The sequence below is a fragment of the Drosophila ananassae genome, chromosome 2L (assembly GCF_017639315.1).
Source record: "Drosophila ananassae strain 14024-0371.13 chromosome 2L, ASM1763931v2, whole genome shotgun sequence".
Lineage (NCBI taxonomy): Eukaryota > Metazoa > Arthropoda > Insecta > Diptera > Drosophilidae > Drosophila > Drosophila ananassae.
The window spans coordinates 25,999,085-26,060,654 of record NC_057927.1 but is presented as its reverse complement, the minus strand read 5'-3'; the positions used below and the strand labels follow the sequence as shown (position 1 = coordinate 26,060,654).

General features: G+C 40.3%; 10 protein-coding genes and 1 non-coding gene across 12 annotated transcripts; 9 read left to right on the top strand and 2 right to left on the bottom strand.

The window, feature by feature from the left end:
- Positions 1–8,990: 8,990 nt before the first annotated feature.
- Positions 8,991–13,178, top strand: LOC26514259 (the record flags this gene model as incomplete). The annotated part of the gene is made up of 6 exons (XM_032449831.1): positions 8,991–9,176; positions 9,243–9,410; positions 9,466–9,537; positions 12,578–12,733; positions 12,800–12,967; positions 13,023–13,178. Coding segments are annotated over 6 exons (906 nt in total), but the record flags the coding sequence as incomplete, so codon positions are not given.
- A 3,373-nt stretch (positions 13,179–16,551) lies between these two features.
- On the bottom strand, positions 16,552–23,408 carry LOC6505579 (cytochrome P450 4c3). The gene is made up of 8 exons (XM_001964627.4): positions 22,899–23,408; positions 19,727–19,842; positions 19,547–19,663; positions 19,325–19,484; positions 19,142–19,211; positions 17,631–17,919; positions 17,284–17,563; positions 16,552–17,212 (listed from the first exon to the last, which is right to left on the bottom strand). Exons 1-8 carry the CDS (start codon positions 23,131–23,133, stop codon positions 16,872–16,874), a joined length of 1,608 nt encoding a protein of 535 aa, XP_001964663.1. The 5' UTR covers positions 23,134–23,408; the 3' UTR covers positions 16,552–16,871.
- Positions 23,409–25,911: 2,503 nt separating this feature from the next.
- LOC6508053 lies at positions 25,912–26,076 on the top strand. Its single transcript, XR_046259.2, has one exon. It is a non-coding gene; the product is annotated as a U1 spliceosomal RNA (small nuclear RNA).
- Positions 26,077–30,472: 4,396 nt separating this feature from the next.
- On the top strand, positions 30,473–36,249 carry LOC6505948 (prosaposin). Its single transcript, XM_001964628.4, has 8 exons — positions 30,473–30,666; positions 30,789–30,885; positions 32,693–32,975; positions 33,073–34,332; positions 34,389–34,944; positions 35,008–35,486; positions 35,564–35,705; positions 35,768–36,249. The coding sequence occupies exons 1-8, from the start codon at positions 30,618–30,620 to the stop codon at positions 35,770–35,772; spliced, it is 2,871 nt and encodes a 956-aa protein (XP_001964664.2). The 5' UTR covers positions 30,473–30,617; the 3' UTR covers positions 35,773–36,249.
- A 33-nt stretch (positions 36,250–36,282) lies between these two features.
- On the top strand, positions 36,283–37,626 carry LOC6505949 (fibrous sheath CABYR-binding protein). Its single transcript, XM_001964629.4, has 3 exons — positions 36,283–36,569; positions 36,626–36,714; positions 36,776–37,626. The coding sequence occupies exons 1-3, from the start codon at positions 36,298–36,300 to the stop codon at positions 37,531–37,533; spliced, it is 1,119 nt and encodes a 372-aa protein (XP_001964665.1). The 5' UTR covers positions 36,283–36,297; the 3' UTR covers positions 37,534–37,626.
- A 963-nt stretch (positions 37,627–38,589) lies between these two features.
- On the top strand, positions 38,590–42,595 carry LOC6505950 (probable basic-leucine zipper transcription factor Q). The gene is given in 6 exon segments (XM_014905369.3): positions 38,590–39,176; positions 40,148–40,727; positions 40,784–40,893; positions 40,997–41,359; positions 41,469–41,903; positions 42,094–42,595. Coding segments are annotated over 5 exon segments (1,788 nt in total). The 5' UTR covers positions 38,590–39,176; positions 40,148–40,183; the 3' UTR covers positions 42,430–42,595.
- Positions 42,596–44,038: 1,443 nt separating this feature from the next.
- On the top strand, positions 44,039–45,959 carry LOC6505951 (putative uncharacterized protein DDB_G0294196). Its single transcript, XM_001964631.4, has one exon. It carries the CDS (start codon positions 44,119–44,121, stop codon positions 45,382–45,384), a length of 1,266 nt encoding a protein of 421 aa, XP_001964667.1. The 5' UTR covers positions 44,039–44,118; the 3' UTR covers positions 45,385–45,959.
- A 2,069-nt stretch (positions 45,960–48,028) lies between these two features.
- LOC6505952 lies at positions 48,029–49,804 on the top strand. 2 transcript variants are annotated; one of them, XM_032456489.1, is made up of 3 exons: positions 48,029–48,153; positions 48,228–48,458; positions 48,896–49,804. In XM_032456489.1, the coding sequence occupies exons 1-3, from the start codon at positions 48,136–48,138 to the stop codon at positions 49,700–49,702; spliced, it is 1,056 nt and encodes a 351-aa protein (XP_032312380.1). In that variant the 5' UTR covers positions 48,029–48,135; the 3' UTR covers positions 49,703–49,804. The 2 variants fall into 2 exon arrangements, with proteins under 2 accessions (XP_032312380.1, XP_001964668.2); XM_001964632.3 differs by having other exon boundaries at positions 48,225–48,458.
- Positions 49,805–50,126: 322 nt separating this feature from the next.
- Positions 50,127–51,194, top strand: LOC116654566 (the record flags this gene model as incomplete). Its single annotated transcript, XM_032449830.1, has 2 exons — positions 50,127–50,711; positions 51,171–51,194. Coding segments are annotated over 2 exons (609 nt in total), but the record flags the coding sequence as incomplete, so codon positions are not given.
- Positions 51,195–51,197: 3 nt separating this feature from the next.
- Positions 51,198–52,535, top strand: LOC26515414. The gene is made up of 2 exons (XM_032449669.2): positions 51,198–52,140; positions 52,208–52,535. The coding sequence occupies exons 1-2, from the start codon at positions 51,364–51,366 to the stop codon at positions 52,322–52,324; spliced, it is 894 nt and encodes a 297-aa protein (XP_032305560.1). The 5' UTR covers positions 51,198–51,363; the 3' UTR covers positions 52,325–52,535.
- A 4,281-nt stretch (positions 52,536–56,816) lies between these two features.
- On the bottom strand, positions 56,817–58,286 carry LOC6505577 (cuticle protein 3). Its single transcript, XM_001964633.4, has 3 exons — positions 58,089–58,286; positions 57,638–57,885; positions 56,817–57,547 (listed from the first exon to the last, which is right to left on the bottom strand). Exons 1-3 carry the CDS (start codon positions 58,098–58,100, stop codon positions 57,106–57,108), a joined length of 702 nt encoding a protein of 233 aa, XP_001964669.1. The 5' UTR covers positions 58,101–58,286; the 3' UTR covers positions 56,817–57,105.
- Positions 58,287–61,570: the final 3,284 nt, after the last annotated feature.

The window sequence follows — 61,570 nt, the reverse complement described above, 5'->3', positions numbered from 1 at the left end:
AGGTAATATTCAATGGTCACGAAAGTCGTAACTTATAACCCTAGAGGATTTTGGGGATAAAGATAACATGCCAAGTTACCAAATCCAACTAAAACATAATTTTTATAAGGAATATGTTCTCAGTGACATCAAATATTAATATACAATTTTTATTTAAATAAGAAAGTAGCTTTAACTATTCAATTTGATTAAATAATGCTGAGGATAAGACCACTTTAAACAGAAGTAGTTTATGTATTTGTAATTCGATTTCAAATCTAAAAATCAAAATAAACAGTACTTGACACATTTGTACAAACAACTAATTAAAATTGCGTAACTTTACTAAAAAGTCATTATATCTGTTACTCATTTCCTAGTTCAAATGACTCTATTCATTTTTTTAAAGCGACATCGTGTCTGAGATAAATTTCCCACATGTCACCCCATTTCCATTGAGTAGCTCTCAGAACGCGCGACAGATATAACCCAGACTACAGATATACTTCTAGTAATAATCGCCTTGAGCGGTGGCCCTCGAAAAACTAAAGCCTCTCGAGTCCCGGACCTTCTTGAGTTTCCACGGCGGCTTTTCCCCTTTGAACTCGCCGTTACACACTGACAGAGTTACATAAATGTGGCACATTGTTCGAGGGGCGGCACTCGTGCGATCCACCCACTCAAAAAGGGCGCAAGGCCCCGAGCCCACCTGAGTGGACGTTGGCGTGGATTCTCCACCTGCCCTCGTCCAAGGTTCAATTTGGAAAACTTTCACTGTTCAAAGGGTTTCAGACCCCTGGGAATTTTTCGGTTTATGATTATGCGATGTGATGTGACGCAATTACGCGTTGTCCTTTGGCCCTCGAAAAGCCCCATAATCGGGGTTGACTTTTCCATTGATGACACGATGACACGAAATTAGACTTTCGACTTGGCCGATATCAAAGGGGTGGGTAAAAATTCGCAGTATCTAGTACTGTTATCTGGGAATTGGCTCCAAAAAGAAAATGGCGTTCTTATTCTCCCATCGAATGGAGGCTACGTGCTGGGGTGACTGTATGCCATGGGGTACATCTTGAGTGTCGGATATACAATACATTTAGGGGGAACGTGGGGGACGCCAGGGAAAACTCATCATCCTTTGATGCTGGCAACAGGAAAACTTAATGCCGAACATTCGAGCAGTCGCACGCACCTCAAGAAATTGAAATGCCAAGGCGCGCGAAAGTGTCAGATCCGGAGAAATGTCTCGCCCCTATATCGTCGCACTCCCCTTTCACATTTCACATTTACATCCGCACACATTCGCGCCGTCACATTGCCCATCCCTACCCCACCCCTGTCGGGGCAGTCATCTTATTTTATTTTTTTTCCTTCGTTTTTTTTAAGCAACTACCAAAAAGTTCACAGGCAACGCCAGTCGGCAGTTGAAAAGTTCAGAGCATTCGGAGCCATTGCTCAGTCGCCAAACTAATCCGGCCTAATCCCGAAACATGACGAAATGAAATACGATGGTGCGTAGGGAGATGCGACAACAACAAAGACGTTTTCCACTCCCATCACTCCCGCCCCACTGCCTCCACTGCCACATCGCCACAGCCATTTCCCCGGCTCACAATCCCCAGTCGGCTGAACTAATTTTGTATGCCTTATGATGATGGTGGAAAACCACGCGGGTGGCGTTGCCGAAAGCGGATTCTGGCAACTCTTTCGCAAAATGGCGGCATTGATTTCCCGCCTCCTCATGTCCTTCCCTACTCCCGTCGACCCTCTTACGGAGCTGCTCGCACACTCCCCACCAACACCCCTCACTGTCCTTAAGGACAAAGTCAATTTTCAGGATTTGCGGCCAGTCTTACATTCCTAAGCGAAAAATCTCTCCGTTTCTCTATGGAAAGCACTTCCCTTCAAGCAGTCAATAAACTATACAAACACACAAGCACTGAAAGAAATGTATACATGAATATATTTATAATATTTCGATTTCCCTTCCTTAGACTATGGCTATTTATTTTCATAAGCCTTAAAATCAACTTTAACTTAAAATTACCTATTAAAATCTTCTAAGAAAAGTTTCAAATTCCAATTGAAAACTGGTCATAAATTAGAAAACTAACCCATTTATTGAAATAAAAATCAAAATATCTCCTTGTGTAGAGTATTAGTTTGCGTGGCATGTCCTTGTTGACATTGCGATTGGATAGTGTCACACATTTGAAGGATATTCACAATGTCCCTGCCAAACAGTCACCTAGAGCTCAATCAAACCGCCAAAATAAATGACGCTGCTAATTAATAAAGGCCAGGACGACGTCCGCAACCAGACAGGATATCAAAGAGCCCAACTCCCACAATCATGCCCACGTAGACAGTGCCACTCCGGACGCATATCGATTTAAATTAATTTCTGTTAGAGGATGCTCAAGCGAAAATCCTCCATTACCGTAAAGTACTTGTAACCAAGTCAGAGGCAAATGGGGGAAAAAATCAAACAGGAAGTAGGAAATGGGAAAAGGCCAGAAGAGAGGGGTGGGAGGGGGTGGACGGGACAGGAAAACAAATTAAGCGACACACATCGACGCACAGAAAAGGTGCCGCATAATTTTTTTTTGGAACCTGCAAAAATATGATGACATCTGTTCCGTTGTGCCAGTCCTGGGCACAAGTTACATCGATTGCTGGCCGATTTATGCACGGCACGTGGAAAACAGGAGCGGAAAATCGGGACGAGAAAATCGGGTTCGGAAAACAGGAGCGGAAAACTCACGCACTCTGCTCTGCCGAATATTTTCCTGCCCCTCCTCGCTTATCTACAACCATTTAGAGCTGCAACTCGGAAACTCGCTGATTATTTCATGCATTCCGATTGGTTTATTTTCCAAGCACTCGTTGCTTTTAGGCCACGCCCTCCGATTGTGAGCCATGGCCAGAGGGCGTGGCAGGCTGATACGGAATAGTATCCGTTACATGCGCACACGTCGTATACGCATTTCCCCAGGATAACGGAGAGAGTTGCATAGAGAAAGGACTTCCCCTCAGGACTGTTGCATTTCCTTGATTTTTGGGACGTTCTTGGGACTTTTGCTGAAAAAACAGCTGTTTGCAGTGATTCCCAGCTAATTATGCCTTGAGTTTATAAAGATACTTTCTCAAAAGATGAGACAAAAAACTCTCTGGAATTTGGAATGGAAAATGGAAATTACGGAGGATTGTATGCTTCACAAAATCAATTAGAGGTTCTTTGAAAAAGTATCTACAAAATTAAAAAATTAAATAATTCCAATTAAGAGGAATAGTTCCAATGAATGAATTTTTAATTTGGACGTATATTTAAAAAAAAAAATTTTTAGGTGCTGTAAACGTTATTTGAATTAGACAATTTATTAAACTAATATTAATTGACACTATTAATTGTTATAGAAAACTATTTTTGCTTATTTAATAACATCAAACATTAATTTAATATAATATATTTCTAACTTTATTGTAGATATTTTTATTCATAGATGACTATGAAATTGTTAAAAATAAAATCTCCACAATCATATAGAGTATTATTCCATTAAAGTAATAGAATTGTGTCCCTAAACACTATTCATTAATAAACAAAAAAAGTTAATTTTTCGTTAGGTATTGTTGTTCTTAATTTTCGGAATTAACTAACCCAATTTCATGCATATTTATTTAGTTTTATGCCCATTTCCTATTGTGCAACCTTGTGGCGGTGCTACTTCAAAGTGCTGTGATCCCAGCCGATCAAACCACTCACTAAATGGCCCGCTTGCTTCCCCAAAATTCTACCTCAAATACGGAAGACCCCGAGTGGCGGGAAAATCGGGGAAGTAGGCGTTCTTTCAACTGTTGCCGCCGTGTAGCTTCAACAAAAGGGCCGACGACAAATGATCTCGGCCGCGTAATGGAATCGAAGTTATCGCGCCCTATTAGCCATTTTATCGATTCTTCATCGTAATGACGCAGTTTCCGTCTGCACTTAATTAATTAATAAATCATGCCGCCGAAAGCAACAAAAGCAACAGTTGCCACATCATCGAACAGAGGCTGAAGAATTCTTATCACCTGGTTCGAGGGGGAGGAGCTGGTCGGAGGTCCGGGGCCAAGGTAATCCATCAATTTTTTTGGGAAACAAGCGAAAAAAAAATGAAACGAACGAGCGAGAAAAACTAACAAAGCAAATGCAGAAGGCACATCACAGACACCGCCGCCCATGTCGAAAAGTTTGATTTTTGGCTTTTTATGCGCATGGATTAAAATGGGGATTACAATATCAAAATGTTTGCTTATGATTTATAGCAGCCGAAAGACAGCAGCCGCAGTCGCAGCCTGACTGGCAGTGGGTGGTGCTGGGCGGCGGGCACTGAGCGGTGGGTGGGTGAGGGTGTCGGTGTGGGAGTCCCACTGACAGCAGGAGTGAGAGCGTGAGTAGGAGTCGCCTGACTGTGTCGTAGTATATTTACCCGTAGAATTCATAACCGATGTCACATAAGTGATCCACACGCTTCTACACACAAAAAAATCCAAAAACAAAACAAGAATTGACACATTTTTATCCTGAGGCTTTTCAATTAAGACAACAAGACTTAAACTACAAAATGGTTAAGATTAATGTCATTTTTATGTTGAAAGCCTTGGATATGCGTCTGAAAAATAATGATGAATTATGTAAATATGATTTTTAATGCCTTGACCATAAAAAAAAAATAAGGATTAAAGTCCATTTTCAGTTACAAAAAATAGGTTTAAAAATTACTTAACGAACTTAAAACTAGAAGTCTAACAAAAAATTGATTGAAGCTCTAAAAGTTAAGTATTATAATCGAATTACAAAATCATACAAAATATTAAAACTATATATTCAATCAGAAATTCATTCAACAGTTTTTCTGAGTGCCGCCCCTACATTTTCCGATTCATTCCGATTCCTTGGCCATATGTCCGATTAATCGCTCCGCTCGGTGGGGAACGTGAGAATTATTGGACTGCCTTAGTCCGGTGGTTCAACGGCATAAGCCCTGTGGATCAAAACGGCGGCTTCCCCCGACGAAGTTCCGACGTTGATGTAGCGGAGCGGTAAGAATGTGTGATTACAGATTTATCCATCACACTCGGAGGCATTTACCATATTCCATATTCCATATTTTGGACAGGCAGGTGCCGGCTCTGTTTTCCATTCTCACGGCTGCTCCTTTGGTTGTGCTTGTGTGCTCACGGATTAAAAGATGATGTCTTGGGTTAACTACTGCTGCATTCTAGAGGGGGATTTTTCTCTAAATTCAGGTATTTGGGGGTGGTGATAATGGGTATTCGTATCCCACGCTAACGAACCAACCTCAATGTGTGGACATTGTTGTTGCCAGATCAGCTGTTGCTTCGAACTTCTAGTTATCTTGTTGACATAGCATAAAAACGGGGCTCGAGGTGATAATCCCCAAGGAAAAACAGTTCTATAAAGTTCTCAGGTTCCCCATCTGACCTTTCTGTCAAATAACCTTGACCCATTTGAGGTTTCGAATATGTGTTCCAAATATATTAAATTCTCCATTTTACTTACGAGTCCTGTATCTTAAATTATGTAATAAATATTATAATTTCTCTTAGGTTTTGTTTTATACATGTGGAACTCTTTTTTGTAGATATATGAATGTGGAAATCCCCACCACTCTGTTAACTGATTTACATAAAACACCCAGGCCTCTGGTAATGAAAATAATTTCCCCCATACGGCTAAAAGAAAGTGGAGATTCGCGATACTTTGACATTTGGAAACGGGTGAGCGCTTTGTTATTTTTATATTTTTAAATTAAAAAAGCAAAGGAAGAACGACGCTGTGCTGCTCTTTTTTGCGCTCCTCCACAAAAAGTAGGAGGAGGCGGAGGTGTATCCGAGGGGGTTGTCTGCCGGATGACAAAATTGTACTTGCTCCGGTGCCAGGGGGTTTGTCATCAGCGTTGGCTGGTGCGCGTGAGAAATCCTTGACACGCGCTAACGCTTTTAAAATGCAAAAATAAATAATTTCAATTTAAATTCCTTGTTGTTTTATTTTTTTTTTCTTTCTCAGTGCTTTATTATTGTTCGAATGCTTGCCGATGGGTGGTGGTTGGAGGTTCAATTGTATATGGAAGTGAAACATAAGTTCTTCTTTTGTTTTTGTTTCGACTCCGTCTGGTGTGGTCTAGGGTGAGGCTTGAAGATGAGTACATTTCCTCCCTTGTCATAATTTTTGGGGTGACGAAATTAATTAGATTTTCCCAGTATAATTTATTCTGCAAAAAAGATGTTTTCCATACGATATGAGATACAATTCGACTAATTTAACCGGAAAGTAATTGATGTAATAGGCTCCATAATCCAACAGTAAGTATGTGTATTTTCATTTTTGTTATTTCAATAATTTTTTGATTGACTCATGCTGATTGTATTACAACTTTCAGTTGGCATCCCCAGCTGATTGCCGCCCACTGACCATCCCACCTTCGGCTGTCTTTAATTTCGCAATTAAATGCTTAACTTTTACGGCCCGCGGTAAGCCGGCCGCAAACTACCAAATGCCAAACCGGCTACTGTATGCTGGGCGCTAAAATGCACACTGTTTATTGTTTATTATTGGCCTGTTGCAGTGCTGTCCATGAATGGCCTATCGCACTTGGTAGCTCCCCACATGGGCCCTCGGGCCCATCGATTCTTAGCTGCCTCAATTTCCAGTGGGTGGCTATCAGTAACCGACTGCGGCTAAGCCAGCTTGTCAATTTTTGTATAAAATTTATTATTTTATTTGCGTCAGGTTTGCGTTTTTGTTTTGTCACTTTTCAGACGCTGTTTGGGTCGCAGCGAAATTATTTACATTTTGCTGATTGCGACAGTTTTTGCATTGCCAGTGCTCGGAGGTTTGCCTGTCATAAAGCGAACTGTTTGCCCTCGCCTGTTACTCAGGTATATGTATGTCTATATATAGGGGAACACGTACATAATATATCTGTATCTGTAGTATGCCCTGGAGAGTGCCATAAAAGTTGCATTGCATTGCACGCAATCGACAGAAGAGCAACAGCCACAAATGTTTGCTCAATTTATGATCGCAGTTGCCGCTTATGGTAGTTGGCTGTTGGCTGTGGCGGTGCCAACTGTTTCGTCCGATTCCAAAACTGGCCAGGGTCATTGATTTGGCAAAGATCGGATATCGAATATTCCCCATTCGAAGCCTCTTACTAATCACATTAGGCAGCTGATTGTCGGAAGGTTTCACAGTTGATTCATGGTCATATGATGATGTCGTACGGCGACGACAGCCCCCGGACATTTCATTGACAGCTCTTTAAAAAATATACCTATACATATATGTGTCTGAAAAAAAAAAGAAAAAATAAATACAAACGAATAGATAGGAAATAGAGGCACTTGCGGAGGGAAAGTGCTGGATTCCAACTTGGCAACGCTGCGTATGAGTAATGCAGGGGCAACAGTTCAGAATGGCTGGCAAACTTGGCAACGGCAAATGAAGCAACAAAATTCAGCAGCAGCAGCCGCAGATTAAGAACCTTTTAAGGGGATTAATGATTTTAATTTTTTCCGTGCATTCTGTTTGCCTCGTTTCCGTTTTTCTACCACCATTTCTCTATCGGGGTGTATAAACTTAATGACTTACTTTGCAAAAAAACAGGGACGTAAGCGAACAAAAAATTAAGTTCCATAAGAAGGTGTATTATATTAAAGCCGATTTTTGTCATAGTGACTTAACTTATAAATCCACTGTAGTTTGACCACGTTCATTAAAAATATTTTCCTGTTGATTGTACAAATATTTTTTTTTGGTTATGTTTCATACAATTAATTAGAATTCCTTTATTTAAGAGGTTTAAAATTGTTAAAAATATATATTACAAGGGATAGGTGTATAGTTCCTTTAACCATGTTTAAGAGATATTATTTCCTTTATTCATAAGACTCTAAAATATTGTCAGAAAGAGTATCTCATTTTCTATATGGAAAATTACAAAAATTTATTGAATTTTTTCTGGCACTCTGTGAACTGCTCCTGGTTCATGTTGCTGGGACATTTGTTTGCTTCGCCACTGCCACTGTCCTGGCGAAATGCCAGGCAAGGACATGCATGGACCGATCGCTTCCAGCTTCCGTTTCCCCTCGACTCCTTTCCCCTCCTTGGGCCGTTCGTTTTGTTTGTTGCGCGCATTAAGCTAATTATGGCCAAATAAAGCGAGACGAATTGAAACGCGCGCTCTAAGCAAACAGGATATATTCAGTATCCTCTGTTGCATGCCAGCACTTAACTTTCCATGCCCTTCTCTCTCCGTCATGTCCTGTGGTCCCATTTGTTAGCCAGGCGCATTTGTTTGTGCATTACAAACCGTAAGCACACTTAAGGTACCCTTAAGCTCTGGCGCCGCTCCATTTTGCAAAAAAATAAAAAAAAATATGTCATCCAAGAAATATGTTTGAAAATATGAAAACGTGTACTCAGGAAGAGAGCCAAATGAATGGCGCCGCTGTTTATCGATAATATTTTATCCATGAAGTACTTTTGTTTTTAAAAGGGATACATATTCACCCAAGTATTCACAAATATTTACGCCATTTGGGATTCTTCGTATATCTTAATATTTAAATTTCTTGAATTTATCCTTTAATAATATAACATAAAAATAAATTATATAAAGTTCCAAGATACTACCTTAGTTCTCTGTGGATACAATGGGTTAATAAATAATTATTTGCAATACAAAATTTTCAGTTATTATAAATACATTTAAATAATGATTAGACGCCTAATAACTTTTTAATTCATTCACCGCTATAAGCGAAATAAATAATTTGGTAGAAGAAATAGAAATTTATTTACAATCTTGCGTCAACCCACACAAGTGGGTTTTTAATAAAACCAAAAAAAATGGTTTCGGTATATCCTCGGATATTTTTTATGTTGCTATTTATCCAATTAGTAAGTGTTAAAAAAAAAATCATTTAAATATAATCTCTAATATCCCCTAATATCCATATATTTTTTAAAGGTTTTGTGTTTGGTGGAGTTCAAAAATATTAAGTGCGATTCGTTGGATTCTGAGTTTGATGCATTTGAATACTGCTTATTGAAATCTGTAAATCGAAGCTACAAATACTTGTCCCTAAAAGTGAAGCTGTACAAAGTACCAATTACTAAAGTGAAAGTCTGTTCAAATCAAGTCTATTTTAACGGATGCATATTATTTCACTAAACGTATTTACGTTTTCAGGTTAATTTTGCTTTGCTCAAAAAATTTAATGGATATAAGCCGTTTTTATATAATATCACCGTAGATGCCTGCAAAACTCTTCGAAATCCAAAGTCGAATCCCATATTCGGTTACTTCCATGACGCATTCAAAACTTTCTCCAATATGAATCATACCTGTCCATTTGATGTAAGAACACTTAAGATTTATATTAAATACTCACTTTATATATATTTCTTTTCAGCACGATTTAATTGTTGATAAGCTCAATATAAAACACATGGATAAAAATATTAAAAATATTTTCCTGTTGATTGTACAAATATTTTTTTTTGGTTATGTTTCATACAATTAATTAGAATTCCTTTATTTAAGAGGTTTAAAATTGTTAAAAATATATATTACAAGGGATAGGTGTATAGTTCCTTTAACCATGTTTAAGAGATATTATTTCCTTTATTCATAAGACTCTAAAATATTGTCAGAAAGAGTATCTCATTTTCTATATGGAAAATTACAAAAATTTATTGAATTTTTTCTGGCACTCTGTGAACTGCTCCTGGTTCATGTTGCTGGGACATTTGTTTGCTTCGCCACTGCCACTGTCCTGGCGAAATGCCAGGCAAGGACATGCATGGACCGATCGCTTCCAGCTTCCGTTTCCCCTCGACTCCTTTCCCCTCCTTGGGCCGTTCGTTTTGTTTGTTGCGCGCATTAAGCTAATTATGGCCAAATAAAGCGAGACGAATTGAAACGCGCGCTCTAAGCAAACAGGATATATTCAGTATCCTCTGTTGCATGCCAGCACTTAACTTTCCATGCCCTTCTCTCTCCGTCATGTCCTGTGGTTGGGTTTTTTGATTGTTTTTCAATTTTCTGCATTGTTAAACTTTTGCTTCCCATGTTGCGCCTTGTTTAATTTGCCGCCTGTGGCACGTGACACTGGCGTTGGCAAGTGCACGTGTCCTTGCCCGAATGAGGAGCACACCAAGGCACCAGGCACCAGTTGAAAATCAGGAACTTGAAGGCCTTCGGCAGCAGCTGTTTAATGGCAGATGCCTTTGGCAAATATTTTGCTTGTGCTACAACCAAATCAATTTTGTATGCTCACCCAAATGGAATACGAATGCGACGATGTCCTTGCAGCACAACCCACTACCAATTTCCTTCCTTCCTGCATCCTGTCCGCCCCAACTCATGCCTTCTTTGGTCACGTGTCGCAGCAGTCGCGCCTCTTTCGCTTTGTCTGCTAATCTATCAAAGCGTTGGCAGCACACCAAATTGAGTTTGTTTGGATATCATTTCCATCGGCCAGGACACGAACCGAGATCCAGAGTGCGAAGGCCGTAGTTACAACCGGACTCAGTCCTCCGGATGCTACCTGCCACAAATGCGGATTGAGTTTTCTGCCACTTGTGGCCCGCTTTCAGTATGTTTCTCTTAATACACTAAGAGAAATAACTAAATATATAAAGAAAAAACAGGCTTTTCATTAGGTTCTTACATATGATGAAGGTAATATAAATTCATTTATTAATATATAAAGTTTAAATAAATTAATATTAAACGCATTACTTCTGGAATAAAATTTTTAATTTTAAAGCTTAAATATAAAAGACTTTGTTTCGATGTCTTAAGCATTTTTTTAAAATGTATTCTCTTGATGTTCCCACAATTTCCCTGCGCGTTGACGTCAATCAAATTAGACGCATCCCATAGCGCCCCTCGGCCGGCGAAAGTTCACACATCAAATTATGTCAGGGGTGGGTTCCATTCTCCCTCCTTCTGCCTGAAATTTCACCAGCACCACCACCTCTACCAGTCCTTCGGACCAACGTCGTTGCTAACTTGCGATTTGAGTTTGTAAATGTTTTTCTAATCAGATTTGTGTGTTCTATCCACCGGGGAGTGCAATTTGTTTTGATGTCGCTCTAGCAATCCGTTTAAGTGACAACCGGGGTTTGGGACCACATAGTTGGGAGTTCTCATAATTAGTCAAGTGCTACGCATAGCATATGCTACGGGGAGAGATTCGCCGGAAAAGTTTCCGGCTCAAGACATCCGTTCACATGACACACTTTGCTCAACGGTCTCTGGCCAATTGTGATCGATTGGTTTTAAAGTCTGGCCATAAACTAGAACAAACAATAATCGCTGACATTGTAAATTAATAAACTCATATATAAGAGTGCAACTGCGTTTTCAACTGCAATTGCGATGGCAATCGATTTATTGCCACAATTCGTAAGTGGGTGAGTTTTTAACCACCAGACATTGATATTGATAGGTATCGTCATGATTTCAGGGCCACTATTTTCTACCTTTGGGGATCGCATTCCCTTACCCGATTTCGCTTCTACAATAGTACCAGTTCTTGTCGCTGGTCGGGAATTACATTTTAAGCCCTTTTGCGTTTCGTGGATTTTTATTGCATTTGCGAAGATTTCGCCATTCTAATTGATTGTCTGCCCATTCCGGGGGAGGACTCGTAACCCACCCAATGGGCCGCTTATCTTCGGCCTGGTTATCGATCTAACTATCTAGCTATCTGGCTATCTATTTTTGCTCCGATTCGAGTTATCTAACGGGAAATATGCGCATACTATCCATTTAGATATATAACCAATGGCCGACCGACACCAGACCAGCCACTGTCCCATTTGTTAGCCAGGCGCATTTGTTTGTGCATTACAAACCGTAAGCACACTTAAGGTACCCTTAAGCTCTGGCGCCGCTCCATTTTGCAAAAAAATAAAAAAAAATATGTCATCCAAGAAATATGTTTGAAAATATGAAAACGTGTACTCAGGAAGAGAGCCAAATGAATGGCGCCGCTGTTTATCGATAATATTTTATCCATGAAGTACTTTTGTTTTTAAAAGGGATACATATTCACCCAAGTATTCACAAATATTTACGCCATTTGGGATTCTTCGTATATCTTAATATTTAAATTTCTTGAATTTATCCTTTAATAATATAACATAAAAATAAATTATATAAAGTTCCAAGATACTACCTTAGTTCTCTGTGGATACAATGGGTTAATAAATAATTATTTGCAATACAAAATTTTCAGTTATTATAAATACATTTAAATAATGATTAGACGCCTAATAACTTTTTAATTCATTCACCGCTATAAGCGAAATAAATAATTTGGTAGAAGAAATAGAAATTTATTTACAATCTTGCGTCAACCCACACAAGTGGGTTTTTAATAAAACCAAAAAAAATGGTTTCGGTATATCCTCGGATATTTTTTATGTTGCTATTTATCCAATTAGTAAGTGTTAAAAAAAAAATCATTTAAATATAATCTCTAATATCCCCTAATATCCATATATTTTTTAAAGGTTTTGTGTTTGGTGGAGTTCAAAAATATTAAGTGCGATTCGTTGGATTCTGAGTTTGATGCATTTGAATACTGCTTATTGAAATCTGTAAATCGAAGCTACAAATACTTGTCCCTAAAAGTGAAGCTGTACAAAGTACCAATTACTAAAGTGAAAGTCTGTTCAAATCAAGTCTATTTTAACGGATGCATATTATTTCACTAAACGTATTTACGTTTTCAGGTTAATTTTGCTTTGCTCAAAAAATTTAATGGATATAAGCCGTTTTTATATAATATCACCGTAGATGCCTGCAAAACTCTTCGAAATCCAAAGTCGAATCCCATATTCGGTTACTTCCATGACGCATTCAAAACTTTCTCCAATATGAATCATACCTGTCCATTTGATGTAAGAACACTTAAGATTTATATTAAATACTCACTTTATATATATTTCTTTTCAGCACGATTTAATTGTTGATAAGCTCAATATAAAACACATGGATAATCAATTTAGTAGAGTGCTTCCCTTTTCTCATGGCGAATACCTTTACCACTCGGAATGGTATGCTCACGATATCAAGCGAGCAATTGTGGAGGTCTATTTCAATCTTTACTAAAATTTGTTTAAAGATTAATACATATTTCGAATGAGTTTTGTTTTTATCCATATAGTTTGTATACCCTTTCAGAGTATATTCTAATTTTTGTCAAAAGTGTGCAACGCAGTGATGGAGACATCTCCAACCCTATAAAGTATATACATTCTTAATCAGGATCACCTAATGAGTCGATATAAGCTTGTCCGTCTGTCTGTCTAATTTTACGCAAACTAGTCTCTCAGTTTTAAAGCTATCGAGTTGAAACTTTACACACATCCTTCCTTTGTTTGAAGGCAGTATATAAGTCGGAACGGACGGGATCGGTCAACTGATTGATCGGAAGTGCCATAACTTTGGTGTCTTTTAAGTTAGAGGGTTGGGACTTTCCACACATGGTATATTGGCCAAAATATCTTATGTACAAAATTTCATAAGGATAGGCCGACTATATCTAATAGCCGCCATATACGTGAACGATCGGAAATGGCACAGCTGTAAGGGTATATCAACTTCGGCACCTCCCGAAGTTAGCTTTCATTTCTTGTTTTTATTGAATTACAGACTTCGCTATATTCATTATACTAGTTTACAAATTGAAAGGTAATTGAGTGAACCTTGAAATTGATGATTGTTTTATTTTAATTTGGGCACGGAGAACATGAAAATTATATCCGCTTATTTTTCTTAAGACCCATTTCAGAGATATCTTTAAAAATCGTGTTTTTGTAGTCCTTTTTCAGTTTTTTGGTAATATCTCATGAATAAACTGTTTTCAAACCACAAAGGGATATTGATTGAAAGGTATTGAAGTTATGTTTACGTGGATATGTACAGATTGAATCAAATCTCTGGAATTCACAAGTGTACAAATAGTGGCATTTTCGAAAATGTAAATGTTCAAAGTTGGTTTATGATATATACCAAAAAACTTCAAAATGACCACAAAAACACCATTTTTGAAAGTATCTCAAAAACGGTTCTTAACAAAAATAAACGGATGTCATTTTCGTGTTCTCCGACCCCAAATTACTAAAAAAACCTCATTTTTAACGGAGTAGTATTATTAGTAATTTTAACTGTAGCTTGTAAAATACAATTTTAGCTTTAAAATCTCGGAATAAATCGACGCAGTTTCGCGAAAGTATCAAATGGAATTCTACGAAATTCGGATATAAATATTTAATAATTACATAAGTAGCTTATTTCTTAGAAAACTTAGTAAAAGTTTAGAAAAAGTAAGTAAACAATGCTAACTTTTAGATTCCCGAAGCTAATACTCGTATAGCATTTTAATCGAATGGGGATGCCTATGGTTAATATAAACCACTGTTTGGACTTTTAATTAGAAAAGCCTTTTAAATCCAATTTTTTATGATTACACTAGTTTACAAATTTAAATGTAATCGAGTGAACCTTAAAATTGATGATTGTTTTATAGTAATTTTGAAAATTTCAATTTTTCAATTGGTCGAAAATGACACTATTTTTGTACTTTGTTCGCTTGTGCATTACAGAGATTTGATTCAATCTGCACATATTATATATCCACGTAAACGTTACTTCAATACCTGTCAATCAATATCCTTTTTTTGTTTGTAAACAGTTTTTTTCATGAGATATTACCAAAAAACTGAAAAAGGACCTCAAAAACACGATTTTCAAAAATATCTCAAAAACGGTTCTTAAGAAAAATAAACGGATGTCATTTTCGTGTTCTCCGACCCCAAATTACTATAAAAAACACTTTTTTATGGAGGTTCATTTTTGGTGTAAACTAGTGTTATCATACAAAAGCTTATTGTATATTAAGCTATTAAAATAGTAACTCATGCATGTCAGTTTGCGAATAACTTACTTGTCGTATGTGAATAGAAATATAGATATATATAGAATATATATATTATAGAATAGAAATAATAGTTTACAATGCTCGCTTTGTATTAAAGTCGAAAAAACATAGAAATATTATATTTACATTTATTTATTTTAAATATATATTCATTTCAGCACGATTATTATAGATAAGCTTACAACAAATGGGGAATACATTACCCACTTCAAAAGGTATTCTAATGATATCATTTAATTCACTGTTGATTTTTACTCAAAACTTTATTGCAATTTTTGTACCATTAAAATTAATAAAATGCATTAAACAGTTCAGGCTTCTCCATAACCTTTGGACTCTCCAGAACAAATCTCAACTCTCAAACCAACACCATAACTCATAATACCTTTTGAACCCTTGGGATTATGATTTTATATATATTTATAAGTTTAGTTTCCAAATGCTAAAAATAAAAATATAAAAATTATTGTAATAACACTATTCATTCTAATCTGTATATTATCTAAAAAGGAAAAGGTTAAATTTAATGTTCCGTAAAACCCGTTTTTACCAAATGGTTCATGTCGATCATTCGTCTAGATATTAAAAATGAATATTTATTTTCCATAGCTTTAGTTGTTTAATACGGTTTTAAATCTTTACACTTGTTGAGAATCAATCTTAATTAACACAAAGCGCCATTCTATTATAATTTTTTTAAAGACTTTTCAACTATGAAATGACCTAGTAGGAGATTAAAACTCATATTAAAACAATTAAAATTTTAAATGATCCGTGACATTTTGCAATCATTTGTTTTAAATACATCCGCAAATTCTAGTTTTAAGCATGCCTTTATTGCGATAAGTTTATTGAAGTGAAAAGGATGTCTTCTGTTCGACGGATTATTTGGATGTGGCTTTTCATCAAGGCTGTATATATTACTTAAAATAGTCGAAATATAAACTATATATTAATTTAAAATGTTTTTAGGCAATGTGCTTGGTTGAGTTTACAAACATTAAGTGTACTTCGCCTGATCTAGAACATGTCAGCTTTGATTATTGCTATCTGAAGTCGGTGAATCGAACCTACAAGTACCTGTCATTAAAAGGGATCATGTACAAAAAGCCGGTTTCTAACGTAAAAGTACGGTCAAGATTAATATAATTTTATGAATTCTCAGTTCAAATTTTTATTTCGATTCAGGTAACATTTGCTTTACTTAAGAAATTCAGTGGATATAAGCCGTTTTTGTACAATATTACTGTTGACGCCTGTAAATCACTCCGAAATCCCAATGCAAATCCAGTATTTGCTTTCTTTTATGGCTTTTATCATGACTTCTCTAACTTGAATCACACCTGTCCCTATAATGTCAGCAAACAAATCCACCATTGAAATGAAGTGTTATTAAATATTTTTAATTACAGCATGATGTTATTGTTGAGAAGTTACCCATCAGCCACGTTGATCATCAGTTTTCCAAGCTTCTGGCCTTTCCCACTGGGGAATACCAATTCTTCACAGATTGGTTTATTAAAGGAATCAACCGGGCAACTGTAAGGATTTATTTCAGACTTTATTGATATGCCTTACGGATTGAAGAAACTGATTCTTTTCTGTTTGGGCTATCTATTGTTATTCAGTTTTCTTGCAAATTTTATGCACTTTTATATTGGTGATTTGAACTAACAAAATATGTTTGGTTATATAAACAAATTTAATCAATTTCATTCTTAAGCTTATGAATATTACATCGGTTACAAAGTTTAACATAAACTAGTCTCTATCGCTATGCTGTCCGGTTAATTCTAATTATTTACATTATATGCACTTTGGATCGAATTGAATTATCCCTCCCGTTCTGAGGGATAAGCTTCTCAATCACGGGGCGTGATCTTCACCCGGAGGCCGTCCTTGGGACGAAGGATAAGTTCGCCCAGAAGCGTGAGGTCCTCCCGTCGGTCAACGGCTTCGATCTTGTACTTTCGCAATACAGTAGAGATCACAGCTTTCTCCTCCAGGATGGCGAACTTCTGGCCAATGCAGTTACGAGGTCCGGCACTGAACGGAATATAGGCGAAGGGATGGCGTCCGGCGCAGTTCTCTGGCAGGAAGTTGTCCGGATTGAACTGCTCTGGTTTGGGAAAGACGCGCGGGTTGCGGTGCAGGGCATAGGTCATAATAATCGCCTGTGTTCCAGCTGGCACAAGCTTGCCACCTAAAAATAATTAATTTACGAGAATTAGCGAAATAAATCCGATATTGTTGATTAATCCTTTTGGAAATTACCAATATTCACATCCTCGCCCACCATACGAGCCATCATCGGTACACTGGGGAAAAGGCGAAGCGAGTCCTTGATGCAGCACTCCAAGTAACGCATGTCCAGGAGATTTTTCATGCTGGCCGGAGTCTCCTTGTCATCGCCAAAGATAGAGTCTAGCTCTTCAACCACACGTTCCTGGTACTCTGGATGGCAGCCCAGCAAAAAGAGGGTCCATGAAATGGCAGCTGAAGTGGTGTCATGTCCCTCGAACATAAAGGTATCCACTTCCTCGCGAATGTCTTCCTATAAATTAAATATTAATTTTTGTTATTGTATAATTTTAAAATCAAATAATGCAAATGAACCTTACATTCGATAGCACAGTGCCTTCCTTGGAGGCGTCGATCAAAAGGTCAAGGAATGCCAGACGCTTCTTTTTGCCCAAGTCATCATAGGCATCGGGGGCATCATTGTTGTTATTGTTGTTATTTTCCTGAAGAATGGCGAGTTCAGCTTTACGTTCTCGGATGACCATGTTGGAAAATCCGTGCAGAGTATTTATATAACTCTGGTGAAGTTTGTAGTCCGAAGTCAACCGGAAAATGAGATCACTTTGCAGCCAAATCTTGGCCTGACGACTCTGGACAATGGAACCGATGCTGAAGAGAAGGAATATGAATTATTATGATTATCAATTTAAAATATATATCGTTATAATCCTCATATTGCAATGCATATTTTAAATTATTTTCCGTGTATAAAGTTAGGTATTAAAAACGAGTGTGGGGCGGGGAAAGTGTTGCGTTAAATTGAAAGTTAGTCATGTGTTCAATGGGAGTGTGCTCTATGAGGCGTGGCAAGGGACTGGGAGTGTGAGATTGGTGATGATGCTGTCTGTTATCAGCTCCGGAGCACTTCAAGCATCCCATTGACATCTTAATCTCGCATATTTTGCGCTTGGACGCACTCCACCACCCAATCCCATTCCCGAGACACAAACGACATGCTGGAGTTGGGCGGTAGGTGTTGCAAGGACATGTGTATCTAAAGGGGTGTCTCATTCCCTGACAGCTGTACTGACAGCTTTCGATATTAAACTGCTGCCACAGAGCTGATAACTCGTTGCCAATGTTGAAGAGTTACGGGTGGCATATCCGCTTCAATTCCCAGTGGTAATCAAATTTTATAATACATATTATTAAAGTAGAGAGGAAAAAATAATTAAAGCCTAGTATATTTTATTTAGATAAATGTTTAATTTTGAACACATTTTTTTTATTGAAATTTGTTTCTTCAAAATCCTTCTAAGTATGCTATACAAATATTTTGAATTATCAACCGCGTTTACCAAAAGTTCATTGCATATTTTTGGGGCTACTTTCTTTCAAACTTGTTTTCTTACAAATAAATAGTTTTTAATATTTTGATTAGAAAATTAAAAATATCAATATTTTTAATTTTTATCAAATAAAATTTCTGCAGCAAGGCAGCTTCATTCTTTCTTTTTCCATTTATATAAAAACCACTTAATAGTTGGCCGAAAAAAAGAAAGAAATGTCTTATGCCGCCAAATAACCAATAAATTTGTTTCATATTAATCAACAACACCAGCGCCGCACGAAATTGCCATAAGGCGTTAGTTTTATGAGAATGACTTTGTAATTGAATTTATTTTCAAATAAATCGGGCTCGCTCACAAATGAAAAGGAAATGGCTCCGAATACCCATAAGCAATTTTGAACGATATTGATCGAAACTAATTTATTTATAAATTTCTGGCAATTCCAACTGATATTATGTTGGAAAATGTCCAACTAAATAGTAGTCAGACTCAAAAATAATTTAGTATTTCAAAATGTAATCTAAATATCAATGACTTACCCATAGACCGCCTTTACGTATTCCGACTCGCTGTTGCTCTGGGCATAGATTCTGCGACCCATGGCGGTCTCTGTGGAAATGAATGACGTATGCAATTAGCAACGGCTCAGGGAAATCGGAGTATGGTCACCCGAGCCACAGATAATGGAAAAGCATCTAAGCTCTGGCGACATTGGCACTCACCGCAGACAATGTCCAAAGTGCAGAGCGTGACGTATGGGAACAGGTTGAACGCCTCGCTGCCCACCTCGACGGCCAATTTTCTTGCCAAAACAGCGCTCTGCTCATTGAAGACGTCAATGAAGTCGTCCAAGATTTTGAAGTGGAATGCAGGTGTTAGAATCTGCAATTAATTAAAGAAAAATTAATTAGAATTTGATTAAAAGATGGATATTTATACTTTACCTTCCTGCGGGAATGCCATTTGCGATCGGTGCTGGTCAGAAGACCCTCGCCCAGCCAAGGATGCAGATAGTCGTAATCGTGGCTCTTGTTTACATACTTCTGGCTGTTCAGAATGGGCTAAAAAACAATAACAAAGTTAGATAATAAATATCAATTTTAATTGAAAAAGTCAACACTTACCTCCACAGTTTCGGGCTCGAAGAGAAGAACTCGTGGTGCGGTTCCTTGCCAAACTCGATTGATACCGATTCGCGTGCCCCACAATTTCTGCATGCCGATGACTCGATTGAAGAGCTCTGAAAAAATCATAGAAATATACAGAAACCAGTTAGCTTGGCTAATTTTTGTGGAAGACAGTATTTAAATTTTTGTTTGCCATAATAACTGAAATTAATTATAAAACCGCCTCATGTTTTCAATTAAGATTACAATCAGAGTTATAATTTTCTTCGGATGTTGTTACCCCCATGAAGGTCGACGCAATTGCTTTCTCGTCGGCCCAAAGTAAGCCGGGATTTTCTCACCCCAATACGGCTGGCCGAAAGATACCTGACCGAAGGCACGTTACTCATAGATACAAGATACCAAATACAATCGTTTAAAGACCATCGCGTTGGTTTCAAATGTGTTGCATTAATTAAAAGATGAAACACACAACACAAACACCCATGCGTGCCCATTCAGCGATCTCTAATAATGATTTTATGTAACCCCAAGCAAACTGGCTGATGACGCCGCTGCCACAGTTTCGCGACCATTTCTCAGGTGGGGCAGGTGGTTTTTGGCGGCTCTTGGTCCGCTGGACCGTTGGTAGCTCTTCGTCGGAAGTTGGCCAGTTGGCCATTTCGTACTCTCCAAAACAAAACAAAACAAAGCACTTTTCATGCAATATCTTTGCCGGTCTACGGGTCCCTTCATTATCATTTTGCTTTGGTATTTCGATACACGGTAACAAAAAAATGTAATAATGGGTTACAAAAAATCTAATCTAATAATTCCACTTTAGGTTTCAGGTTTACTGAATTATTGATCGAAAATATGTGTGGTAAAGCCGTTTTGTTTTTTATGATTCCTTTATTAAAATTAGTTTCTTTCAGTGTCTTTAAATCAATGTTCAGGTTTTTTCCACTGTACTGCTACCTGCTTGTCACCTGAATGGTGGCTGCGTAGAGTTAAATTGCGCTGGCAATTCGAAATAATTTATGTACTGGCATAATTTTCTTGGCTGACATTGGCTGGAACACATTAAAAAGCAGTTACCAAAGATTTGCAAAGCCGCACCACCGATCAGAAGCCACCCACATCCCACGGATCGCGCCATGACCTCAGTTTTCTTGGGGCTAGAACTCAGAACTGGAAACCTGTTTGAGCCTTGGCAACTCTGCTCTCCACACCACAAAAATCCAAGAGCCGCCAAGCTGCCTCTTCAGCTTGGAAAAATATTATCAAGAACCGCTTGACCTTGGACAACCATTCAACCATTTACTGCAACATCATATTTCATTTTCATTTTTAGCTTTTTTAGCATCTAACAAAAGCCTCGTAATTGCGCAGACAAACAGTCATATAGCTCTGAGATTCGTTCTTAAATTAAATTATAAAAAGAATTAATAAAACCCCTCTGGTTGCTAATCGCTCCATAAATTATATGCAAACTCCTAGCTTGCCTTGACAGAAATATTCTTTTATTTAGCAAGCACTCGAACAAGTCTTTTGATTATCATGGCCTTAAAGTGCTCCGTAAATTTTTGGATGGGGATGTTGTGAATTAGCAAATCATTTCACTGGTTAATAGAGTGGTTTGATGGACAGGTTTCTAAGGTTCTAGCTTGAATTACTGAAACGAATTGTAAATCATTTAAATTCCCAAACTTGATTATCGCCTGGTAAACGGCCAGTGTAAATGTTAATGATCAGTAAAAAATAGCTATCATAATACCCTCGAGAACCCTCAAGATTACCAAACTCGATATGTGGCTTTACGATCTCGAAAGACAAAGAAAAAGAACCAAACGGAAACGAATCGGTTCGAGGGTTTAGCACCAATAGAATGAGTAGCAATTTTTCATACGTTTTATCAAATCCATTTCCTACACGATTTCGCCCCAAACTCTTGGCTCCGAATTTTTTGTATCTCTTCAGCTTCCGCATTAAAATATATGTTAATTTACTTTGTTTATTTTTTTCCTTCGATCATCCAACATCGAACGGAATTGCAAAACGCCGAACTGGCTGTGTGCGAATTAATCAGGTCCCCCGGTCGATTGAGAAGCGTTGAGCCGGGGGTCCAATTATGATGGATATTCTTCCACTTCAGTGTCAAGATCAAGTCCAATTCCACCTCGGACCTTTTTTGTTAGGTATTTTTTTTTTTTTTTTTGACCAGTGTCACAGTCTGAGCCGAGTCTGTTGGCACTTTATGGCTATTTTTATCACTCGGCTCGAGTCAAGTAGTTGTTGGGCTTGTTATGCCAGTGATTTATGAGCGACTTCTGGCTGCTGTTTCTCCACACTTCACATTTGGTAATTGTTTCGAGATCGGAAAACAAATTCATGTAAATAGCGTGTGAAATATAGAGTTTGACTTGCCTTCGTTGGGTGAAAGTTGAAATATTCGGCCTTTTATTAAGATCAAAAGAGGCATCTCTAATTTTCATAATAATTTGACATCAATTTCAACTGTTGTTTCCTTTACCGAGGGTATATGTATTATGCCTTCCCATGAACAATTTAGGGGTGATTATTATCTTTCACTGGGCCAAAGGTGAATGTCTCCTGGGATCCAGACTTTTAAACTTTCCAGTCATTTCAACTCATTAGAATCGCCAACGTTTCACGCTCAATTGACATTCGACTTATTCATGTTTTGTTTGCTTGCTCCGAAGCGCAAACTAACACTAAATATTTTAATTAAATTACAATTAAAAAACAAAAAGCACATGCTTATTGCAGTCTCATTTCGAACAGGTTTTTGCATTTCAAACTCTTATTTGGACTGTTCTATAAATCAATTAGCGCCTAACATCTAAGGGCGCCGAGCTGGGACGCAACAAAAATCTTCGATGGGCTGTCTTCAGCAACGAAAGTGAATTTCGTTGGGTAAAGTTCATTAACACTAAATTGGAAACCAAGAGATCGAGTATTTTACCAAAAGTTAGGAGGTAGATGCCTCATTGAGAGCTGATCGTAGAAATTAGCACCTGGTCGGCTCTACGACTATTTGCGGTATTAATAAGACACCCTGCCAAATGACTCAGGGTCAATATCACTAACTGGAGCACCCACAGAGTATTTGTAATATTTGTGTTCTTTTTTAATATTTTTTATTTTTAGGAGAGAACTGAGAACTCACCGTCATGATCTACATTCATTTCAATGGCATTGCCCAGAAAGGGCATAGCTGCCGGTCCAGGGATCTTTTCGATATGCTTCACCAGACGAGATCGCCGTTTGTTATAGACCACCAAAAATATAATCACGGAGGCTGCTAGGAATATCGTAATCGGGGAGTAACCGGAGATCACTTGGGCCGTTTTTGAGAGCAGGATGCTCTCGGCCATCAGAGAGGAAATCACTTTTGAGGACATTTTCTGCAGAGTCTCTTATGTCTATGGGCTCCGATAGTTCACGGTCCACTTTCAAATACGAATATATTATGTATATCCTTATCACACGATGATCGAACCGGACCCGGTCAACAAACGATTCAAACACTGCGAACTCCAATAGACAACTAACAAAAAACCCGAGATTGCACAAAAATTTAAAAAGAAGTGCTAAAATTTTCGGGCCAAGCGTTTCGGGTTTCGAGCTGTCGTCGTGAGCTCGGCTTTGTATCTCATTTGTATCTGAATCTGTGCCTTCACCTGTGTGAGTGAGTATCTCAAACGGTTAGCCGGCTACGCTCGCTTCAAAAAAAATAGTAGCACACACAGACACAGTGATAGGGGAAAAAAGCCACAACAACTGCCTGCACTCGCATTGTTGCCTAGATGACTGGGCTTTTTGACTGTTTATGGGACCTACAAATTGTCAGAGTTGCAGTACGATTTCATATGTGACGTTTTGTGATTAATTTACTCCAGGGCAGGGTACATCTATATCACTCGGAGGTTTGTCAAATCAAGGGAAAGTATGTTCGGGAAAATATATACGTTGATATTCAGGTTTGATCATCAAGTTGTATATGTTTTGCAACTGGTTTCTATGCAAATATTGATAGTTCTTTCAAACCTATTAACATTGAACTTGAACTACTTATGCATGCAATTTTAACTTTTAAATAAAGCCATTGTATTGAGATTGAAAGTTACGAAGGATACTCTAAAGAATAATCATTTATATGTGTAGGATTCTTTGCTAGTCCTACGCTATATAGTTCACTCTTGAATATCCTTTAGGGTATCGTAACGTCGTCGAATAAATTAAAAGTATACTAAGGCGTACTTATTTATTTAGCATTTTAATAGTGCGCCCTTGTACTGAACAAGCAAACTTAAAATATTAAAAAAAAAAACAAACATCTGCATATAAAGTCAGTTGAAATGGGCGTCACCATGTCAACCCTTTTCAAAAAATCATTGAAATTATTTGGAAGCCGATCAAGTTCCGCCTTTAAAAAGACCTAACCTTGGCCAGAAATTGGCAAGAGGGCTTGAATGGGGATGAAGCCGCTCTACGATTCTACGATCGCCCATTAACTAAAAGTTCGGATTTCATTATGTGAGTGTAATTAAAACGAACTTAAACGCAGTGTCATGTCCGCTAGTAGACACTTTAAAATGGGAGAGTTTAATTTGAGGGGTTTCCAGTTCAGAAACCAATAGCTAGATTGCAGCCTTCGCCAGACTGAGTCAACAAGACGCAGAATATTCTTAGACAATTAGCGAACGATTGAGATTTGAGATGCGGATCAAAATCAAGATTTCTAATTGTCTGCCTCATGTTAAATGTAAACCAAGGTTAAGAGGAAGTTTCCTCGCACCCGTCACCATTAAGACTCGTGCCCGTTCTTATTGATGATGATCGAGGCGAAACCAGCGTAACTCGTTTTGGGTTCTTAGTTAACAAAATTAATTTTATATCGACTTTTGGGTTTCGTTTTTTTTCTTAATTTTTGTTGTGCCACCGACCACCAAGCCACCGACCGGGGAACCTGTTCTTTTGGAGGGGATAGAACCTTGTATTACGGATGCAAACTATAGACACATTTTATAGCAGCTCCCAGCCACTCCAGAAATTCTGTGACACAATCCCTGAAAAGAAATGCTTGTATTTTTTAGCACGTTAAATAAATTATAGAACCGGACCCCAATCAGCCATTTTGTGGATTTTAAATATTCTTTAAAATAGCAGCCTAACGAAGAGGTCAAAACAAAAGGTCAGGGACCACATAGGAAACCTTTTTTGTAAGACAAAATTCTTTACAAATCAATGGATCATTACAATATATCTTATTGTGGTCTGCTTGAGATTACGAAATCTCTGGTACATAAGAAAATAAAGTCTAGGAAGTGGAAGAAACCGACTGCCTGCGACTGGTTCTTTAATTAAAGAAGAATTATCAGCTTCAGCTCGGCGGGAGAAAAAGCGGATTGTCCAAAGTGCCGAGTCACTCTACAAAACCACTTGTGTTTTCATTTAACCATTTTATCATCCAATTCTGCGTATTTATTTGTACCTTTATAGTTACGCTTGCAACTCCGCAAAGAACTCAGCACTTGAATCGTGATGTATGGGGGCTTCCCCTTTGGCAGGTTGGATGACTCGTAGGCCTCTTTGTTTTGTTTTTTGTTTTGGTCTATGATTTGTTTGGATAATACGAGTGTATAAATCTATGTTAATTTGCCTACGTGCAGTTGATCAATGACTGATTTGCAGCAGATCCGAGTCAGATCTCCGGATAGCTCGCATATGGATGCTAATAAGCGGCTGGTTTTTGAATGGCTTTATGTGGAGGGCCATCCTCCAAGTCTACTATTTTCAAGATCAAGGTCGTTATGAGACCGGTATGCGTCTATCTTCCTGCTCAGACCAGTGTTAAATGGAGTAAGAATGGAAGGCTAACTGGGGCGAATTTGTTTTAAATGGTGTGAAGATTAAAGTCATAAAAAATAGTTTCCTGTGAAAATGATTAACCTACATTTAGGGCAATCTATGTGATATTTTTTTCTAGTGTTCCTCTAGCTGCCAAGAGCCAAAAAACCTCACCCTTAAAAGGACACATACAGACACTTTATTCCAGGGTAGTTTTGTAGTTGTGAGGGTATGTGTGTCACAGCCATTTTCCTTTTCCCGTTCCATATAATTTCCAACTAGTTCTGGCTACGAGCTCATGGAAACCCTTGTAGAGAGCCGGAGAAAGCATACTTACCTGGCGTAGAGGTTAACCGTGATCACGAAGGCGGTTCCTCCGGAGTGAGGCTTGGCCATTGCACCTCGGCTGAGTTGACCTCTGCGATTATTCCTAATGTGAATAACTCGTGCGTGTAATTTTTGGTAGCCGGGAATGGCGTTCGCGCCGTCCCGAATCGATAATAAATTTCAAAACAAACATTTTCATTCATATTGTTTTCTTCAGTATAAAAGTAAATATTTCTTCTTGACTTCTCGCTAAGCAGTTCAATGGGTCAAAGCAAAAACAGCATCTTGGTGAGGTTTCTCAGGTTTTTTAGTCTTTTTCTATACTTGAACTTGATCTGGATGTGGATGTGGATTTGGGTGCTGGCTAAATTAAATCCATGCTGACTACGTGCGGAAGAAGAAATCGCAAGAAGCCTTCGCCAAACGTTCGCAATAAAAGAGTGGTAGATTTAAAACTTCAAATCTTTCTGTTTCTGCTTCTACAGGGCTTTTGTTATTGGTATCGCGGTGTTCCGTTCGTTTATTGCCATTAACTCAGCCAGCATTTGAATCACAAATTATGGTCAGCAACATGTATTTTCCGGCGCTGAATTTATTAACTCTCATTTAACTTTGGCTTTGGATTCAGCTTTGGCTAGCGGTCTCCCAGTCCGTCGATAAGGTCAAGTTCATTTCCGCATACTAGGCTTGGCGGTTCGATTTCTTGGGGCCAAAAGCTACTGTTACGGTAAATGGAGTTGCCGGCCACTGCTGGGGAAGGGAAATTGCACAAGAGGTCAGACAGAGTGGCCGTAAAACAATTAGCCATTAGACGGGCTTTATGTGACGCACTTTCGGCCTGTCTTCGCAATCGGGGCAATTACTGTTGGTAACTAACCGACAATCTCTCCTCGGGTCACGCAACAATATACCCCCACCCCCCAATCTCTATAAATTTACCTACCAGCGTGTGAACTGCTGGTGATTTTCACTTCACAGTGAACTTGGTTGTTCTTGGGGTCCATTTAATTGGCCAAATCTTAGTCTCGGCCGCAGACTTCACTGCCAATGGTCAAGTGTAATGAGTAGTTGCAATTAACCCTCTAGATGCCTACGTGACAAAACTGAAACATGTTTAATAGCACGATATTTTAAGATGTCATATAATTTTCATGGCGTAACTGACATACATTATTATAAAGTTTTACTTATTTAATGGTGTACACATTTTATTGTATATATTTTTTAATATTACCTTCTTAATCAAACAGATTTACTTGGTTACATAGGGTTAAGTTCCATCAAAGAACCAAAATGCAGGCCAGGCATCTAAACCCAGGGTCAACGCGTCTAGTTTCAGGTTTCCTTTTAAGCCCCTGGCCAGCCGAAACATTGGTTTTGACACAGATATAGCCGTATTGGCCGGATCGGTGCATGCATTTGGCATTTCGCTTGCCAAACCATCGACTGCCAACCATCCAACTGCCACCGGATGGCCTCGACTTTCAATCTTTGTAAATGAGTATATCTCATTGTCAGTCGCCGAGAATGTGTCTGGCATTCTTTTTAATTGTATCTTTGGGATGTTTCTCACACAGATTTTGAACTGAGCGAGCTCCTCCCCAACTCTTTCAAAAAGATTTGAGTTTATGTGGCTCATCCTCAGTTTCCTTCCTGGGAAGGATTTGAATATTCTTCTTGGCATTTTGTCCCCACAAATTATGGGGTCAACGTAGAGGCGACAGAATATTTGATCAATATATCTTCCTCTCTGCAGTGTGTCTTGGAAACGCCGCAAATCGTACAGAACAGAAGAGCCTGTTTCCAGATTTTCCTTCTTTTTCACGACCCACTCCTTCAACACTGGTGGAAGCCCACCTTCGAAACTTTTAAATTTCTTTCACTGCATAATTCAAAAGTATTGGCGTGGTACCAATAGTTGTGGAACTTTCGATAAAAAGGGTTGAAATTCGATTAAGGAAGTGAGGAAGAGAAAAGCGTTGCCAATTATTTTTTTAATCTCAAAAAGAACTTTGAGAATGTTAGCAGGTGAGAGCAGGTGAGAGCTACCATCTATGATCTCTACTGTCAGTATTCTCATAATATTCCTCCCAACCCCTTTCAGGTATTGACTGCCCATCCAACAGCGCCTCGAAGACCTAGAGGTTCTTCTATCGCGAAGTGGACTCCACGTATCCGTTCCGGCGTCTGAAGACCACCGAGGCGGAGACGAACACCAAGAGCAAGGAGGCGCGGAAGTACATCTTCAACTGCCTGGACGACATCGTGCAGGTGAATGTGCCGACAGTTGCTGGCAGAGAAGACAGACCAGCGGGGATTCAATGATCTGCTGAAGCGGGTGAAGCACTTCCTGGCCAAGCTAGAGGGGTCGCATCCTTTTCGCCGGGCCACAGAAATGATCACCACCCACCTGAAGGACCATCGTGGCAAACTGTGGATGGGCACAAAGCTTGCCTTACCAAAACCCGCGATGCACTCGAAAAGGTCGAGGTTTCTAGAGTCAATCGCAGTTCCCGATCCCCCATATGATTTTTACTGCACTTGAAAAAGGTAATGAAATGAATTTAAAATTAAAAAAAATAGTTCCTATTATCAAAGTTTCAAGGATCCTTTATAATGCTTAGAAAATAATATGTTTGATATTATAGATATTGTACGTAATGATCAATGGAGTCAATTTCTTCATCAGTAAATTAACCCATCATATCACTGAAAGTTGGAGGGATAATTAGAAATTAAATAAAACTGGTGCTATGGTGCTATGCATGCGCCAACCTCCAACTGCCACCGGATGGCCTCGACTTTCAATCTTCGTAAATGAGTATATCTCATTGTCCGTCGCCGAGAATGTCTGGTATTCTTTTTAATTTTATCTTTGAGATATTTCTCACACAGATTTTGATACGCACTCGGATCCGTGAATTACATGACGATAGCCATCAGAGGGAAAATGTGTTTGCCGGCAATTAAGATGCATTCTCCCAAATAATTACATGACAGCAGAAGCCTTACATCTGGGCAGAGGCATATCAATTAACCCACAATTACCATAGAATTTGCTCAGCCTCTCCGCGGCGGTGGTGGTTGGGCAAAGGGGGTTAAGCGGTGCGGCTAAACATTTATGGGCGTATTAATAACCACTATAAAGTTCAAGAACATCGCTGATGGTTATTGTCATAGTTTTTGCCGCAGAAATATGTAATTAAATCTGCGAATTGCAATCGATTAAAAATACGTTTTCTGCTGTCGAAGGTTTCGTTTGGTCGATGAATGAGTTAATAGATTGGTATTACTTAAACGCCTTACTTACGCATTCTAGACATTAAAATAGATTATTGCAAAATCCGGTTCACGTAAAGAGTTTTATTGGAGCGAGTAAAGAAAATCCAATTTGTTAAATCATAAAATGAGAGTTAATGCAGTAGAATTTATTTAATCTTGATCTTTAATTTTAAGTTTTGTTTTAAATACACAGAATTTTTATTTTAAAATAATCTTATTCTAACAAGCTTCAAGAAAGTTAAATTAATTTTGTTATAAATAAATAAAAACCTTATTCCATATCAAACAAATGATTTGTACAAACAATTAAGTACCATTTTAAAAGTACTTTGCCTTTTTTAGGAAACTAAACTACAAAAACTATCTTATTACTATATTATTCATTGGTTTATGGGATAAACATAAAACAAAATTGTATTTCTGTTAAAATAAAAATGGCAGTCCCTCTGAAAAAAGGTGCCTAGCCGTTGTCAGCAGAACTTCTTTCAGGATTATCAGAAATAAAAATAAAAGAATAAATTTTTAAGTAAAAACAATAAACTAGCTAATGAACGAGGGGAAAAAAATGAAAATTTGATTTTTGGCAGACGACATTTTTACATTATCACATTATCGACATTTTTTTTTAAATAGTTGCAATTAAAAAAATCCATCGGTTAAAAACTACTAAATGATATCACGAAGACCTTGGTAAAATTTCATTAAAATCGGTTGAGTAGTTTCCAAGAAATCTTGTCAACCGACTTTAAAACCATAGTTTTGAGAAAACGCGATTAAAAGTTTGTGTTCCGCCTATACTTGACCTCGAGCGCCCACCTTTTCAAACTATTAGTCAGATCAACTTGAAAATTAAGGACAATATTATAGATATTTTATAAAATTTAATAAGACAAAAAATTTTGATTTTTTGAAACCGCGAAACCCATGTAACCTCTTAAGAAGTTTTTCAAACGATTGGGTAGCTCAAAGTGTCGCCACCTAAGTATGTCAAAAGTCAAAGTAAAATATGTGTAAAATGTATGTAAAAATGGTCGTGACTGAGTAAATTGTACTGTTTATAGTAATCCAAACGATATTTCGAAATAACTCTTGTTTTTCACATCTAACCTATCCACGAGTTTCGTTAGATTATGTGATTTCCTCTTAATTTAATAGTTTCATCAAAGATTGTCCGTAATATACCATATTTTTAAATAAAGTGGGTAACCAGAGTTTACAGTGCTTTTTCAGGGCTAACCGATTGTTTCAGGGTAAAATCGAAATCGGCATCTGGCAACACTGTTTTAACGCTAATTTGTTATTGTGAGGCTCCTCCATTTTCGTCGCATTCTGCAGTTAGATTCGGGATCGAAAAGTCAGATAAATATCAGTAAACAGCACCACTGGACTCCCCCTAGTTTGTACATTAGTTTCCTTAAACACCAAGATGCAGCGAATGGGCCTTCTGGCCATCTTGGCACTTTTCTGTGCCTGCGGTGAGTGTTTTTGTTGCGGAATAGAGTGACAAAGAAGGGGGTTCAACAATTTAGTCATCGCGTATTGCGTATTGTGTTTCGTGCCTTTCGCTTTATCGCTGTCTTTTATTGCATTTTTGCAGGCTTCGTTGCCGATGCCACGCCCGTCGAGGGAGGCGGAAGACTCGTAGGGGCCAAGTCGTGCACCTGGGGACCCTCGTACTGGTGCGACAATTTCAGGTGAGTCGAAAAGTCGCTTGGTCATCAAAATGGGGGGGACGAAAAGTTCTCGAAGAGGCGAAGCATAGAAAAAACCGCTACCCCTTTTGACCCCACTCTTTTGCACTTACAGTTTTTTTTTTTTCGTCTCTGCTTTCATTGTTTGCTCTGAAGACTTTTTTTTGTTTTTGTTGTTTTCCTGTAGATAAGACTATCAATCTGAGTGTCTGACTGCGCTCTATTTTTTAGCTCCGCAAGGCGATAACCCTAAACCCCTGTTATTGCAAACTTAACACTAGCGCCGCTCTAGTTGCTCTCTCTCTATAGAAAATAATTAGACTAATCGTTCGATTATGAGCCGTGCTTCCCGTCTATCATTTAGTCTTGTGTCACATGTTCCGAAAACGACCTATTTTGGCAAATTGCAACTGGAAACTACGCCACCCTTATCAGCCAACTGATAGCTAATCAATTAACAAGTTTATTTCTTTCTGTGCATATTTCGTCGCCTGTTGGGGCTCTGCACCATCCCTAATTCTGCATCCCCTTTGTTTTCGGTTTCGGTTTCCATTTAAATCAAATTAACAGAATACAGGGGAAACGACAGCCGACAGCTGAGCAAAGTTAGTTTTCGAGAGAGACTTAATCAGTATGAGTGTTTGCATGACTAATCCCAAAGTTCGGATCATTTCGCGGACGATCGCCGCTTCTTCCCTTGCCACTAAATGACGCGTATGAGAGGGCGGGAGTGGGTTCATCATCACCGCAATGTGTTGTAAGCGCCAACAGTTGTTCTTTATCAGCAATCCCATTTTTCTTATATGTATATGTACATACAGGTGGGCGCTCTGGAGTTGAAAACAAAGCTAGAAAGCCCATCGCATTTCCAGATACTTTTCTGTTTACAAATATTAACTTTCCCATTTATCCACTAAGGTAACAAAAACAGCCTCCGGATGCATTACTTAAGCTGTAACCCCAGCCCATGGGCAGCTGAAACCATTGGTTAGGCCCTGCCTGCTTATCTTCAGCCATAATTCCTTTGTTTATTGATTGATTTATTTTTAAACGCCAAGGAAAATCCACCGTTCCCCCTCTTAACTGTTTCTTTGTCCGCCAATTAATGGCAAAAAATTGCAGAGCCACGAAATTATAAACGTCGCCATTGCTGAATTTTCAAAAAAACAATATCTGTTTTCGCCAAGACGACTGCGGCTGTGTAATAAGTATATATGTGGGATATGCCAAGATATATATTGTTGTGTGGTTATTTCCGTGCTTATCATTGCTCTTTCCTTTGCTTTCTAGACGCTTTGTTTGGAATGTCGAGTGCTACCAACACAGACACCTTCTGATGCTAATAGGAATTAGCACTTTTTTGGATTGTCGATAAAATATATTGTAGATTTTGTTTAGATAAACTGATTTTGAGATAATACGACCTATAGGAATAATGCGTCTTTACTCTCTATCGCTCTAAATTATTCATTGAATCAATTCCCGATCATTTTGTTGACTAATCCTGAGACTATGCACATTAGTTATGCAGTTATCTAAACCGAACCACCCTAGCCATCATAGTCATGTGGTCACTGCGGGTACATTCAACTGCGGAAGAAGTGGGGTGGTGGTGGTTCTTCCCCTCCATGGACTCTGATCTTTGCTGACTCTTTAATTCCAGCCTGGTCACTCGATTACGAATGCGGGCCATTTGATCCGCTTCTCGGGGCTTCTGCTGTCAGCTTACCATGCATATTCATACTTATCTTTAATAGGGACATTTCTGAAGCCTTATTCACGGCTTATTTTTCTAATTTTATTCACACAGTAACTCGAGAGAATGCCATGCCACCCGCCATTGCATCAACGCTGTCTGGACCAAGCAGGAAGTGCCTGTGGACACCGACTCCATCTGCAAAATATGCAAGGATATGGTGACCCAAGCCCGCGATCAGCTGAAGAGTAACGAGACCGAAGAGGAGCTCAAGGAGGTCTTCGAGGGCTCCTGCAAGCTGATCCCCATAAAGGTCATCACGAAGGAGTGCATCAAGGTGGCCGATGACTTCCTGCCCGAACTGGTTGAGGCCTTGGCCTCCCAGATGAACCCTGATGTGAGTTGCTAGTTATGTTTTATTTCTGCTACTTATTATGGGGGATTTGCTTTGTTCTATGAATTTGAATAACCTTTAATGTTTCTTGGACCTTCAGCAAGTTTGCTCTGTGGCCGGACTATGCAACAGCGCTTCCATTGACGAGAAGCTCAAGAAAGCCTACCAAGATGCCCTCGAGGGCAAGTTAGCCGAGGATGAAGAGGACAGCTCAGAGGAGAGCACCCAAGTGATCCTCAAGCCCAATCAGCTGGCCTGCGGCAACTGCAACCAGCTGTCCAGCCTGATGCACTCCAAGTTCGCTGCCACCGACCGCGACGATATGGTGGAGAACCTGCTGCATGTGTGCGGTTACCTTTCGAGCTTCTCTGACGCCTGTGCCAACATCGTGCTGACGTACTTCAACGACATCTACGATCATGTGAGCAAGCACCTGTCCACCGATGCCGTCTGCCATGTCTCGGGAGTGTGTGCCTCGCGGTACCACCAACACGAGGAAGAGAAGCAGCCTGAGGCTCTGATTGCTTTGGACTCCGGCGATGACATTCCTTGCGAGCTTTGCGAACAGCTGGTCAAGCACTTGCGCGATGTTCTGGTGGCCAACACCACCGAGACTGAATTCAAGCAGGTGCTGGAGGGATTCTGCAAGCAGTCCCGCGGATTCAAGGACGAGTGCCTCGGTATTGTGGACCAGTACTACGCCGTCATCTACAACACCCTGGTGAACAAGTTAGATGCCAATGGAGCCTGCTCCATGATTGGCATTTGCCAAAAGGGATCTTCCTCGATGAAAGACGCTCCAATTATGCCGCTGCTGCCCGTGATCGAGCCCGCCCAGGTCAAGGTTACCATCGAAAAGCTAGAGAAGCATGAGAAGAAGCAGCTGGGCGCCGGTGAGCCCAAATTCAGCCAGCAGGAGATCCTGGACATGCAGCTGCCCATCGATCATCTGATGGGTGCCGCCAACCCCCAAGACTTGGTTGAGGGCGGAGAGCTATGCACCATCTGCGAGTACACGCTGCACTTCATCCAGGAGACTTTGGCCACTCCTGCCACCGATGACGAGATCAAGCATGCTGTGGAATCCGTTTGTGGCAAGCTGCCCAATGGAGTGGCCGGACAGTGCCGCAATTTCGTGGAGATGTATGGCGATGCTGTGATCTCTCTGCTTATCCAGGGCTTGAACCCCCGTGACATGTGCCCCAAGATGCAACTGTGCCCCAAGAACATTGAGAAGAAGGAGGACATTGAAGTGTTCCACCCCGTGCCCATCACTGATGAGCAGGACAAGCCAACCTGCCCCCTGTGCCTCTTTGCGGTTGAGCAGGCCCAGATCAAGATCCGCGACAACAAGTCCAAGGTGAGTTTGTCTTAGAAGTGACCTTTCATTCAGTTATTACAATTATCTGTTTGTAGGATAACATTAGGAAGTGTCTGGACGGCTTGTGCAGCCATCTGCCGAACAAGCTTAAGGATGAGTGCGTCGACTTTGTGAACACCTACTCCAACGAACTGATTGACATGCTGATCACCGACTTCAAGCCGCAGGAGATCTGCGTGCAACTGAAACTCTGCCCCAAGTCTAAGGACACTCTGGCCGACCTGGGCATCAGCCTGGAGGACGATGACAAGTCGAGCAGTGAGGAGAGCACCAACGATATCGAGTCCCTTGAGGAGCTGCCCCTTCAGTTTGACTTCGACGAGGCATTCAACGCCGCACCCAACTGCCTGATCTGCGAGGAGCTAGTGAAGGAGGTAGAGAAGAAAATGGGCAAGCATCCTACCAGAGACAGCATCAAACAAGTCCTGGAACAGTCGTGCGATAAGTTCAAGAAACCAGTGGCCGGAAAGTGCCACAAGATCATTGATAAGTACGGTGATACAATCGCAGACCTGTTGCTTAAGGAGATGAACCCCAAACTGATTTGCACCGAGCTGGGACTTTGCCTGTTGGCCCATGATCTTGATGACCGTGAGTACAGAAATCCCTTTAATAGTATTTTACTATGATTTTTTATTTTATTCTCTCATTCAGTTGAAGTCGACGAGGCCCTGAAGTACGACGTGATTGCTCTTCCTCAGCAAAGCGACAAACTGGCTCGTTTGGAAACTTCCTCCCCCAAAGAGCCCCCCACTTGTGTGTTGTGCGAGTTCGTCATGACCAAACTGGAAAACGACCTGAAGAACAAAACCGAGCAGGATGACATTAAGCGAGCTATTCTGGCTGTGTGCAACAAGATGCCTGCCACCATTCGCAAGCAGTGCGATTCGTTCGTCGAGGGCTACGCCACCGCCGTGATTGATCTGCTGAGCAAGGTGCCGCCCAAGGAAGTGTGCCAGAAGCTGCAGCTCTGCTTCAGCATGGCAGTCACCGACGAGGTCGTCGAGTGCGGCGTCTGTCACGGAGCCACCCAGGTCCTCTTGCCGTTCCTGCGCGAACAGAAGGAGACTGTGACCACTCAGCAGATGACTTCCGTGGGCTGCGAGAACTTGCCGGCCAAGTACTACAAGATTGTAAGTTCTTAACCCTTAACTCATACGCAAAACATTATTTATTAATTGTATTATTTATTATTACTATTATGTTGCAGTGCTCTGAGATGATCTCCATCTATGGAAAGAGCATCAACAATCTGGCCTCGCGTCCCTACGTCGATCAGTCCCATATCTGCGCGGAAATCGGCAAGTGCTTCGAGAGCGAGAAATCTGCACTGGCCTATGCCAGGCTTACGGGTAAGCCAGAAACACAAGCCATCATTTATATCGTTTATTAAATTATACTTATTTTCATGCAGTTTAAAGTCATCCCGGGTGATTCGTTGTGATGTGTCATGAAGAGGAGAAGTAGAATGAGTAGCAAACGAAAAAATGAGGAGATGGAAGGGACGTGCCCATGCTTTATATATATATATACTTTTACACAATATATCTGTTTACATTCTTTAACGATTTACTGTAAATGAACGACCATTACTTACCTTTTCTTTTTTCGCACCCTGTTTTGGCTCTAAATTTGTTAGGGGTATTTGTGATGATAAAAATGATTTTATAATGTGCTCTCGAACTGGGCTGAAAAAGTGAAACTTAACTGAAAATAAAACTAAAAATAGGATGTAACTTAATCGTACTTTCAGCAAGAAATTAGAGATTTCCAGAATCAACATACTATGTATCTGTATCCAAGCCTGTCCGAGCAGTGTGTCTAGTTTAAGATATCAAAAAAGCTGTAAAATACGAGAACATTGATCTTATAAATTATAAAGAAAACATAAACCAAGTAGTATTTTGTTCTATATTTTGAATCTCTACATATTTGCTTACCACAATGTTTGAGAACACCCTGATGATTATCAAACCGGACTACCTGCACAGAAGGCGTCCGGTGCTCCTAAAGTTGATGTCTGAAGGATTCCAGTTGCAAGGAAATCGAAGACTAGCTTTTTCGCCAGAAACTGCTGCCGAGTTCTACGCTGATTACGCCGACGAAAAGGGCTTCATGTTGGAAGTTATTCTGCTGTCCAAGGGGGTATCAGAGGCGTTTATTGTTACCAAAACGAATGCTGTCCAGGAGCTGCTCAATATTATGATTTGTTACTTGTGAGTTCTCTCCAGTCTTGCTCCTACTTAGGTCATAGAGTATATCTTGTTTCCAGTGGCTCAGCCTCGGATCTTGAACGGAATGTTCATGTAACGAAAAATGCAGCCAGTGTGGCGCGTGAAATAAACTTTATTTTTCCAAATTGTAAGTAAGAGGTAAGCTGTTTTAAAAGATTAAAATTAATCATAGACCAATCCTCTCGTAGACATCCATGAACCCACTCAAATGTTTGATCGCAACAACTTCTGCACCCGCCCAATGCTGAAGCCTCTGCTATCGGAGATCTACGACATACTACAAAATGCTGACTGCAGTCAGGATAATTGGAAAGTGCGCGTTTCCGACTACCTGGTGCGCACCAATCCCGCGATTCCGCAGATTAGCAACCAGTGCCAGGAGCGCCCGGATGTGGGCATCCAGAATAAGGCACAACAGACGTCTATGACCTATGCTCCGCTGCCAAGTGCAACGGGTGTGCAACCCAGGACGAAGAAGACTGACAGCACCACGTCCCCGCTGTCAAGCACCTCGCCCCACTCCTCGATGCTGCTCTCGAGCTCATCCTGTGTCACCTGTGGTGGATTTGAGAGATCGGAGCCCTGTATTTCAGAGATAGATCTCAACAAGCGCGTGGAGCCACATGACGGTGAGCCCGTTTGCGTGGATGAAGAGATTCTCTGGAAGGAGGTTGTGGTCTACGAAGAAATTCAACCGGAAGAGGAGCAGGAAGACAAGGATATGATGGAGCTAGAGCCCGAGGGCGAGGGAGAGGCGGATGGTTCGGATGTAGAGTCAGATCAAAGTGTCCACGAGGCACCACCACCTCCACCGGCTGAGGAATCGAGTGAAGAGGCAGAAGCTCCGGCAGAGGCTCCAGCCGACGATGCAGCACCTCCACCACCTCCAGAGCCCGCTGCCGAACCAGCTGCGGAAGCGCCAGCCGAAGCTCCTCCGGCCGAGTAATAAGATTGAAAGTTTTTTTTTCTGGTTTTTGCCTAAGGCTGCTCTAAAAAAAATTCAAAAATTACTTGTAGCATTAAAAAGCGTTTAAAAATAGTTTAAACAAAAAAAACTTCTGAAATTTATATTTTATGTCATTAAGGCCCATTTCTAAGTTACATTGCTCTTATTCTTGACTCACGATGCACCTGTTGCAACTGAGGTTATGCTTTTTTAGAAGCATAGAAAAAGAGGTAAAGAAATGCGGCTTTTTTCGCAGTATTTCCACCTGATACACCCAACATTGAGCCGCCTCCCGATGGACAATGCGCACTCGCAAATATGTGCTACAAGAGGGCTCAGAAAAACGATGCTGCAGTTTTTTTTCACCCGCACTTTGTTGCACTTTGGACAGCTGCAACAAATTCCCGGCAATATAGGCTTTGGCAAATTGATGTAGAATATAACAACCGACTAAGTTTAACTAACAATTGCACAACAATTTACTCAAATTGCTGTAACATCGATTTTTTAAATAGCGAAGAAATTACAAAAACCTATGATTTTTCAAGAAAAAGCGGCATAGGCATGGGCAAAAAATGTAGAATGAAATATTCAGGTAAGGCTTTATTATATAATACTTTATGCTTTTGATGTAATAATTTTATAGGTAATTTGATGAAGATTTGATGATTATAAATCGGCTGTGTGATCGGTGTGAGTTGAAAGTATTTCAGGAAAGTAATCCTACACACCCAAGTAGGCTAAACAAACAAACGCCTAATGAGTCCTCACATGTGTCCTATTTCACCGAAAAAATACTGAATTTTAAAAAATATCTAAAATGACATATTTTGTTAAGCAAATAACTTAACTTTTCAGTTTAAAGGTATTGGAATAAAATGCATTTTGGAAAATATAGTTTTTGAAATAATAACTTATCATTGTAGGATTTTCCTATTAAATAAACACATTCTAGTCCCAGAAGAGGGGAATGGAAAGGACCTATCAAGGATCGAAACATGGATCACTCCAAGGATATACCTAGCAGCACTAAAGAGTCTAGTTAAAAAGCTTAATAAGACTTCGATGGACCTGCAGCAATTTGATAGCGATTGTTGTTGTTTCGGGGGTCTGTTCCACTTCCAGGTCGTTCCACCGTTCCCGGCAACCACCACCGGAACGATGACAGTGGGGTGGGTCGTTTAATAAAACCCGCAAAAGCTCTGGGGGACGAACGGGAATCTCAGCTCCGGTCGCCGTGCGCTATGCAACGCTTTTTGCTTTCCGCCATCAGCCACCCAAGGAAATTCAGCACTAGTCGGTATCTGTCTGCCACTCTGCTCGTCCTGCGTCTTACCAAAAATAACAAATAATTACTCAAAATATCTCTGAGTGGAGTGGAGTGGGTGGGTAAGCTTTTTGGCACGACCGGCGTAAGCGCCACCGTCTGCGTCAGCGTCGACGTTTGCAGCGGCGTCACAGTGAATCGGTTTCGCAATACATACACAAACAATAGGCGCTGGGAAGTAGACAGCAACGAATCCTTGGCGGCTCAGCATTTCCACCGAATTCGAATTCGCGTCGAGGAAAAGCGGAAAATCGGAAAAACGGAATATAGCGGAGAACAGCAATCAGCGGCCATTTCGTATTGATTTTTAAGTGTGGTAAGCAGAGGAGCCAAGCAAACAATCCAAGAGAACGAAAACCCCCACCAACTGGCAGTGAAAAAAAACTAGAAGTGAAAATGTCAATGGCCAAGGCAGCCACTTGAAGGAAAAGTGGGAGGTGGTGGGTTGAGGAAGTGCCATAAAAAAAAAATTCCACAGCCCCTACAAGAAATCCTCTAAAAAAGTTTTGTGCTGTGTTGACGAAAAATTGTGGGAAAACTCGAATAGAATGTGTGTGTGCGGAAAAAAATCAGCGCGCTTAAAAATAAATCCAGGCAGACACGGAAAAGCCCCAAACCCCCGGGCTCAACTTTAAAGAAGAAGCAGAGAAGGAAGCCCAAAGAAACGGAAGAGGAAGAAGCGGCCGGCATACACACACAGCCACAAATTAAAGGGGTGGCGGGGCAGTGCGGGGTCAGGGGGAGGCCAGGGGGGTAGATGGTGTGCCAGAGTGGCCAAAAGCTCAAGTCACAAATTTTTGCGCAAGGGCAGGCCGAGCATCGAATCGAGTCGAATGGAGTGCTTTCCTCGGGGGGTGGCTAACACACCTCAGTCGCAGTCAGCGGCTCTGCCTCGGTCAACTGCGCCGCTGACGAAATTTCGCAACACTCGCACAATCGCACAATGGCACACACTCCCCCACTCGGCATACAGTTGTTAGGGGTGGCATTTCTTGGGTTCCGGGAACGGAATGGGAATGGCACGAAAATCAGATCCAGGAAGTCAAGTTACAATACCCTTTTCTGAAATGTTTTAGGACCAATTTTATTTAAGGGAACATTGACCATTTGAAGAAGGTCTAACTAGCCAATAATAGATTCATAGATTCATGAGATAATACTATAATATTATATTTTATAGTTGGGATAATACTACATATTAAATAGTTATTATTATATAACTTAATTATAAAATAAAATGTCATTGCTTTTCCACCAAAAATAACAAAATTCCTTCTCCTATCGTAGCTAAAGCGCTCCGTCCTCCAAAGCGGCGCCGGTAACATGGATAAGATGACGGTGGCCCAAAAGAACGCATATCTTGAGGCGCACATGGCCGTGCAACAGCAGATGGCACAGGCGGCAATACAGTTCAAGCAACAACAAAACTCCCAGCAACAGGGCTCTCCCACGACCAACAACAACAATAATAGCCAGAACAACGGCAACATGCAACAGCAACAGCAGCAACAGCAACAACAGCAGCAACAGCAGCAGCAGCAACAGCAACACTATGCGGCCACAATCAAAGTGCCGCAAATCAGTTCCTCGAGTGCAGCAGCAGCGGCGGCGGGCGGTGGAGGGGGTGAGAGTACCTTCACCGTCCCAGACGACGGCATGGGCTTCGAGGGTGGGGTGAGGGTGCTGCAAAGCCTGGGCACCTGGTCGGCCGCCGAGCAGTTAACCTACAACATACCCAAGCCAAACCTCATACCCTTCACAGAGCCGTACGTCGAGGGGGGTTCCATGCACCCCGCCAGCCGGCTAAAGGCGCTGCAACAGGTGCAGCAAGCATCCTCGGGGGTGCGCAAAACAAATCCCTCAAAGTGTGAGTGCCTAAAAAATGAATTTAATATTAATTACTAATTGATTCTTATAATTTAGCCACCAACAAGGCATTTGAATGCACAGTTTGCGGCAAGGGCCTAGCCCGCAAGGACAAACTAACCATCCACATGCGTATCCACACTGGCGAGAAGCCCTATATTTGTGAAGTATATGCTGCCCTCGAGCCTCTGGCCTTTGGCCGACTTGACATCTTTCAAAATCTCTAATCCTTTAATACCTTTCTCTCCCACCACCCCAAACCAATTGCAGGTGTGCAATAAGGCCTTCGCCCGACGGGACAAACTAGTGATCCATATGAACAAATTCAAGCACGTGACACCCACGAACATTGCACCGCTTGGCAAGCGACTCAACAATATGGTGAAGAAAAAGGAGCAACCTGACCCGCCGCCGGAGGACAACAAGCAGAGCTTGGAGTTGCAGTTGCAGCAACAGGCGGTTCAGGTGGCCGCCCAGAACATAATAGTGCAATCGGCTCAAGGGGCGCCGGCGGCGATTCCTGGTATCATTATTCCACACCACCAGCAGCAGTTGTCCTGGACGTGCGAGCTGTGTGGCAGGATGTTCTCGAGTCGGGACGAGTGGTCCATTCATGCCAAGAGTCATCTGGAGGTGAGAAAATGTCGGTAGAGCCTCCCAGCTGGCGGAGAGTTTCTTTTTTTTTTTTCGATTTTTAAGAACTGTACTAACTGGGTTTGGATTGTTTTTTGTTTCCTAACAGTATTGACAGTCGGAACGGGTAGTCGTAGAGTCAACAAAACCAGCAGTAACAGCAGTGGCAGCGGCAGGAGTCATTGCCAAGGCCGGCAGCAACAATAATCGCAGTTATCAGATAGATGCCAACCAGAACCAGATTCAAATGGAGGCCCAAGCACGCAAACAAAAGATAATCATACAAAATCAAATGATACTCAATGCCAGCCACCAGCAGCAACAGCAACAGCAGCAGCAACAACAACAGCAGCAGCAACAACAGCAACACTCCCAACCGCAACAGCAGCATCAACAGCAGCAACATGTAGCCCATGGAAAAAAGGCGGCCAGAAAGCACCTGCAGCATCTGCAACAGCAACAGCAACAGCAACCCAGTGCGCCTATGTACAATAACAATAATAGTAGCAACAGCAACCACAACAACAACCAACAGGGCCAAGAAGTAACTACCTATTAACAACAACAAGAACAACTACAGAATAAACATCAACAAACAGCAACACCGACAGCTAACAGCAACATTGAACACCAAACTGTAGAAAAAATTACTAAAAAAAACAATCACAAAATATCCAAAATCCGTAATCCGTATTCTGTTACCCTTCCGTTTTTATCCTTTCCCGCGAATGCAGGTGTCGGCGGTACCGGTGTCGCACATCATTGCCAACTCGCCAACAGCGGCCACATACATGCAGGCGCAACTGACCGAGCAAGCCAGCAGCATGCAACATGCAACAGCGACCGCAACAGCAACTACATCAGCCACGGGGGTGCCGATCGTCACCTACAACGGGAATCAATACTGCGTGATCACGAGGGCTTCGGATCTTGATGTGGAGGCCATGCAGAAGCCACTGGAATATGGCCAGGCTGGAGGTGCCACGCCCACCAACATAATTGTAATGTCGCCGATGCAACTGCAACTGCCCCCACAGCAGCAGCAGCAGCAGCAACAGCAGCAACAGTAAGCCAAGACAAAGAGAAAGGCCGGGTCAATAGCCTCGCTCTCAGCTATAAATACAAATTGTAAATAAAGTCTTAAGCAGCCCAAGAGCAAACCTAAGTATATGTTTAAAAAAAAAAACAAAAAAAAAGGAAAACAAAAAGAAAAACCCTAACCAGCAACATAAAAACCAAGTTTGTAAATGTCAAATAATATTCATAGTCCCCAGTCAGCGAGCATCAATGTGAAATCAAAAGTGTAAACAGTGCATCACTCGAATCTAGACTAAGCAACCTAACATATCCCCCCGCAGAAGAGTAGTATCCATAGTATCCGTAAGGCAGCCACCACACTGAGATATAACCATATATTGTTTCGATCCAATTCCAATTTAATCCCCACCAGCAAAGTAGTGACAGGAATATAGCCCCATATTGACACCGCGTGTATGATATTGTATGTGTTGTTTGTACAATAAGCTAATTACCATACTCCAATTTAAGTCTTCAACCTATCGGAGCATGGAGGCAACAGGACGAATACAAATTGGAAAAATCGAAAATGAAAAATTTATGAAAGAAATGTAGCAGTAGTAGTGTCCATCAGCAAAGCTCTCCCACAACTCCCCACTCGATTCCAATGGCAAACCATGTAAAGATCAAGCGAAAATAAATTTAATTTAATTAAATAAAAAATAACTATTTTTTTAATGGGGGAAATAAACAAATAAGTACATCACATTATGTAAGTCATCATAAGCTGTCGGCATATTACGCATACGCCATGTTGTCCATACTGAGCATCACTGAAGTGTCACTATTGCTCACTTGTGCTCGTACACTCACTTTCGGCCAAGTTCTGAATTAAAGCCATTCTGGCACCCATTAATTGGCAGTTGTCATTTATTATTCTGCTTTGGCCAACTTTGGCGGCATTCTCGCTTTTTGGTCCAAAGACCCGGGCCGAACCAAAAGTTAAGTAAAAACCAAAACATTTGGTCAAAGCTGAGCTCACGAAAATCAACTTTTCGTTGAAAACAAAAATAAAATGAAAAATGCCGCGATTTGACCTTAGATGGAAACTCGTCTCAGTCGCTGCGACGTCGGCTTCGCTGCTGCAGTCGACGCTGCATTGGCAGCGAATAAATTTCTGGCTCGAATGCTGTTTGCGTTTGTTGTTAATATTTGAGCCAACAACATAGTTGCCATTGGGGTTTATTGAATCTCTTAATGCAACAGGTTAAAGATGCAATTCGAAGAATGATAAAAAAATTTAGTTGCACATTTCATTAATATTTTAACTCTTATTATAAGAGTCTTTATTCATAAGTATTCTATTACTTCTACTGAAATGAAATGAAAACTGAGATGAATATTATTTTATTTAGAAGACCTCCCAAGAAGAGCTTGTTCTTAATTCCTGTTAGGGTATTGGATAGTTGGATATATCTAGAACACGGTCTTAGTACTTCGCATGCGGTTTTTTTTTCGCAAGAATCGCAAATTAGTCTGGGCCCGAGCCGAGTTGATCACCTGAACAAACTCGAACTCGAACGCCTACGACAATGACAACGCTCACGGCAGTGGCTATGGCTATGGCTATGGCGACGCCAACATCTCTGCCATTTGCTCTCGGCCTCCGTTGGATTCTTTTTGGTGTCAGTCGGTTTTCGGATCACTTGCCGATCAGTCGAGCTGACCACCCCGGGCAAAAGATGCTGAATGGAAAATTCTACACGGGCCTGCCGCCCAAAATGGTGGAGCGCCAGGCGGTGAAGGTGTGCAATCGTCAGGAGTCCCACTTCTTTTGGCCCGACGATTCTGGACTCGACTCGGCGGTGGAGAATCGGGTCAAGCGCAGGAACAGCCAGCAAATGGAGAAACCCTTGTCCCGCGTTTCCACTGTACAGGATAGCCCCAGTGAAGTGGATACCCGTCGAATGTTTCACAAGGAGTTCGCCAGCTCCTCCATACAGTTCTACGATAATCTGCAATCGAATCCAGGCAACCGACCGGCTCTGAGGAGGGGAGTACGCACATCGGTGACCCCTAAACTTACTGAAATCAAGCCCCTGGAGGTGGAGGACAACGAGGTGGATACCTCGAAGCGTCGCCAGCAGGCCTATGCGTCTAAAATTCAATTCTACGACTTTGTCAACGAAGAAAACACCCAGAACAATGTTAGAAGACCGCAGATGGACCTAAACGACAAGCGTGAGGTGGAGCTTAACTCGAAGAACAGTCCCAAGCTGCAGGTGAAAAGAAATGTGCGCAGTTTGAGCGTGGAACTGGAGCCGAAGGTCGTCAAGAAACCCCTGAATGACAGCCCGGAATGGCGAAGAATCCGCCCACTGCCTCTCCCGCTGGCACTGCCACTGCCGAAAAAGATACTAAAGCAGCCTGTGCAGGACCAGGATGCGTTGGACTACGTGGATAATCGGGTGAGGAGATTGCAACTAACCAGAAGTCCTGGTCTGCCCAAAAAAAAGCATGTGACCTACAACGAAGAGGCCGAGGAGTATGGCTACTTTGATGATCGTGGGGATGCGGAACCCACTGAAGCGGTTGAAATTCGCCCTCGTCAGCAGCCAAATATGTCGACAGGAAGTCGCCAGCAGCAGCAGCACCAGCAACAGCAACAACAACACCAGCAATACCAGCAACAACGTCAGCCACCACCAAGATCATTTATGGAAACTAGTCGAGCCAAGCCATTAAATAATAATAATAATAACTACCAAGCCAGTGCCAGTGGTAGGAAAATCTTGCCAAAATTGCCAGAGAGTCCCACAGCACATATTGGTGATGAGGCAACCTCTTCCCCTACCGCTGACCCCCGTAAACACCTGCGCAGCAGCCTCTGCTTCAGTGGCGACGCTCTGATGGTGGGCGGCCCGGCGGCGGCGTCGACGTCGACTGCCAAGTCACTGGCGCGTCGCAGCTCAGCCGGGCAGCGAATTAGCGTGGGCCTGCCGGATTGAGATATTTTTGTTTATTAAATGCAAGTGCACAGAGAGAAAAATATTACCTATAATTATAAAAGGGTAATAATTCTAATTTGATATTAATTACCTTTATTTAAGACATACATTTTGTTTCTCAAGTAAACAAAAACCATTTTAAAACGATGATATTTTTTTCTCAGTGTATTGCATTTGACACCATCACAGCCTGCAACGTTAATTGAAATAAACAGCCGCTAATAAAGCTGAGATAGAAGAAATAGACAAAAAAGCAGCAACAGAAAATGTGGCAACATCTCTGGGCGAGGCAGCAACATCAAGCCGCCTTATAAGTTTTACTTTAATGATCATCTGCCTAACTTTGACTTCACCCACTGACGAATGAATGGATCGGCTTCTGCTATGGCTGGTTGGTTGAATATATGCATATATAAACAAACCTTGATCTTGACTAATTCGAGAGTGTGTGTTGGCTGAGTTGTTGATTTTGTGCAACCCGAACATGTATTAATTTAGCCTTTTAAGCTATCACAAAATAATCTTTAATTATAATAATAGAGATACATATGCTAATAAACTGATGAATAACCAAATCAACTTCTTATTGGGCTGTATTCAATTAGGCCAAAAAACTTTATCCAGAGATCAGTTGGATTTATTTTACATATATATTTTTGTAAAAGCTTGTATGGCATCTTTAAGAAAAAAAAGTTTATTAGAAACCTGGCAATTGAATTACAAGTAGGCTTTAAATTTCATTTTTAAAGTTTTTCATTGATTTATGAAAGAACTCGCATTCAATCGACACCTCGACATTCAATTATGCATAATAAAATATAATTTATATTTATTAGATATCAATTGAAAAGGGAATTGTGTAAAATTTTATAAATTATAGATTGATGTTGCAGCGAAGCGAATCGGCTTATTCGACTCTTTAATAATAATCTAATTTAAGGTACGATTTCGTGGTGCTCGTTTAAATTCCCCGGCAATTTGTGAGTTTTGGGCAATCAAGTCGTTGCTCTGGGCGGCTCACCTGGCCATGCCCATTTTCATTGCCATTCCCATTCCCATTCCCATTTGCAGGTCCCTGCTCTGCAGCTCCTTTCACAAAACTTTCAGTGAATTGGCCGAAAAGCAAAAACCATTACCTGGCATTGTTAAAAACCCAACGGAAACTCAACCAGCTAGCCGCCGTCCGTCAAGTTGAAGTCCAAGTTTGTGTCGCGACTGGTCGCCTCTGGATTCGTTCACAAGGAAGCGGGAAATTATGCGAAGTTGCAACAATTGCAGCAATTGTCACGCGTGTTGAACTTGAGCTTGACCTTGGCAGAAAGTTGGGATTGCCACCCATTGTCCATCATGATAACATGCCACAATTGCAGAAATTATGGCTGACAATGAGGTATTACTCGGAGATTTAATTAAAGCATTGATTTAATTGCCGGCAATCTCCAGCTGACATGGGAACTCAAAAAACAACATACATACAGGATAGACGTGCAACATAATTGTGCAAATGAAGCGTGTTGAAATGTTATGCAAGTCCCTGTCCATGACCAAACGGACATTTCTACAATATATCCATTTCCATTTCCACATCCACATCCACGGCACTGGCACTTCCACCAACCCAACTCAAGACAAACTGCCTCCGCACTAAACTGATCTTCCGCATTTCGATCGCGCATCCTGGCCATAGAAAGTAGTCCAAGCGTGCCGGCAAAAAAGGCCAAAACGTAGTGCCAGCTGGCTAACGTTTCCTGGCTCGTTTTTGGCCCCTGCTGAACCTGAACTTGGGGCCGAAAACGGAGAGGGGCCAGTTGGGGTTGTTTATTGGGTAACTGATCGGCCAGGCTAATACTTCGTTTAGTGGAAACCCGTTTGCAGACGAAACTGATTCAAAAAGTTCGATAAGGGGCTCGCTCTTCTGCCTTTTCCAGTGGGTGTCTGCCTCGTGCCGGGAAACCTTTACACACTTGAAGAAAAGTACAACATAAATTACTAAATAAAATTTAAATATTTATGGTATCTATCACAAAATACATTTGAAATATAGTTTGGTATATAAATAAGTTATTGTAACCCCTTCTGTGATTAGTAAATATTTATATCATATTTTATACAAATTAACTATTATGTCAAAAATTAAACCTTTTTGCAGGTCAATATAATAGGTTTTACAAAGTAAATCAATTTAATTTGTTGCCATTAACATAATTTTTAGTTTTTGCGTTGGCAATTTTCTGGCTTTCTTATTAAGTCACAGAGAAAAAACTATTACTCGATCCCCTTCCCACTTTACCAACTACCTAGTGGCAAATGGCCATCGTTATGTGTAATTACGGCCATAAAGAAACATTTTATTTGAGCCCCTACCCCTTCGCATTCGCTCTATTTCCTACTGGAAATGCAAATGATGCCTCAGTTTCATTTTGCGGCAACGGCTTCCTCCAACTTGTAAACCGTGAGTTGTACTATAAGTTGTAAGTCCATGCGTGAAGCAGAGATTTTGATCTGCTGCTGCTGCTGCTGGTTGGCTGGTGGCTGGTGGCTCACCTGGCAGGTTTCAATTGCGAATTGCAATTGCAAAACATGTTGCAACAGGTTCGAGTCTTTGGCCCGGCTTTGACGAGGAAGCTGCCATAAAACTGTTGTGTCCGATGGCCGAACTTTCAGTTTCGTTTGGGGCCACCACGCTGGTGGTTGATACGCCGACAGAGAGTCTTCCAGTAATACCACCCAAAAACCAAAACCCCACGCAAAATGACAACAAGCTGGAATGTAAGCCGCTGATAATGTTTTTTGGCAAATCACAGTTCTCAAAATTTAATCTTTGGATTACACCTTCTTAGCAGTTGGCGGCTCTATTGCTCCTAATTGCAGTAGCTTCTGGCGTGCGACCGCCAAGGTCCTATTACCGTAGGAGCTATTACAGTGCCGTGGCTCCAGGATCAAGTACGGTGCCAGGACCCATCAGACTCGGTCCATCCGGATATCTGCGTTCAGATCTGCAGACTAACGAAAGCAAACACCGTCCCATCAGCAAAAAATACCCCAAAAAAAGCCACTACAGGCCCTATGGATCGGTAGGTTTGCCTGAAGGACCCTCTTAGTTCAACCCAAAGTTCAAAATTCACTTCGAGAAAAAATCAAAAAAAGGATACCAAAAATTCAAAAAGGCTCTAAGCAAGATAAGAAGAGTACTGTGATTAAAGATCTCAAATGACAATGTTTTCAATAAAATGTCTACAAACATGGTATTACCAAAAATACGTCCAAAATTTTTTCTAAATTATTTTTCCAACCTTTACAACTGTATTTTGGCTTCGGTTGGATTATAAAATCGCTTAAAATGTATATAGATTATTTGTACGACACTTTCCGGTGAATTATTAGAAAATCTAATATGGTATGTTTCCTTCAAAATTCAAGATCAAAATTTCAGCTAAAGACATATGTACAATAGTTCCTTTATATATAATTGAAAATATCAAGATAAATAAAATTTCCTATTTTTTTTTAGCAAGAAGAGGATGACTATTCCGGAGAGCGTTACAACTCTGCAGAGTATTCTGGGGAATCATCTGTCCAGGATAGTCGGGAATATACAATTGGCACTCAAATTCGTGTCCAGCACCCGATCACTGTACCGAAAAAGGCCAGCAATTCCGGTTCCATTTACTCAAAACAACCCAAATATGTGACCGCCATTCCATACAAGACCACTGGATACGCTGCGGATGTTCACGTGGGGTCCTCCGCAGAAGAGATCGGTCCTCCGCCAAAGCGCTCCAAGTGGAATCCGGTGCAGTACGACGCGGAAGTGGATCCCTTTCATCTAGTACCACCGCCAAAGGCCACTGCTGCCTCCACCAGCAACTCCTACAGTGTCTACGAACCGGAACATGATGATTATGAAGTAGTGCCAGTGCCGCGTCCAAAGAGCCATGACCGCTACAAGAATGTGGCTTCCAAAAAACAAATTGAGGCCTATTTGGAGGATCAGCAAAAGCTCCTGGACGAGGCCATCAAAGTGCAACTCCTGAATAATCCAAAGCTTCAGAAATTCCTTAAGGCCCAGGCCGAGGAACAAGAGCACGCATCTCGCCCGGATCTAGAGATCGAGGACTTTGAGGCCTATCCGCCCAACTTTTCCGGACCCGGTCCCCTGCGCAGCAAATACATTGACCATCCACCGCCACCTCCTCCCAAAGGATCTCTCACACATCGGCGTCCTCCGGGCAGCGATCACAAGCGTCCACCCAAATCGAAGCCAATCATCAAGCCCAAAAGGAAGTACCGATCCACAGCATTGGTCATCAATGTGTAAAAGGGGAGGAGCACCATATGACTTAGTCCTTAATAATTTACTAATTTAAACAACGCTCATAAAATTGTAGTTTAGTTGTACAGTAGAGCTGTAAATAATAAAAGACCATTTATTTTTAGTAAAACTTGTTGAATTTTTTAATTATAATTATAAACTAGTCCGTTTCTACGCAAACTAGTCTCTCAGTTTTAAAGCTATCGAGTTGAAACTTTGCACTCATCCTTCTTTCCTTTGCAGGCAGTATATAAGTCGGAACGGCCGGGATCGGTCGACTATATCCTATAGCTGCCATATAACTGATTGATTGGAAATGCTATAACTTCGTTGTTTTTCAAGTTAGAAGGATGGGACTTTCGGTGCATTCTAATTTGGGCCTTATATGATATGCCAAATTTCATAAGGATCGGCCGTCTATATCCTATAGCACCCGATCACTGTCCCGAAAAAGGCCAGCAATTCCGGTTCCATTTACTCAAAACAACCTAAATATGTGACCGCCATTCCATACAAGACCACTGGATACGCTGCGGATGTTCACGTGGGGTCCTCCGCAGAAGAGATCGGTCCTCCGCCAAAGCGCTCCAAGTGGAATCCGGTGCAGTACGACGCGGAAGTGGATCCCTTTCATCTAGTACCACCGCCAAAGGCCACTGCTGCCTCCACCAGCAACTCCTACAGTGTCTACGAACCGGAACATGATGATTATGAAGTAGTGCCAGTGCCGCGTCCAAAGAGCCATGACCGCTACAAGAATGTGGCTTCCAAAAAACAAATTGAGGCCTATTTGGAGGATCAGCAAAAGCTCCTGGACGAGGCCATCAAAGTGCAACTCCTGAATAATCCAAAGCTTCAGAAATTCCTTAAGGCCCAGGCCGAGGAACAAGAGCACGCATCTCGCCCGGATCTAGAGATCGAGGACTTTGAGGCCTATCCGCCCAACTTTTCCGGACCCGGTCCCCTGCGCAGCAAATACATTGACCATCCACCGCCACCTCCGCGGCCGGGATCGGTCGACTATATCCTATAGCTGCCATATAACTGATTGATTGGAAATGCTATAACTTCGTTGTTTTTCAAGTTAGAAGGATGGGACTTTCGGTGCATTCTAATTTGGGCCTTATATGATATGCCAAATTTCATAAGGATCGGCCGTCTATATCCTATAGCTGTCATATAACTGATTATCCGGAAATGCTATAACTTCGTTGTTTTTCAAGTAAGAAGGATGGGAGTTTCTATGGATTTCTCTTTTGGCAAAATAATTCGATTTGCCAAAGTTCATAAGGATCGGCCAACTATATACGATCCGCTGTATATCTAATAATATAAAATGCGTGGCGCCCCCTAGCGGACTGCGACTCAACTGCAAGGGTATATAAACTTCGGCTCCGCCCGAAGTTAGCTTTCCTTTCTTGTTTAAATTGAAGGAAGAAAATACTTCTCAAAAACACACGCCTTGCCTTATCAGGCCTACTTCTCATTGAGCTCTTGATAAGAGAATTTCTTTTGCTGATCAAGTTGTTTGTCATTATTTTAAATATACTAAATTGTATACTGTGATTAAATTCAGTCACAAAGTAAACGACAACGGAGTTGAAACGCTGTTCATCCTAATATTAAAGATAAGATTAATTTCAAACGTTCCACAGCAAAACTATACAATGCTAAATTTCACCAATGGAATAGTTCTACTTCTAAGTGTCGTGAAACATCAAAGCGAATTTGACATAAAAGTTAAATTCCCTGAGCTTAAAGATGCAATAGATCAAATCGATAACGAAATGGGATATTATTCCGGTAACTCCAAACACGATGTAGATACGGCCAGGCGTTTTAATGAAGATGCACGTATAACTTATCACCAATCTGTTGCACCTGTATTCAATTGGTGCGGGGAGGCCATTGATAAATTCAACACCATACTTCACCATTTAAGAAATGAAAGTATGTCAAAAGAAGGAAAAGACTATATATGGAATATCACTGTGACTACAATAAACGATGGCCTAATAATAACTTCAAATTCATTGGATATGTTAAACGATGTACAAGGTAAATCATCGAGAGTGAATAATTTACTTAAAACCATTTTACATGACACGTATGATGATTTTGGCCCAAACGGCTTTTACGGAAAAAGGAAAATTGAAGTCCAGAAAAGTATAGAATATTATGAGCACAAGATAAAAGTATTTGATGTACTTCAACATATTCCGATTGTCAATATAGTTAGTCTCACTATTGAGATTATTAAAGAGTACGATGAAAAGCTAAATGCATTAAAATTTGAAAAATGGGATATTCAACATACGTTTGAAAATATAATACGAAAAATTGAACGTGCTAGTCAAATAGCAAAAACCTTGGTGAATCCCTATTTGGAAGAAGACAAAACGAATTTGGTTACACTAAGGGGCAAAGCTGATGCTGTAGACAACGTAAGTTACTTCACATTTTTATATATTGATTATATTTTTATATATTTATTCTTTTATATATTTTTAGGAAAACCCACTCTTAAGAATGGACAGTGCGACTCTCCGGGCTTTAATGGTGCGTCCCATCCAGGAATTGATTACCCAATGCCACAAATATAATGCGTGGCACGGATTCAAAAATTAATTCTAAGAAATGGACTTAGTTTTGATAAGAGCAGTTTGCGTATCAATTCAAAATTTTTCAAAACATGAAAAGAAAGAAAGTACTGTAGTTGGAAATCTTCAGAATCCGATTTTAATGGACGATTTTCGAACAAGTTCAAATTTACATTAGTTCTTATTCTTGATTATGGATTACTCGCACCGTGTAATAAATTTTCTACTGTACTATGGTGGCCAAAAATATTTTGACATAGCATGAACCAATGTACTATCGCGTATTTCTACTATCGCGTTTAGCATTTGCTAAAACATTTGTTCACAAACCTCAATCTTTTTGGGAACAAATTTTGTGGACTGATGAAAGTACATTTGAGTACCATGGGTCGAAAAATAAAATATTTGTAGATTACCCAAAAACACACGTTCAAAACTAAGACCTGTATGCCAACGCATTCCACATGGTGGAGGGTCTGTTATGTTTTGGGGATGTGTGTGTTTTAACGGGATCGGCGATTTGATACCCATTGAAGGCACAATGAATAAAGGACAGTATTTACATGTCCTAAATGATCACTTTATCCTGCAACAGGATAATGCTCCTTGTCACAAAGCCGCAATGATTATGAATTTCTTAAGGGATTTGGACGTCAATTTATTAGATTGGCCACCCCAGAGTCCCGATTTGAACATAATCGAAAATGTGTGGGCTTATATAAAGCGTAAAAGATGTTCCAATCTAACAAGAACGCGCGAAGAGACAATTGCTGAGGTTGAAGAACTTTGGAAGGATATTTCTCTAGAAACACTTCAAAATTTAGTAAAATCGCTTCCTGGACGTTTACAAAAGGTAATAGACGTCAAAGAGGGCTATATTTTTCATTAACAATACTTTAAATTTTGATAACTTTTTTAAATTTATTAGATTTACTAAGATACATAATATTGTCAAAATACTTTTGTCCTCTCACAATTTTGAATTTTTATTTTTATTTTGTAAACCTTAATATGAAATGAATTTTTTTCCCCTATATTATGATCTACTCTACTGTTGTATATAAATATATTTTTTTCATTGACTTTTGATAAATAAAAAACATTTAATCACAGAAAAATGTGTAACTTTTTTAATGTCAAAATATTTTTGTCCACCATTGTAGATTATACTGGTATACTGATAGGAAAGATATTTTCCTTAAAAAAAATAAAAAGTGAATAAAAGAATACTAAATGTGGTAGACCTAATACATAACCATCCTTGTAAAATATTTTACAGCCTATTCATTCCCTTAATGACATGATGTCATTTAATTTTAATATTCAAAGTTTGATTACGAAAAATTGACCGGATTGAGATAATTGGATTTCTCAGGACAGAGGTGATTGTTTAATGCTTATCAATGTCTGAATTTTAATCATATACTCGCTTCCGAGAAATTCTTATATGCATAAATAAATATGCACAAATAAACAAGAAAGGAAAGCTAACTTCGGGCGGAGCCGAAGTTTATATACCCTTGCAGTTGAGTCGCAGTCCGCTAGATGGCGCCACGCATCTTATATTATTAGGTATATAGCGGATCGTATATAGTTGGCCGATCCTTATGAAATTTGGCAAATCGAATTATTTAGCCAAAAGAGAAATCCATTAAACTCCCATCCTTCTAACTTGAAAACAACGAAGTTATAGCATTTCCGGATAATCAGTTAAATGACAGCTATAGGATAAAGACGGCCGATCCTTATGAAATTTGGCATATCATATAAGGCCCAAATTAGAATGCACCGAAAGTCCCATCCTTCTAACTTGAAAAACAACGAAGTTATAGCATTTCCAATCAATCAGTTATATGGCAGCTATAGGATATAGTCGACCGATCATGGCCGTTCCGACTTATATACTGCCTGCAAAGAAAAGAAGGATGAGTGCAAAGTTTTAACTCGATAGCTTTAAAACTGAGAGACTAGTTTGCGTAGAAACAGACAGACGGACAGACGGACATGCTTATATCGACTCAGGAGGTGATCCTGATCAAGAATATATTTACTTTATAGGGTCGGAGATGTCCCCTTCACTGCGTTGCACACTTTTGACCAAAATTATAATACCCTCTGTACCCTTGCAAAAACAGCCAATACTAAAAACAGGCAACCAAAAATACCAGAAAACGGTAAATTATGTCAATTTAAATGTAAAAATAGTACTAATGTGATTAACGAAACTAATTAAATAATAATTATTATTTAGATAATATTTTTAAAGTCTTATAAATAGTGTATAAACAATGTAAAATTCGTGTCAAATGTAGGAAAGAAAAGCGACACTTGTTTCAGGGATGCATAAAAATGTGTCGTAGCGCCATCTATGGAAAGGTAGCCCAACTTTGCCAGCCACTGCTGGCAGAATTATTGAATTGTGGGCAGCTCTATTGTATCTTATAATTGGGCACTACCAAAAGTTTTCGTATGCAGAACTTGGCTACAAAATGGATCAGACTGCCAGGCCACATTTCAACAGTTTTCGAATCATTGAAATGATCATGCACCTGCCACTGCGAGCCCGATGTGCGTCATCCCAACTGGGTCAAAAGTTCCGCTCAAAGATGCCGGGCATTTTCGCAGCCAACTGTCCATGTTTGCGGTGATCCGAGAGGTAGCTGCTCTTATAGACATAGCCATATCCATCTATATTCATAATAAACAATTCCTAAAAAAAGGCATCAGATCCCATTGATCCCATTATATATATATCGTTGCAATAGAAAATAAATCTCTAATTGCTCTTAAATTTATTTTTATATACCTCACACCCACTGTGTCCAAACGATAAAATCTGGCGACGTTTGCCATTTTAAAAATAAATCAATTCCATCATAAACGGGTATTATTCATATTAATGGCCCATATAAGAACACTTTGATTCACTGCAACACACCCATGACACCTGTTCCGATACCCCGTGTCAGGCAAATTCTTGACTTTTACCTCTTTCGCAAAACCCGAACTAAAATCCGCAATTGGCTTGCTCAAACCAATCCAATTCGATTGCCGCAAAGTGGGTGCAAAAAGGCACGTGAAGCAAAAAAAAAAATCAGTAAAAAACAATAAGCAGTAAAAAGTAAGAAACAAAAAAAATTGATTTTCTTAATTGACTGAGCAATTTCAACAGAAGCCAGAGCCCAAAGCAAAAATCCAAGCCGGACTCCAGTCCACAACAAAACTGACCTTGAAAGCTAAGCTCTGAAAAGTGTTGCTAATATTATTGTTATTGTAAATGTTGGTACTATTGCTATTGGTGGTGAAAAAGAATGCGGTGGATGTGGAAAATATAGAGAGAGAAAATTAATGGATACGTATTTTAAATATTACATTTTATGTTATATATTTATTTATGTTATATATATGTTTTTTGCTTTAACTTTCAATCCCCTTTTTTTTAATTTCTAAAATTATTTTTTTTAATATTTGATAGTCAAAGTTTTAATCTACGTCTCTATATATATTTAATTTATAGTTATTAAGCTTCATTTAAGCCATTTGTTCAATGTCCACATTTAACAACTCGTTAAAAAATAAAAAAAAATTTTAAATTTTTACTGAAAAAGAAATTCCCCTGTAGGTATATTTTTAAGCATTATTAAATCTTGCATCATGTAAAAAACAAGAATGTTATTTTCTTGCAACCAGCTTTAAGTTAACAATATGCCGGCATTCTAAGTATTCGATGAGGCATGAAATTGAGCAAAATATTTGGATGTAATTAAGTAGAAGTAAGACAACTAGAGCTTGACAAATCGAACTATCATTAGGCGTTTCAATTAACAGCTCCACTCCCCTCGGATCGTAACACCCCCGCAAAGGTAGCACATGATTTTCCGGCTCAACCCACACACAGTTATACCTAAAAATAATACTAACGGCCCCTCGAGGGGGAAAAGACACCAAGTTGATTTCATTTTCATTGGAATTTTTGCACAATTGGCCAAGATTACTGTCAAATGGGCGAAACCAGTTTGAGGCCTTTCCTTGTTGGCCACATAGAATCGTAACAGAAACGGCTAACCAGAAACCGAAACTGAGTCGATCTACAAACTAGTTTTGCATCTATGAAAGTTGGTTGTGTAATGCAATAAATTTGCGGGTGCATAAGGGGGAGTTGCATTTGGTGGGCGTTCACTGCCCGATGTGTTTAGATAAATCTGTTAGAAATTAAATTAAAAATCGATGGCAAACAAAAGACTTAGGACACAAACTTGTTTGCGAACTGAAGACTTCAAGACTCAAACTCGCTGAAAAAAACAAAAGACAAAAGACACAAACTTGGTTTTTCATCAATTAGGTAATGTATATTACACATCTTAATCGTATTCTATAAAAATTGCTCAGACGTCCCAAGGCCCAAGTACTAAAAATTTACCATTTAACATCTTCGAAGTTTATTGGCTTCGCTTCTCTTAAGATTTTTATCAGATAGGGAATGGGATGTTTATCAAACTTTTCAAAAAAACACAGAGAAATTGATTTCGGTATTTAAAAAAAATCTAGATTTTAATTCACAATTTGTTATTTAATTTTCTCTGTGTAGAATTATAAATTACAAACAAACAGTACGCATATAGGAAGTACGATACAAAGTTACAATTTGCTCTTAAACATATCACACAAGAGTTTTGATGGAGTCAAGGAAATCTATAGTTGTGAGATAGCAGAGAAGTTTGGAAGGGTAGATCAGAGAGAGATAGAATATACAGATAGAAAGGGAAAGGGAGACAGGATGAAGAAGATGCAACATGTCTGAGTGGTGGTTTAGACCTTGTTAAAGGAGTATGTGAAACCGTCGGGCGTGCGGTTCAGTGACAATTTTCCGGGTGGCGAAAAGCGGTGTGGGTTGGGAGTGGTGGTGGGGTAGTACGCCTGCTGGGGCTGAGGCTGGTACTGGGGCTGGTACTGCGGCTGTGGCTGGGGTGCGGGCTGCGGGTTGTACGCGGGCTGCGGGGCAGGACGGTACTGGGGCTGGGGAGCGGGCTGGTGGTAGGTCTGCTGGTTCTGCCCGAAAGAGGGATCATTGTACCGAGGATCGTAAGAACCATCATCACCATAATCGTTGCTACGGAAGGCGGGCTGCTGGGGGGCAGGAGCCTGGTACGACTGTGGCTGGTACTGCTGCTGTGGTTGGTATCCGGCGGTGGGCACGGGCTGTGGTGGTGCTGGCGGGGCCTGAGGCAAGTGATCGCCGGATGCCTGGAAACTGTAATAAAAACAATGCATATTAAAATTGTATAAATTATACAAATTTATTTTTAAAACTTTATTTCTAAATTGAATCCTAATTTCTTACCCATTCTTGCCAGCTGTGTAGGAAATAGTACGTCTCTGGCCAGAGGGATCTACGTAGCTGTAGCTGCCATGACGTGTGCCATCAGCATCAGTCTCCTCCTTGAAGTTAATACCATCTTCCTGCTCATAGGCAGCTCCAAACTTGCCATCGCCGGACAAGTAACGCTGTTCACTGATAATGGCCGCCGTTTTGGGGTCCTGGTGATAATTTTGGCACGAAGCCAGAGCCACCAAAGTGGTCAATGCGAGCTAAAAATATAAAACCAATAATTACTTTTTTTGCCTAGAATTATTTTTACTTATTTTGTAATTTTTTTAAATGTTTTTAGATATATTTTAACATTATTTTTTGGATAGTCATCAAGAATTAAAAAATTATGCACTGAATAGTTTTTGATAATTATATTTTGTTTCAGTTGGGTTGTTTAAAATTTTTTTGAAACACAACTCACAAATCTGAACATTTTGGAAACGGGAATGATTTTGAATATCCTTGTCAAGCGTAAACTGCACTCTGGGTTTCTCTCTTTAGTTTTAAATTTATTAAGGGGGATTCACACGCGCCTTTACGCTTACAAGTCGGTGGCTTTAAAAGGGGACCGACGGCAACGGATTTGTGGAATTAACTGCCTTCCGCAACGGCGCCGCCCAAGCTTTTTATAGTCCGAGCGGGAACCTTGGATCGCCGATCGGATCGACTCCGCCTAGGCACTCGAAGCCGTGTAATTGTGTTGGTACTATTAACAGCTAAAGCGGCTACAGCGGAGCAACCGTAACAATAACAAGAATCAAGCTAAGTGCTCCAATAAGTCAACTCTGTGCCAGTATGGGTATCGCGGTCGTGTTGCCAAGTCGTTATACCAGTTTCCAACTCTTTCGCTTGGCTCTGGGGGAGCTGGGAGCCAAGAGCCAACTTTTGCTTTCTATATGCACAATTTCAGACAGAAAACCAGCATGCCCAAGCCCAAGACGAAACTATTTTTTAATTATTTCAAAAGTTTTCCAGAGCTCCAGAGTTCGTACGAGTGTCCTCATCTGTGGGGGGGAATTTCAGATTAGTGTTCCAACGATCCAACCTGGAATTATCAATTGGTTCTGCTTTGAGACGCTGGCACTGAATGATGTAATTTTTAACGGCAATTGTTTAATTTGGTCATAGATAAAAATAAAACAAAAGAAGCGAGAAACCTATATCCTCATAAAAAAATGAAACTGTCGATTTTGATGGATAACTCGACCGCCCTCGGAAAATACTTGGGAAACTTGTGCCAAAAAGTCATTATTTTTCTGCTCTCTTCATTTTAAAATTGCAGTTGTTAAATGTTTGCTGGCTTTTAGCTGGGCTTACATTCTGCATGTGCATGGCCAAGTTGATTTATATCTAGATCTCACCCTGGGCTGGACTTTGTGGTGTGGCCAATAGCAGTTGGCAACAGTTGGGGTTAAAAAACAAAGCAAATACAATCGCAAGAGTTGCTGCAATGTGTTTGACTTGTTGACTCTTGGAGCTGGCTTCAATTATTTATTGTGTTTGAAATGTCTGGCATTGTTTTGGGCTTGTTTATGGCCAACAGTTGGCTGCCACCCACATGCCCCACGCCCACTCACACGCCCCCACCTCCCCCATTACTTATGGTAAAAAAAAAACAAATGGATTTTCATCTCTTAGACTGGGACATATGTCTGAAATTAATTCTAAGAAATAAGCTTTTAAATATTATTTTTAATAAGGATTTATTCTGAGAATTTGTTAAACCTGTTTACCCAAAACATTTTCGATATTTCACGGGTCTTAAACATCGTTTTCCGGAGTATACCAGCACCCAAGCAAGCAGAATAAGAGCATTTAGGTATGCAAATCGGTTTTCCATAATTTTAATGAGCCATTTCCACACACTCACTGTGGCACACTCTCGTTTACAAAATAATGCACTCGTAGTAGCCGCATGTGGTCGTGGATTTCGAGTAGCAACACTCTCGCTTACAACGCTATTTGTTTTGCCCTTTTGGTAGTCGCCATCGACATCGTCATCATCCGCCTCATCATTGCCGGTTTTGTTTGTGTGGCCAAAAACAGGGAACGCCCTCTCGCAGCAGGAAGTGTGAGCTGGGAAAAGTAGGAGGAGGAAATTAAATCAGTTGACAAAGAACAACAAGCAGTCGAACAACCGAGCCGAGCTAAACTGGCAAGCTGGCAAGGAAGCTGAGCAAGAGCAGCGGATCCAAGGTGAAGTTGGGCATGGCCGGATTAGCTTGGGAAGGGTGTGTCCACGGAGGGTTGAAATGGGCCAAGTACAGTGGTAACTGTGTAAAAAGAAATGCTAGTCATTGGAGATTGTATGGCTAGAAACAGGAATATAGCCTAAAGCTTACTTAAATAGTTATATTTTTAGGAAACTTTTTTACTAAATACAATACAAAAATTAATTCATAAACTCTACAGAAATCATATTGTTGCCACTTTCTGCTAGAGGTTTTGATTATCTTGGGTCCAGTTTTTTTTTAAAAACTTAAATAATTTTTTTGTAAATCAAGACCATGGAAAAAGTTTAAACAATTATATAAATTTTTTAAAAATACTTTATTCGTAATTTCATCTTCTGTAAATGTAGACCACTGTACTCAGCAAGTTCGTACTTCCTTGGACGCCGAGCTGATGCCTTTTTGATTTCCATTTCGATTTCGAGGCGTTTGCCTGATCCGACGATACTGCCACCCAGAAAATCCATAGGGGAGGGAGTCGGCGGCATATCAGGAGGTTGATTTTGTTGTTATTTCTTTGTTGTTATTTTGATTGCACCGTCTCACTCACTCTATCATAGGGGGATGGCTCTATAAAGCGTTCCATTTGTCAGTAGGCCTTCACTTTCACCAAGTTAATCACAATCGCCCAACAGATAATGAGGGTTGATCATGCCCAGCGGGAGGGTGGGGGTATATATGCAAAAAAAAGAGCCTTTTACCAGATCCCTGCTGCCATAATTCCGCGTTGTCTCTCAATTATTTCAGCTGCTCTGTCGGACACAGAACGGCGTCTGAGTCAGATTCTAAAATCAACCACCGAACAATGGCCTGGCAAAAATGAAAATGGAAAAAATGTAAATGGATAAGGGAGAGATATGGACAGACAATTGCGATTATTTGTAATTCAAGATGCAGTCGAGCGTTTTTCTGAAATCGAGCGAGTCAACTTCTCGGCGCGGAAGGTTAACAAAAATTTAATGTTAAATGCTTATCGGTTCTATCATCAACTCCGCCGTCATCGCCATCTCCATTTCCATTTCAGAAGTCAAAACCGAAACTCGCTAAACTTGTCGGGAAATACGATCCATTATTCCAGAAAAAGAGATGGGTAAAGGACGATTTGATGGCTGATTCATAGATGACCCTTCTCTAGACTCGTCAAAAGTCAGTCAGGCTATAATATGCACTTGCAAAAAAACTAGAGCATTAATATATTTAAGGTGCTATTATAATACTACATTTATTTTTTAAAATATCCTTAAAACTTGTTAATATTATTCTAATGTCCCATATAGTTTTTGAAATTTGTATTTGAACCGAACCTATTATAACTAATATTATATCTTTAATTTTTTCAAATGAACATATAATGACATACCTTTTTAATTGTACAAGAACTAATGATTTCTTCATAAAACGTCCTTAAATATTACTACAAAATATCCATAAATATTTTCTGTGATTCTCTTCTAAAAATGTGTGTATCTTATCCCATTTCCGATCTCTCTTTGAATGAGTTTGTAATTCGAAACGTATTTCTAAATCCCCGGTGTAAGTGCCCCCTAATTGCGCATCTGCTGAAATTTCGCAGTTCAAGCTGAATTTTCCTGGCCAAGGTTTCATTTACCATTTGACTTTTCCTTGGCCCAACCTTACCCTGTAAACTGAGATTTGAAATCACTTGTCAAAC

Excerpts from the sequence above, each read along its gene's own strand:
- LOC6505952 (XM_001964632.3), top strand. Across the intron at positions 48,459-48,895 it reads ACTACAGGCCCTATGGATCG|CAAGAAGAGGATGACTATTC; the intron begins GTAGGTTTGCCT and ends ATTTTTTTTTAG.
- LOC6505948 (XM_001964628.4), top strand. The coding sequence starts at position 30,618 with ATGCAGCGAATGGGCCTTCTGGCCATCTTGGCACTTTTCTGTGCCTGC. Across the intron at positions 34,945-35,007 it reads GGCCCATGATCTTGATGACC|TTGAAGTCGACGAGGCCCTG; the intron begins GTGAGTACAGAA and ends TCTCTCATTCAG. Across the intron at positions 35,487-35,563 it reads CGGCCAAGTACTACAAGATT|TGCTCTGAGATGATCTCCAT; the intron begins GTAAGTTCTTAA and ends ATTATGTTGCAG.
- LOC6505951 (XM_001964631.4), top strand. The coding sequence starts at position 44,119 with ATGCTGAATGGAAAATTCTACACGGGCCTGCCGCCCAAAATGGTGGAG.
- LOC6505949 (XM_001964629.4), top strand. The coding sequence starts at position 36,298 with ATGTTTGAGAACACCCTGATGATTATCAAACCGGACTACCTGCACAGA. Across the intron at positions 36,570-36,625 it reads AATATTATGATTTGTTACTT|TGGCTCAGCCTCGGATCTTG; the intron begins GTGAGTTCTCTC and ends TCTTGTTTCCAG. Across the intron at positions 36,715-36,775 it reads AAACTTTATTTTTCCAAATT|ACATCCATGAACCCACTCAA; the intron begins GTAAGTAAGAGG and ends ATCCTCTCGTAG.
- LOC6505577 (XM_001964633.4), bottom strand. Across the intron at positions 57,548-57,637 it reads TACACAGCTGGCAAGAATGG|TTTCCAGGCATCCGGCGATC; the intron begins GTAAGAAATTAG and ends TTTTTATTACAG.
- LOC6505579 (XM_001964627.4), bottom strand. The coding sequence starts at position 23,133 with ATGTCCTCAAAAGTGATTTCCTCTCTGATGGCCGAGAGCATCCTGCTC. Across the intron at positions 19,664-19,726 it reads TCGAGCCCGAAACTGTGGAG|CCCATTCTGAACAGCCAGAA; the intron begins GTAAGTGTTGAC and ends ATTGTTTTTTAG. Across the intron at positions 17,564-17,630 it reads AAGGCACTGTGCTATCGAAT|GAAGACATTCGCGAGGAAGT; the intron begins GTAAGGTTCATT and ends TTTAATTTATAG.
- LOC26515414 (XM_032449669.2), top strand. The coding sequence starts at position 51,364 with ATGCTAAATTTCACCAATGGAATAGTTCTACTTCTAAGTGTCGTGAAA. Across the intron at positions 52,141-52,207 it reads AAGCTGATGCTGTAGACAAC|GAAAACCCACTCTTAAGAAT; the intron begins GTAAGTTACTTC and ends ATATATTTTTAG.